The sequence below is a fragment of the Ranitomeya variabilis genome, chromosome 2, assembly GCF_051348905.1.
Source record: "Ranitomeya variabilis isolate aRanVar5 chromosome 2, aRanVar5.hap1, whole genome shotgun sequence".
NCBI classification, from domain to species: Eukaryota; Metazoa; Chordata; class Amphibia; order Anura; family Dendrobatidae; genus Ranitomeya; species Ranitomeya variabilis.
Window position 1 is genome coordinate 304,444,815 of NC_135233.1, and position 72,089 is coordinate 304,516,903.

General features: G+C 45.1%; 1 protein-coding gene across 2 annotated transcripts; it reads right to left on the reverse strand.

Annotated features, from left to right (window-relative positions):
- Positions 1 to 3,799: 3,799 nt before the first annotated feature.
- Positions 3,800 to 24,787, reverse strand: SOWAHD (sosondowah ankyrin repeat domain family member D). Of its 2 annotated transcripts, XM_077285179.1 has the most exons (3): positions 24,519 to 24,787; positions 17,405 to 18,503; positions 3,800 to 6,729 (listed from the first exon to the last, which is right to left on the reverse strand). In XM_077285179.1, the coding sequence occupies exon 2, from the start codon at positions 18,332 to 18,334 to the stop codon at positions 17,414 to 17,416; it is 921 nt and encodes a 306-aa protein (XP_077141294.1). In that variant the 5' UTR covers positions 18,335 to 18,503; positions 24,519 to 24,787; the 3' UTR covers positions 3,800 to 6,729; positions 17,405 to 17,413. The 2 variants fall into 2 exon arrangements, with proteins under 2 accessions (XP_077141294.1, XP_077141293.1); XM_077285178.1 differs by lacking the exon at positions 3,800 to 6,729 and having other exon boundaries at positions 15,816 to 18,503.
- Positions 24,788 to 72,089: the final 47,302 nt, after the last annotated feature.

The window sequence follows — 72,089 nt, forward strand, 5'->3', positions numbered from 1 at the left end:
GATATCCCTAATTAGGCCGTGAAGGTACAACCATAATGACATACCAAACAAAACACCCTCACATAAAGGCCAAATGATAGAAAATATAAACTTTTATTGATCTAAAAAACAGCATATATAGCATATAAAATAGTAAGGGGTAGTGACCACCAGTGCAGGAGCAATGGTGGGTCACACACAGGAATCAACCTCAATAAACACAAAAGTGAGGCAGCAGAGAGTACTTATTGATGGAACACATATGGCAACAAATATATAGCAGGTATAAAAAATCCATCCGCATAGAGCATAGTAGGTACATACATATGACATATAACACGATGTCCAAACATAGAGTCAGTCAGCTAAAGTAGCTTGGCAAAAGTACAAACATACTGCATGAAAATGACATAAATATAAATATAGTTACCAGGAGGAAGAACCCGGGGACCCACCACACCCGACGCGCGTTTCGCACCGAAATGCTTCGTCCGGGGTGCGAAACGCGCGTCGGGTGCATTTCGGTGCGAAACGCGCGTCGGGTGTGGTGGGTCCCCGGGTTCTTCCTCCTGGTAACTATATTTATATTTATGTCATTTTCATGCAGTATGTTTGTACTTTTGCCAAGCTACTTTAGCTGACTGACTCTATGTTTGGACATCGTGTTATATGTCATATGTATGTACCTACTATGCTCTATGCGGATGGATTTTTTATACCTGCTATATATTTGTTGCCATATGTGTTCCATCAATAAGTACTCTCTGCTGCCTCACTTTTGTGTTTATTGAGGTTGATTCCTGTGTGTGACCCACCATTGCTCCTGCACTGGTGGTCACTACCCCTTACTATTTTATATGCTATATATGCTGTTTTTTAGATCAATAAAAGTTTATATTTTCTATCATTTGGCCTTTATGTGAGGGCGTTTTGTTTGGTATGTCAGCATTCATACATGGTCAACATGGGAAAGACAAAGGAGCATTCCAAGGCCATCAGAGACAAGATCGTGGAGGGTCACAAGGCTGGCAAGGGGTACAAAACCCTTTCCAAGGAGTTGGGCCTACCTGTCTCCACTGTTGGGAGCATCATCCGGAAGTGGAAGGCTTATGGAACTACTGTTAGCCTTCCACGGCCTGGACAGCCTTTGAAAGTTTCCTCCCGTGCCGAGGCCAGGCTTGTCCGAAGAGTCAAGGCTAACCCAAGGACAACAAGGAAGGAGCTCCGGGAAGATCTCATGGCAGTGGGGACATTGGTTTCAGTCAATACCATAAGTAACGTACTCCACCGCAATGGTCTCCGTTCCAGACGAGCCCGTAAGGTACCTTTACTTTCAAAGCGTCATGTCAAGGCTCGTCTACAGTTTGCTCATGATCACTTGGAGGACTCTGAGACTGACTGGTTCAAGGTTCTCTGGTCTGATGAGACCAAGATCGAGATCTTTGGTGCCAACCACACACGTGACGTTTGGAGACTGGATGGCACTGCATACGACCCCAAGAATACCATCCCTACAGTCAAGCATGGTGGTGGCAGCATCATGCTGTGGGGCTGTTTCTCAGCCAAGGGGCCTGGCCATCTGGTCCGCATCCATGGGAAGATGGATAGCACGGCCTACCTGGAGATTTTGGCCAAGAACCTCCGCTCCTCCATCAAGGATCTTAAGATGGGTCGTCATTTCATCTTCCAACAAGACAATGACCCAAAGCACACAGCCAAGAAAACCAAGGCCTGGTTCAAGAGGCAAAAAATCAAGGTGTTGCAGTGGCCTAGTCAGTCTCCTGACCTTAACCCAATTGAAAACTTGTGGAAGGAGCTCAAGATTAAAGTCCACATGAGACACCCAAAGAACCTAGATAACTTGGAGAAGATCTGCATGGAGGAGTGGGCCAAGATAACTCCAGAGACCTGTGCCGGCCTGATCAGGTCTTATAAAAGACGATTATTAGCTGTAATTGCAAACAAAGGTTATTCCACAAAATATTAAACCTAGGGGTTGAATAATAATTGACCCACACTTTTATGTTTAAAATTTATAAAAATTTAACTGAGCAACAAAACTTTTTGGTTTGTAAGATTTATGCATCTGTTAATAAATCCTGCTCTTGTTTGAAGTTTGAAGGCTCTAACTTATTTGCATCTTATTAAACCTGCTAAATCTGCAGGGGGTTGAATACTACTTGTAGGCACTGTATATACTGTATATATGTTTTTCCGAACATTTGAGCACATAAATCCATTAGATGTCGGTTTTGCAAGCCTGCGCGAAAATCTCGCAGTACGGATGCCATACGGATTACATACGGAGGATGCCATGCGCAAAATACGCTGACACACCCTGACTACGGATCAATATTTTGGGAACATTTCTCCGTATTACGGCCGTAGTACGGACGTATAATACGTGGCGTATTGTCTTACGCCAAGTGTGACGCCGGCCTGAGAATAAGAAGATTGGTCATGTTGAAATTTGGCAGCTCCATGGATGTTAACCCGTTAGGAATAACTTGAGCAGGGTTACTCGCAGTATAGTGTTGGTTTCTCTTTAAATCAAATATCATAATCTAAGCATTTGCACATTTTTTGTGGTTTTTATGTTAAACAAGGAAGTTTTCAGCATTTCCTATTCAGGATGTGCCAACACCCTAGTATCATAGAGGATGTGCTACTTCACATGATAAACAGACTTTACAGCTGGAGATGTTACATTCTCATGGCATTACTAAATTGATGTTAGCAACCTATGACCGTCCTCCGTACGGAGACTATTTAGATCCTAGTACAAAGCCATACAGTCCCTGTGCACTGAAGTGTTGGCTTTGATGGGCTTAAAGTATACGGAGATATTCTCTAGAAGCAAAGTCCTTGGAAAAGTGTGTCTGGTTGTCAGTAATGCAGACTATATTATATCGTGCAGTAAGAACCCCTAGATGGGCACAACACCTAATAAATAGAACCATAAACCAAGAAAAATCACAGAAAAAAACAGCCTTACCAACGCAGGTCAGAATACCAATGCACTAGCAGGATGCAGCTGGTAATATATATAGTGCTGGATAGCCCGCCTGATCTAATAGTAGGGGCGTCATCAGTAGGCTGTAGGCCAGACCCTGTGCTTCACATGTACCTGTGTGACTGGCGTCCTATACAAGCCTCATCTATGTACATTTGTAATACTAGGTAACCACCCCATCCATGAATTGGAAGGTTTGGGAGTAATTGTTTCAGTATTTTGTCCCCCGCCTTTATCATGGAGGTCTGCTGCATCCTGCTAGTGCATTGTAATCGGACCTAAAGTTGGTAATGTTGTTTTTTTCTGTGATTTTTCTTGAATTTATGTCCTTTTCTGATCCACACCATAAACCATCCAAAGAGAGAAAGTTACATATACATTAAGAGTCGGACAACCTGTAGCAATGGATTCATCAAACAGAACACAACCAGTATAAAGAAAAATAATTACCGTAATACATTATTGACTTACAAAGACATATAAAAACAATTATAAAAATTCAAAAGACATATAGGTCATTGTCCCAGCCTTCAGTCTGGCAAAGGACTTCCCAACACGCCATACCAATTCCGTGTTAAAGGCAATCTGTCCGCAGGATTTTTCTATTTAATCAGAGTGTATGAAGTAAGGGCGTAGAGCCTGATTCCAGGGATGTGTCACTTATTAGGCTGACTGCTGTAGTTTCAATAGGGGCTGTGGAGTCATTAAGCCAAACCCCCGACTCCTCAATTTCACTAACTTCCTACTCTGACTCCGACCCCAAAGCACTGGTGGTCACTACTGAGCATGTAGATAAAGTACAACACAGATTCACCTCAACTCTGACTCCACAGCACTGCCTCACTACTGACCATGTACAGGTGCATCTCACAAAATTAGAATATCATCAAAAAGTTAATTTATTTCAGTTCTTCAATACAAAAAGTGAAACTCATATATTAGATAGAGTCACTACATATAGAGTGATGTATTTCAAGTGTTTATTTCTGTTAATGTTGATGATTATGGCTTACAGCCAATGAAAACTCAAAAGTCATTATCTCAGTAAATTAGAATACTTTATAACACCAGCTTGAAAAAATGAACATCCGAAATGTTCACCTACTGAAATGTATGTTCAGTAAATGCACTCAATACTTGGTCGGGGCTCCTTTTGCATCACTTACTGCATCAATGCAGTGTGGCATGGAGGCGATCAGCCTGTGGCACTGCTGAGGTGTTATGGAAGCCCAGGTTGCTTTGATAGCAGCCTTCAGCTCGTCTGCATTGTTGGGTCTGGTGTCTCATCTTCCTCTTTACAGTACCCCATAGATTCTCTATGGCGATAAGGTCAGACGAGTTTGCTGGCCAATCAAGCACAACGATCGATTCTGTTGTTTGTAAACCAGGTATTGGTATTTTGGCAGTGTGGACAGGTGCCAAGTCCTGCTGGAGAATGAAATTTCCATCTCCAAAAAGCTTGTCAGCAGAGAGAAGCATGATGTGCTCTAAAATTTCCTCATAGACGGCTGCGCTGACTTTGGTCTTGATAAAACACAGTAGACCTACACCAGCAGATGACATGCCTCCCCAAACCATCACTGATTGTGGAAACTTCACACTAGACCTCAAGCAGCTTGGATTGTGGCCTCTTCCTCTAGACTCGGGGACCTTGATTTCCAAGGTCTAGTGTGAAGTATTCACAATACATAAAGTGCAGCACAGATTCATCTCACCTATGACTCCACAGCACTGGTCACTACTGATTATGTAGATAAAGTGCAGCACAGATTTGGAGCAGCCCCCAAACGCAGGGCAGCAGGGAATTCAGTACCGGGTCCCTCAGTCTCAGTTCTAGGGGTGTCACAGTGGCCCGACCCGGTCCGTGGCCCTGCTAAGGGGCGCCCAAATAAAGGTGTAGGTGAGAGTTTGTCAAGTGTTCGTGACGCCACCTGTGGTATTCGGTCAGGGTGACCGACGCTGCTAGGGGTCCGCTGGGGTGATGGAATGGCAGCTAGATGGTGTAACTTCCCACAGGTGAAGTATGTCCCCAGGGCTTCCCTTGATGAGTAGATGGTGATGGTGTAGGTCGCAGTAAATAACGAGGACACAGGGCTGCAGTCTCTTTACCTTTTTACTGAAGGCTTCGGCATCCACAATCCAGAGCACTGTTAACAGGGCTGGCTGAAACCAGCCGGTCCGAAGGCACATCCAGAGTTCCCTTTGCAGGTGGAAATCAGTAGCCTTCCTACTAGCGCCTGTGTGTTGTAGTACTTCCCTGCTGAGCACCACGGGATAGTCCTCACAACTGTCGTGTATCTTTCTGTTCTCTCTCTCTGTCCCCCAGATGGTATGGATAGGAAGCACCCGTATGACGGGGTAGGCCTGGAGTTATTTTATAGGGACCCTAGAGACGCCCCTCTCCCACAATTGCCTCCGTTGTCTTCATTAGGTGTAAAGGTGAGACAGCCAACCTAGAGTTAACTGCCCTTCCGTAGTTCAAAGTAATGCATAGAGTCTATTACTTCCTCGGTGTTCCGGCCACCGGCTACGCGCCTCAGAAGGATGTTACCGATCTTATGGCAGGACTCCTTCTGGTGTTGTCTCCTTGCGCCGTGACTTCAATTCTCACTCTCCACAATCTACTTCGCTTCTTGTCCTTCCTTAGGAGACTGCCGCTATGCAGTGCAGGCGCAGCTCTGTAACGATCTGTCTCGTGCTAGGCCACTGTCAAGATCCCACCCCTGACAGGTCCTCCCTGGAACTCTCCCAGGCTGCTTTCTGACTAACTTCCTATCCAACCCCCAGTTTTACCAGAGTGTGAGGAGTGGCCTAATACATAGAACTTTTTGCTCCCCCTGGTGGCCGGAGTGTGAAGTGTAGTGTGTGACTGTGATACCTGGTCAGGTGAACTCCTTTAGTGCCATCAGACGTACCATCACTCCCCCTGGTGGAGGAGCGACGTTACTGCAACGACCAGACTCTGGGGCGCTGCAGATTCATCTCACCTATGACTCCGCAGCACTGGTCACCACTGAGCATGTACAGAAAGTACATCAAAGAATCATCTCAACTAAAAGCCAAGATCCTTAGATCAGGAAGAGAACAGACATTTATAGGACATTTCATAACTTTCCCAAATTATTATGAAACATTTATAGCACATCCTGCATTGTATTACTGTACCCAATGTATTATATATTTTAGGAGTCGGTCCATTTTATACCGACTAAACAGCATTGGTTTCAATACAATCAGTGTTTTATCAGCAGGAGACTATCTTTGCAGGACTAGGTGTCTTGTGTCAGGCAGTCCAGCTAATCCGTGTATCCCTGCCCCCACCACTGATTCGCAGCTTACTGACAATGCACAGTGTATGTACACAGCAAGCTGCCAATTAGAGGTGTGGGCGGGGTTATACAGAGCTCAGCAGTTATAGATCTGCTTCATCTATAGCAGAGAAAACTATCCTATTAAAATGGCACCAAACAGCCCAGTAAATTACACCGCTGGAATCGAGTTATTTGCTCTTACATCATGCTGCGGTCGGCGGGCACGTAAAAACGACGCATCGGCATACATCCGCATATATCCGCATGTCCTTCATACCCAATGTTAAAGATAGGTATGCAGGACGCATGCAGAAGTAGGTTGACCTAAACGGAAGAAGTGCGGAAGTGGGCGGAGCTTCACGGAGGAAGTACGCAGCCGTCCGCAGTCCCCGGTACGCAAGTGTGAACCGGGCCTTATTCATTCACCTACAAAAAGAGAATAATGCAATATATGAATCAAAGAATGAAGAAAGAGTGACCCTAACAAAAGTTATTACCACATCCTGAATGGGATATTCCTGAATATAGATAATTAGGGAAAGTAGAAGACATGCATCCATGTAATGCCATTTGGGGAATGCTACTCTTAGCGTTTCACCATGCCAAGATGGCTTCCTCTGGAGTGCTTCCAAACTCTAACCCTGTGCTTTTATTCTCATATACATGACAGAGATGGAGGACAAGAAAGCTGCATAGATGCACATGAGTGTCTGTGGTTCTATACTGTGACGCTGTAGGTGCCCCTGTATACTGTGACGCTGTATGGTGCCTCTGTGCTGTGACGCTGTAGGTGCCTCTGTACTGTGACGCTGTATGGTGCCTCTGTACTGTGATGCTGTAGGTTCCTCTGTACTGGGATGCTGTATGGTGTCTCTGTACTGCGACGCTGTATGGTGTCTCTGTGCTGTGACGCTGTATGGTGCCTCTGCTGTGATGCTGCATGGTGTCTCTGTACTGGGACTCTGTATGGTGCCTCTGTGCTGTGACGCTGCATGGTGTCTCTGTACTGGGGCGCTGTTGGTGCCCCTGTACTGTGATGCTGTAGGTTCCTCTGTACTGTGATGCTGTATGGTGTCTATGCAGCGCCCCAGAGTCCTGGTCGTTGCAGTACTGTGGCTCCGCCACTATGGGGATCTATGGTGCGTCTGATGGCACTGAAGGAGTTCATCCGATCAGGTATCACAGACACCAATACATTTCACAGCCGGGCCTCCGGGGGGAGCTAAGGGTTCTATTCACTAGGCCACTCCCCACCATAGTGGGTAAACTGGGGGTCAGGCAGGAAGTTAGATCAGAAAGCTGACTGGGTTGGAACCAGGCAACAACTTGTGGCAGAGGGTGTTGTGGGGGAAGATACAGTAGGGTCTCTGTCAGGGGTGGGATCCTGACAGAGGCTGGGCAACTTGAACGAACGTAACGGGACCGTGCCTGCTCAGGATAGCGGCGGTGCCCAAGGAAGGACCAGAAGCGAGATAGATTGTGCTGAGTGAGAAACGAGATCAAGGCAATAAGGAGAATACCAGTAGGGGTCGTGCTGTAAGACCGAAGCAACACCCTACTGAGGCGCACTACCGGTGGCCGGAACGCCGAGGGAGTATTACAACATCCAGCTTCAAGCGATACTCCAAACAGCGGCAGGACAGTCAGTCTAAGGCGGGCTGTCTCACTTATATCACCTATGCAGTCTTGGGGGGCAACTTGTGGAGAGGGGCGACTCTAGGGTCCCGGAAGAGCTCCGAGCCTACCCGTCAAACGGGTGCCGTCCCAACCGTAACATCAGGGAGGGACGGAGGATTAGCAGAACATCATCTAATCGAGTTGTGAGGGAACTTAAGAAACAGACACAACAGTTGTGGGGACTTTCTGTAAGCACAGCAGGGAAGGACCGCAACACATAGCGCTAGAAGGAAGGCACAGATTTCCACCTGCTAAGAGAACTCTGGAGGTGCCATTGGACCGGCCGGACTTGCGCAGCCTGGTTATCCAGATTCTGGACTGAGGACCCAGAGATCTTCAGTAAAGAGGTAAAGAGACTGCAACCTGGTGTCCTCGTTATTTACAGCACTGCACCACTAACCTCATCTACCCATCACATCTCTACACTGTGCGCCCCTCGGCAGGGTCACGGACCGGGCCTAGCCACCGTGACAACCCCAGAGCAGAGACTCAGAGACCCGGTACCGGGTACCCCCCGGCCCTGCGGCAGTGGGGGCGCTGCATCTATGTACTGGGACGCTGCCTGGTGCCTCTGTGCTGTGACGCTGCATGGTGTCTCTGTACTGGGGCGCTGTTGGTGCCTCTGTACTGTGATGCTGTAGGTTCCTCTGTACTGTGATGCTGTATGGTGTCTCTGTACTGGGACGCTGTATGGTGCCTCTGTGCTGGGACGCTGTATGGTGCCTCTGTGCTGTTACGCTGCATGGTGTCTCTGTACTGGGGCGCTGTTGGTGCCTCTGTACTGTGATGCTGTAGGTTCCTCTGTACTGTGATGCTGTATGGTGTCTCTGTACTGGGACGCTGTATGGTGCCTCTGCTGTGATGCTGCATGGTGTCTCTGTACTGGGACACTGTATGGTGCCTCTGTGCTGTGACGCTGCATGGTGTCTCTGTACTGGGACGCTGCATGGTGCCTCTGTGCTGTGACGCTGCATGGTGTCTCTGTACTGGGACGCTGTATGGTGCCTCTGCTGTGACGCTGCATGGTGTCTCTGTACTGTGATGCTGTATGGTGCCTCTGTGCCGTGATGCTGCATGGTGCCTCTGTGCTGTGATGCTGTATGGTGTCTGTACTGGGATGCTGTATGGTGCCTCTGTGTTGTGACGCTGTCGGTGCCTCTGTGCTGTGACGCTGTATGCTGTCTCTGTACTGGGATGTTGTAGGTGCTTCTGTGTTGTGATGCATGGTGCCTATGTGCTGTGACACTGTATGGTGCCTCTGTACTGTGACGCTGTATGGTGCCTCTGTGCTATGACGCTGTATGGTGCCTCTGTACTGTGACGCTGTAGGGTGCCTCTGTACTGTGACGCTGTAGGGTGCCTCTGTACTGTGACGCTGTAGGATGCCTCTGTACTGTGACGCTGTAGGTTCCGCTGTGCTGTGACACTGTAGGTGCCTCTATACTGTGACGCTGTAGGTGCCTCTGTACTTTGACGCTGTAGGTTCCTCTGTGCTGTGACGCTGTAGGTGCCTCTATATTGTGACACTGTAGGTGCCTCTATACTGTGACGCTGTAGGTTCTTCTGTGCTGTGACACTGTAGGTGCCTCTATACTGTGACACTGTAGGTTCCTCTGTGCTGTGACACTGTAGGTGCCTCTATACTGTGATGCTGTATGGTGTCTCTGTACTGTGACGCTGTATGGTTCCTCTGTACTGTGACGCTGCATGGTGCCTCTGTAGTATGACGCTGTATGGTGCCTCTGTACTGTGACGCTGTATGGTGCCTCTGTACTGTGATGCTGTAGGGTGCCTCTGTACTGACGCTGTAGGGTGCCTCTGTACTGTGATGCTGTAGGGTGCCTCTGTACTGTGACGCTGTAGGGTGCCTCTGTACTGTGACACTGTAGGTGCCTCTATACTGTGACGCTGTAGGTTCCTCTGTGCTGTGACGCTGTAGGTTCCTCTGTGCTGTGACACTGTAGGTGCCTCTATACTGTGACGCTGTAGGTTCCTCTGTGCTGTGACACTGTAGGTGCCTCTATACTGTGACGCTGTATAGTGTCTCTGTACTGTGATGCTGTACGGTGCCTCTGTACCGTGACGCTGTATGGTGCCTCTGTACTGTGACACTGTAGGTGTCTTTATACAGTGACGCTGTAGGTGCCTCTGTACAGTGCCTCTGTACAGTGACACTGTAGGTGTCTTTGTACTGTGACGCTGTAGGTGTCTCTGTACTGTGATGCTGTAGGTGTCTCTGTATTGTGACGCTGTAGGTGTCTCTGTGCTGTGACATTGTAGGTCTCTGTATTGTGACGCTGTAGGTGTCCGTATTGTGACCATGTAGGTGTCTCTGTGCTGTGACACTGTAGGTGTCTCTGTATTGTGACGCTGTAGGTGTCTCTGTATTGTGATGCTGTAGGTGTCTTTGTACTGTGACGCTGTAGGTGCCTCTGTACAGTGACACTGTAGGTGTCTTTGCACTGTGACGCTGTAGGTGTCTCTGTATTGTGACGCTGTAGGTGTCTCTGTATTGTGACGCTGAAGATGTCTCTGTACTGTGACGCTGTAGGTGCCTTTGTGCAGCACATTGTTAATAGATATTCACCATTGGAAGAATTACTTGGCTGAAATGTTTATTTAGATTTCTAAGATCTAAAAAAAGAAATGTCCAGTCTAAATATTGCACTTTCTCAAGATAATATACAAGGGTTACACTGATGAGGACTCCACCTGGCAGAGTGGCATTCAGGCGGCTGCACTATTCTTAGACACTCGTCTCTTGTAACTTGAACAGTTTTCAGTGAATCGCCGCTGCTACAACACGTAAGCCTACGTCACAGGATATCCTGAAACCAATATTTGCTCTCACTTTGATCATGCGTTTTGCAATGTTTCTTCACTATTTAAAGCGCATTGTTGTCTCCCAAAGCCTAAGGGTATGTGCACACGTTGCGGATTTCCTGCGGATATGCAGCGTTTTTTGCGGTGTTGAAACGCTGCAGATCCGCAAGTGATTTACAGTACAATGTAAATCAATGGTAAAAAAAAAATGCTGTGCTAATGGTGCGGAAAATTCCGTGCGGAAACACTGCGGATTAAGAGAAGTAGCATGTCACTTCTTTTTTGCGGATCTGCAGCATTTTTGTACCCATTCCATTATAGAAATCCGCAGGGGTAAAAAACGCAATAAATCTGCAAAATATCCGCACAAAATCCGTAGCAAAACCGCACAAAATCCGCACAAAAAACGCGTCAAATCCGCACCTGCGTTTTCTGCCAAGAGATGCAGAATCCGCACCAGAAATTCCTATGCCTAATCCGCAACGTGTGCACATAGCCTAATAATGGTCTGATATTGGAAAAGTTACAACTTCTTCTCCCATAGGGAAAAATCAAGGTTGCAGAAAAGCCGCAACTCGACCGCAACAGATATATAGCATAGTGTACCGTGAATATATACATCCATGTACACGAGAGTCAACATCATCCCAATTAATAAGATCTAAAGCAGATGAATCCTGGAGGGACAACTATACAGTAGTTATTGATGAGGTATGTCCTGCTATAATATAGGCTCTCATACTATAGCCAGGAACACCGGATCCTGCTCCTGGATTCAGTCCTGTGCAAATCACCAATGTCTCACATCAAACATCCTGTTGTCATTAATCTTCTATCAACAATGTTTTAGGAAACTTATATTACATGTATAAGGCCATAGGAACTGCAAAGAGTGGAAAAAAAGCCCAAAAGCACTGGTTTATGTACCTGACCTAGCAATCACACTTCATGTTATCTAGACAATAGGGCATGGAACAATTCTCTACCTATATACGATTTGTGTGCTAATATCTATTTATATAATTGCCTTGTATTGTAATGTTTTCATTTCCTGTTCTGTCCTGATGTCACCGTATCCCAGAATTCCAAGCGGAGGAAGTTCACCGACCACCAACTGATGGATGTCTCAATATGGAACCAGCGGAACACCGTCGCACCACACACACACACACACACACACACTATACGCTGTACGCACCACACATTCTCACGCACGCACACATCACACGCACACATCACACATCACACACACACACTCACGCAGCCTCTTGTGCAGTACCACCAGCGGAACACCGTCGTGAACATGTCGCCGCCGGGATCAGCTGAATTATCCACTGACTTCCACCATCTTTGAACAGGAGGAGCGCATGCTGTTTTAATGTGACCGCCGCTATCTGTCTGTACAAAGATGGCGGCGGTCTGATTTACTGCGAATTACGCGTAGGTGCAGTGAATTATTCGGCTGATCCCGGTGGCAGATGCGCAACGTGTCTACAGGCAGAGGAAGCCGGTCACATTAAAGGGGTTTTCACACGAACGAAAGTTCATTTTAAAAATTGTCGGTGTCTGACCGTGTATGGAGCATAACACATATCCTGGGCAGGGGAGGAAGCAAAAGACAATACTGACATTACAGCAGGTGATCACAGTGGATTCATTTATTGAGGTAAAATATTTCACTGACTGTTTTTAAAAAATATTTAACCTCACAAAATGTATCCTCTGCAATCTCCTGCTGTTATGTCAGTATATTGCTTCCTCCCCTGCCCAGGAGCTGTGGTATGTTCGGTACACGGCCAGACACAGACAATTTTTAAAATGAACTTTTGTCCATGGGAAAACCCCTTTAAAAAGCAAATATCAACGCCAACATGGCTCCTACTAAAAAGTATGCCAATGACAATGAAAGGCTAGCAGCAAAGGCACAATGTCGAAGACAACAAAGGGCAAATGAGACTCTTGAAGAGCAACAGCATAGCTGGGACAAAAACAGTGCATATAAGCATAGGCATCAAGCACATGAGTCCCCTGATGTAAAAGTCTTTAGATTATCACAGGATGCCATTAGGCAACAACAGTGCCGCATGCCTGCCCCCATCGTGACATTACCGCCCTCCATCTAGTCAGAGCATAAAAGGCATGTTACTTTTTTTTTAATTTTCCCTGTTTAAAGCAGATCTATAATGAGGCTACAATTCTGTGTAAGGGCACCATATTAGGGCTGTCTCACACGTCCAGATAATTCCGGTACCGGAAAAAATCGGTACCGGAGTTATCCGTGTCCGTGTGCCCGTGAGCTCACGTAGGCCATACGTGTGGCACACAGGTGCCGCCCGTGTGCCGAGTGGGTACCACACGGAGTATGTGGTACCCACGCGTGTGGTACACTGCATCGTGCTGAAGCCGCGATTCATATCTTCTGTGCAGCAGCGTTTGCTGCATAAAAGATATGAATAATAGTGTTTAAAAGAAAGATCTATGTGTCCGCCGCCCCCCCCACCCCCTGTGCGCCCCCCCCGCTGTTCTGAAAATACTCACCCGCTTCCCTCGTTGGCTGTCGATGCTTCCTGGTCTGACCGCGCCTTCTACTGTATGCGGTCACGTGGGGCCGCTCATTTACAGTCATGAATAGGCGGCTCCACCCCTATGGGAGGTGGAGCCACCTATTCATGACTCTAATCGGCGGCCCCACGTGACCGCATACAGTAGAAAGGGCGGCCAGCACAGAACACTGCGAGGGAAGCGGGTGAGTATTTTCAGAACAGCGGGGGGGCGCACAGGGGGTGGGAGGGCGGCGGACACATAGATCTTTCTTTTAAACACTATTATTCATATCTTCTATGCAGCAAACGCTGCTGCACAGAAGATATGAATGGCGGCTTCAGCACCATGTGGGGGGGACAGCGCTTACTGTAGCGCTGTCTCCTGCACGCCACACGGACTGCACACGGAGAAGGTCCGTGTGTGGTCCGTGTTTTACACGGACCCATTGACTTTAATGGGTCCGTGTAATACGTGCGCTCCCACGAACACTGACATGTCTCCGTGTTTGGCACACGGAGACACGGTCCGCAAAAAATCAATGACATCTGCACAGATGCATTGATTTTAATGGGTCTACGTGTGTCAGTGTCAGTGCCACTGACGTGTGAAACCGGCCTTAAGTGGACAGGTCCAGTCTTCCAGTCTCCTACTAGCACAAGCAGCCAAGATATAGCCAATTATTCACTGCTGACAGTGGCAATAGGAGAGCACTCCCCTTACAAATACAGCAGATTTAGAACTATTAGGGTATGTGTCCACGTTCAGGATTGCATCAGGATTTGGTCAGGATTTTCCATCAGTATTTGTAAGCCAAAACCAGGAGTGGAACAATTAGGGTATGTGTCCACGTTCAGGATTGCATCAGGATTTGGTCAGGATTTTACGTCAGTATTTGTAAGCCAAAACCAGGAGTGGGTGATAAATGCAGAATTGGTGATGTGTTTCTATTAGGCTATGTGCACACGTTCAGGATTTCTTGCAGAAAATTCTGGAGAATTCCGTACATTTTCTGCAAGAAATCTGCAAGAAAACCGCGTGCGTTTTTGCCGCGATTTTGCCGCGGTTTTAACGCGTTTTTGCCGCGGGTTTGACGCGTTTTTGCCGCGTTTTTTTCCGGACACTTCCCAATGCATTTTAAGTGGGAAATCCGCAAAAAAACCGCAAAATTAATGAACATGCTGCGTTTTTACCGCGATGCATTTTTACCGCGGAAAAAAACGCATCATGTGTACAAAAAGTGCAGAATTCATTAAAAATGATAGGATGCATAATATAAGCAGATTATTTGCGGTTTTATAGCGTTTTTATAGGGAAAAAACCGCGAATAATCTGCAACGTGTGAACACAGCCTTATACTTTTCCTCTAATTGTTCCACTCCTGGTTTTGGCTTACAAATACTGATGGAAAATCCTGACCAAATCCTGATGCAATCCTGAACATGGACACATACCCTCAGAGGAAAAGTATAATAGAAACATATGCACCAGTTCTGCATTTATCACCCACACCTGGTTTTGGCTTACAAATACTGATGTAAAATACTGACCAAATCCTGATGGAATCCTGAACGTGGACACTTAGGGTATGTTTCCACGTTCAGGATTGCATCAGTCTTTGGTCAGGATTTTATGCAAGTAAAATCCTGACCAAAACTGCACCTGAGGTCACTGGCAGGTCACCTGCGGTGTTCCTGCGTGTTTTGCTCATAGTAGCAACATGCAGCGTTTTGAAAAAACGCACAACGCATGCGTTTTCGCGGCAAAAACGCATGCGTTTTTAAACGCATAGTGGAGTCTGGATTTCATAAAATCCCATCCACTATGCTGTAACATCTGGACGCTGCGTTTTTGACGCAGCAGAAAAACGCAGCGTCAAAAACGCAGCGTTTCCTGAACGTGGAAACATACCCTTTGTGTCCACGTTCAGGATTGCTTCAGGCTTTGGTCAGGATTTTATGCAAGTAAAATCCTGACCAAAACTGCACCTGAGGTCACTGGCAGGTCACCTGCGGTGTTCCTGCGTGTTTTGCTCATTGTAGCAACATGCTGCGTTTTTCATGAAATCCCCTCCACTATGCTGTAACATCTGGACGCTGTGTTTTTGACGCTGCGGAAAAACGCAGCATCAAAAATGCAGCGTTTCCTGAACGTGGACACATACCCTAAGGCTATGTTCACACGTGGCGTTTATGCTGCATTTTATTTCAGCAGCAAAACCTGCTCTCTTCGCAGTAATGAAGCTGTAGGAAAAAAGCAGGATTTTGTTTTTGCCACTGTTTTGTATTCTACATTTGTCTCTTGTGCATACCGATAAAGTTTAGTGACAAAAAAAAATCATATTTTACTTCATAGGGTTTTGGCACAGAAAAACACAGCAAAACCTGATACCTGTTCTTTTTCAGTGTTTTTTCACCACCCATTATTTTCAGTGGGTGAAAAACGCTGAAAGAAGTGACATGCTCCATTCTGCTAAAACCAAGCAAAGCACAAAATACTGAGGACAAAAAAAAAACTATGTGTGTGCAAGAGATTTCTGAAATCTCATAGACTTTGCTGGTACTGTAAAATGGAGCTGAGAATTTGCATAAAAACAAAAACGCCTAGGGTGAACATAGCCTAAGGGTATACGCACGCACTAAATATTTGCAGACATTTCTGCTAAAAAATTTGTCTCTTGGCAGGAAAAAGGAAGCATAAAGCATGCTAGTTTTCCCAATGCATAGGAACAGGTAAAAAACGCTGCAAACGTGCTGACTGAATCAACGTTCTGCAGCTTTGAAACTACTTCAAATCTGCAAGAAAAAAACAAGGAACATGTGTATGAGACTTCAGGAATCCCCACTTGGCTATTAATGGGAAATGCTTCCGTTTTATGAAAAAACGGAGAGGAAAAAAAAATACTGCAAATACTGAAGGTGTGCACATACCCTAAGGGTATGTCTCCACGTTCAGGATTGCTTCAGGATTTGGTCAGGATTTTATGCAGGTAAAATCCTGACCAAAACTGCACCTGAGGTCACTGGCAGGTCACCTGCGGTGTTCCTGCGTGTTTTGCTCATAGTAGCAACATGCTGCGTTTTGAAAAAACGCACCGCATGTGCGTTTTCGCGGCAAAAACGCATGCGTTTTTTAACGCATAGTGGAGTCGGGATTTCATTAAATCCCCTCCACTATGCTGTAACATCTGGACGCTGCGTTTTTGGCGCTGCGGAACAACGCTGCATCAAAAACGCAGCGTTTCCTGAACGTGGACACATACCCTAAAAAGACGCGCCGCATGTGAGTTTTCTCGGGTGTGCCGCATGCGTCTTTTACTGCATAGTGGAGACAGGATTTCATGAAATCCCCTCCACTATGCTGTAACATCTGGACGCTGCGTTTTTTATGCATGCTGCTCAACGCTGCGTCAAAAACGCAGCGTTTCCTGAACGTGGACACATACCCTTATAGTACATTTCCCTGCAGCATAAAATGATCCTGATGGGTGAAATAATTGCCCAATAGCAACTTGGGGGTGAAAATTTTCATCAATCTTAGGGTATGTGCACACGTTGCGGATTTTGCTGCGGATCCGCAGTGGATTGGCCGCTGCGGATTCACAGCAGCTTTCCATGCGTTTACAGTACAATGTAAACCTATGGAAAACAAAAACCGCTGTGCCCATGGTGCGGAAAAAAACGCGCGGAACTGCTGCGTTATTTATTCCGCAGCATGTCAATTCTTTGTGCGGATTCCGCAGTGGTTTACACCTGCTCCTCTATAGGAATCCCCAGGTGTAAAACCGCAGGTGGAATCCGCACAAAATCCGCAAAGAAAACGCGGTAAATCTGCAGTAATTCCGCAGTGCTGTTTACCTGCGGATTTACAAAAACAGGTGCGGAAAAATCCGCAGAGATTCAATCTACGTGTGCACATACCCTTAATCTGTAAAATACATGTTTGTTGTCGCCCACTCTACAAATTATTATTCAGATATTTTTTTCCTACTTTTTTCCCCATTTTTTTCACTTGCTCATTGCAATTCCCTGATATTAATTTTAATAGTTGACAACCGTACCGGATAAATTTACCAGTTCTTAAGGAAGCTATAAGCATGCCTTATGAAGTTCCTTAGGGGTGCTACTGACAATGCTACTTTAGGCAGTGAGTCTAATTCATCATAGTCCCGCTGTGCCATTTTCTGCATTGTAGCAGAATGACTGTTGTTATTGCTGTTCATGGCGGCCATTGCACCGCCTTCCTCTTCCTCAGGAGCGCCTAGGAGTATAAGAAGATTCCTATCAATCTTGAGCCTTAGATATTGCCAAGCTTTTCGGCCATTATGGTCTCGGATATGGATGTCTGCATTGTATGCTCCTACCAGGACTTTGATGAGCATGTCATGCCCCTGAAGTGCTGCAATGTGGAGCGGAGTTAAACCACCACTGGCGCGTGTATTCACATCCAAAAAGTAACCACTAGAACTTGCAAAATCCATAAGTTTAATGAAATCCTCATGGTGGCCGTGTTTGGCAATCCAGTGGATCACTGAGTAACCTGTTACAAAATCTCTTTTGTAAAGTAAGCTAGGATCTTGTTGTAGTGATTCCTGGAGCTCCTCAAAGTTGCCTTCTGCAACCATTATCATCCACGCATGCTCCACCGGGTCAAGTACAAAACCACTCAGCCCTGAATCTTGTGGCTGTTCTTGGGCATCAACATCAAAATTAGCCGCTGAGATCCACGCTCCACCAAATGGCAGTGATCCGGTTGTGCTCCACAAGCTTCCTCTCATTCCTCTTTTCCTTTTACTTATTGTGGCGGGTGATGGAGTCCGGCTCATGCTGTCCATCTTTTTGAAGCTTCTTGTGTCCCGTATAAAGGAAGATCTGTTGTCCACATCTTCTTCTGTACTGCAGTTTGAGATCTTCATGCTGCGGTATAGTGGCGGCTTCTTCTCCCTAACGTCTTTGCTTGTTCCCTGCCAATCTAATATGTTGGAGTCCATTTTCCTGCGCGGTTTCCTCGAAGACACTTAGAGTCGCATCAGTATCTGGCATTTATTTGCCGGAATATTAAAGTTGTCCCCTGCCTCCGAACCGCAAGACATCAGCCAACGTACCAAAAGCATGAAGAGCTGTGACTTCTTCTTTAATGTTGCAAGCTGCTTCCCTTATCTGTTGGCATGGGACAAAGAAATACAAATAAGATGAAACAGCTCATTTAACTCTTCACTGACAGTGCCAAACTTTCACAAAACTAGTTTCTAGTTTGTTGCCTGAAAGATTTTCTTGTAGTGCTTGTTGTCTCTTTGCAGACAAAAATCTCACTTATTTTCCTGCATGGCAAAATTTGCCAGGTTAAGGCTATGTTCACACGATGCGGTTTTTGCTGCGGATCCGCAGCGGATTGGAAGCTGCGGATCCGCATCCTTTTTCCATGCAGGGTACAGTACAATGTTACCCTATGGAAAAAGAAAAACGCTGTTCCGACGTTCCTTTTTTCCGCCTGAAAATCCGCGCTGATTTTCTGCGGAAAAAAAGAAGTACCATGTCAATTCTTTCTGCGGATTCCGCAGCGGGTTTCCACCTGCACCAATAGGAAAAAGCAGCTGGAAACCCGCAGTGGAATCCGCAGTAGAAAAAGGACTGAAAACCGCAGTGAATACCACCGCAGGTTTTGCACTGCGGGTTTCACAAATCAGGACCTGAAAAATCCGCAGCGAAAAAAGGATCGTGTGAACAAGGCCTAAGACTTCAACAAAAGTTTTGGCAAGTAGTTCACTTTTCCCATGACAGTATCTCAGTCAGTACTTTACATCAGGTTTTATAAGCCGAACCCAAGAGTGGATATAATATACAGAAGATTTACAAGTGTTTCCATCATGCTTTTTCTCTATAGGGTTTTGGCTTACAAAACGTAATGCAAAATAGTGACAAAAATACCACCTTGGGAAAATGTCTGGGAATAAGATATCGATGACTTATAGAATAGAACATCAATATTTGATCTGTTGGGGTCGGACACGCGGGAAGAGAATTGGAGTGAATCTGCGTTTCATATTGAGGGAAATTACACATTGAACAGAGCTGCGCTGTTCAATATTAATCAGGGTTTATAGCTGCCCGACTGATGGAGGTGAAAAAAACTGGATTGGCGTGTGTGTCAGGTGTCAGACTCTCACTGATCTGATAATGATGACCTACCCCAAGTATAGGTCATTAATTTAATATGTCTGGACAACCTCTTTAATGGGAATCTGTCAGCAGGTTTTGCTATATCATGTGAGGACAGCAGGAAATAGGGGCTGAGACACTGATTTTAGCGATGTCTCACTTATTAGGATGTGTGCTGTTGTTTCATACAATTAATGTTTTATCACCAGGAGATTGTCACTGGTGCCCATATGAGCCCTGGTGTGACCACTCCCCTTACTCTGAGAAGCAGCTCACTCTCTATATACCATGTACACAGAGAGCTGTAATGTAGACGAGGGCAGCTTTTGAGCTCTGCTATACCTAAAAATCTGATTATATCACAACTGCTGTAAACTATGTAATACATCGCTGGAATCAGGGTCTCTTTTGTTACAATATGCAGCTGTCAAATGAAGTAGCAAAAGCCTAGTTACAGATTCCCTTTAAGACAACTACTAAATAGTGCACCTTATGTATTCCTGCTCCCACATTCAACCCCCTCAAACTTCCCTGTTTAGTGGCAGGTGGTATCTACTAGAGTAGGTGAGTGAGGGGCACATCATGAAGACAGAGTGGTGTTGGTAAAAAAAAAAGTAATTTTAAACAGTAACTACACTTATTTATTTTTTATTTTTATAACTCAACAGCACAAGTAAAGATAAGAAACTTTGGAATATATCTCATATGGGAAAAAATGTATCTTTCTCCACATATAGCTCATTTTTTGGCTCCTGGACTGATTATTCACTTTCAAAAACTGCTCAAATCTGTCTACAGTTCTGTCTGTAGTAAAGGATCATATTACACCTGATGATATTCAAAAGAGAGAAACAAAAGCAGAAAGGCACAAGAAGAAACTGCTGAGGCTTCTAGTGCAGAGGGAATAACTGCTAAAAAATGAAGGATGCAAGTCATAAAATGGACACAGGTCGGGGAAAACTGATCTACGCACATACAGGTGATCATCGTGTAATCCTGGCACATATACGGTAATATTCCCTTTGTAACATCTACTGTCCTTGTACACAAACACAACCTGTTCTGGTTTTTCCATACCACCACTATCCTAATTGTTGGGTCACATATCCAATTTTCACGTATTTGTTCTACTTTTTTTGGCAGACAGAACATGTACCCATTATAGTCTATGGGCTATTTTTTTTTTTTTTTTGAGAGACATGTCTGATATTGATCGGATTTGCAGAACAAACTCACCCTTTCATGTAAATAGGCCTGTGAAAAACAAAAACCAAAGCTGTTGATGCCATCCATGTGCTGTTTGGTTTTGATTGACAAGGAGAAGCTTGAAAAACCACCATCATTAGAAAAACAGAATACACACAGATGGTGAAAACTGAGGCACCAACTAAAACGAGCAGAAGGTTGGATTCAGCACACTGGTGAAAAATGGTTGATGTTTTTTCTTACAAGAAAAAAAAATGAAGTGAGAATCCAGGCATAGACCCAGTTCACCATCTGTTTTGCACACACGTGGGTTGTCAGGGGTTTCCAGATGTCAGGTTTCTTTTTGCTGTCCATGAAGCACATAAAAGAAATGGAGACATGTTCTGTTTTGGTCTGAATTGATGACCAAATTCGGCCATTCAAGTGATTACGTCAGTGAAAAAAACGGGCAGGACATGGACGCCATCAACAGGCAGCACATGGATGCCATCATAGTTGCATCTAAATGCAGTCTACTTGCCACTTGGAGAAGCTTTAGAAGCCTCCTGTAGTTTATTTTTCTCAATAATAATTGAAAATTGGATCCAGCATACTGATGAAAATAGGTTCTTATTTTTTCGGGTCTATAAAGAAGAAAACCTGATGTATGAATTTTAATGTGTTTAATAGTACAGCAGTAAATATAGTAAAGCCCCACATACACATGATATAGCTATCAGCCAAATGATGATTTGGCCGATGTCTCATGATTCGGCCGATCTCTCGGCTGGCAGCTATATCGGCCGCCTGCCCCATACATTATACTGAGTGCTCCTGTGTTCTCTATGAGAGAGCCGCTGCCAGACACCTCCGGAGACATATCTCTTAGAGAACCAAAGAATGGACAGTCCAAAATCAGACATGAATGGTCTCCCCCGATAATTGTGCCACGTGCCCACATACACATTGGACTGTCAGCCAAACCCGTTATTCAGACGACATTAGTCTATGTGTATGGGAGCCTAACACCTGACTGTGCACCATGATATCTCCCGATATCTTCCCTCACGTAATCTCCGGTCCTCCCAAGACCTCCTTCTCTCCTCCACACTTATCCGCTCCTCATCCAACCGCCTCCAAGACTTCTCCAGAATATCCCCATCCTCTGGAATTCTTTGCCCCAACACATCCGACTATCAACCACATTCGAATCCTTCAGACGGAACCTGAAAACCCACCTCTTCAGGAAAGCCTACAGCCTGCACTGACTCCGCTGCCTCCTCACCACTACTGAAGCTACCGCCTCACCCAACACCGGAGCTCCTACAACCCTCAACCTATTGTCTCCATCCCCACCATCCTGTAGAATGTAAGCCCACAAGGGCAGGGTCGTCACTCCTCTGTATCAGTCTATAATTGTTAGTTTGCTTACTTACTTTGTAAGTGATATCTGTAATTTGTATGTAACCCCTTCTCATGTAAAGCACCATGGAATCAATGGTGCTATATAAATAAATAATAATAATAATAGTATACAGTGCCTTGCGAAAGTATTCGGCCCCCTGGAACTTTTCAACCTTTTCCCACATATCATGCTTCAAACATAAAGATACCAAATGTAAATTTTTGGTGAAGAATCAACAAGTGGAACACAATTGTGAAGTTGAACGAAATTTATTGGTTATTTTACATTTTTTTGGAAATTCAAAAACTGAAAAGTGGGGCGTGCAATATTATTCGGCCCCTTTACTTTCAGTGCAGCAAACTCACTCCAGAAGTTCATTGTGGATCTCTGAATGATCCAATGTTGTCCTAAATGCCTAATGATGATAAATATAATCCACTTGTGTGTAATCAAGTCTCCGTATAAATGCACCTGCTCTGTGATAGTGTCAGGGTTCTGTTTAAAGCACAGAGAGCATCAAGAAGACCAAGGAACACAACAGGCAGGTCTATGATACTGTTGTGGAGACGTTTAAAGCTGGATTCAAAATGATTTCCAAAACTTTAAACATCCCGAGGAGCACTGTGCAAGCGATCATATTGAAATGGAAGGAGAATCATACCACTGCAAATCTACCAAGACCCGGCCATCCCTCTAAACTTTTATCACAAACAAGGAGAAGACTGATCAGAGATGCAGCCAAGAGGCCCATGATCAATCTGGATGAACTGCAGAGATCTACAGCTGAGGTGGGACAGTCTGTCCATAGGACAACAATCAGTTGTACACTGCACAAATCTGGCCTTTATGGAAGAGTGGCAAGAAGAAAGCCATTTCTCAAAGATATCCATAAAAAGTGTTGTTTAAAGTTTGCAACAAGCCACCTGGGAGACACACCAAACGTGGAAGAAGATGCTCTGGTCAGATGAAACCAAAATCGAACTTTTTGGCAACAATGCCAAACAATATGTTTGGCATAAAGGCAACACAGCCCATCACCCTGAACACACCATCCCCACTGTCAAACATGGTGGTGGCAGCATCATGGTTTGGGCCTGCTTTTCTTCAGCAGGGACGGGGAAGATGGTTAAAATTGATGGGATGATGGATGGAGCCAAATACAGGACCGTTCTTGAAGAAAACCTTTTGGAGTCTGCAAAAGACCTGAGACTGGGATGGAGATTTGTCTTCCAACAAGATAATGATCCCAAACATAAACAAAATCTACAACGGAATGGTTCACAAATAAATGTATCCAGGTGTTAGAATGGCCAAGTCAAAGTCCAGACCTCAATCCAATCGAGAATCTGTGGAAAGAGCTGAAAACTGCTGTTCACAAACGATCTCCATCAAACCTCACTGAGCTCGAGCTGTTTGCCAAAGAAGAATGGGCAAGAATTTCAGTCTCTCGATGTACAAAATTGATAGAGACATACCCCAAGCGACTTGCAGCTGTAATCGCAGCAAAAGGTGGGGCAACAAAGTATTAAGTTAAAGGGGCTGAATAATATTGCACGCCCCACTTTTCAGTTTTTGAATTTACACAAAAATTTAAAATAAACAGTAAATTTCATTCAACTTCACAATTGTGTTCCACTTGTTGTTGATTCTTCACCAAAAATTTTCATTTGGTATCTTTATGTTTGAAGCATGATATGTGGGAAAAGGTTGAAAAGTTCCAGGGAGCTGAATACTTTCGCAAGGCACTGTATATATGTAACCAACACCTAATCCATTGACCTTTACAGGGATAAACAATGTCAGACATATCTAGAAGAATCTTCTCTTCTCGTCATGGGGGAGTCTGGAATCACTGCTGTCAGCTTTCAACAATTGGCTGTGTATGTGCACCTTAATACTGGACAATCCTGACATAGTTGGCCAAAATGGAGGACCACGATTCATCATACCATATGGGTCTTATGGAGCCAAACAAAATGCTAACATTTGTGACCATCTTATGTTATTAGAGCATATTCCCCTTAGCGTTACATGGTGGTTGCAATCTAACTGGAAACATCTGCTTGGGTTTCATATTTTTTCCAGTGTCCTTCTATGCGTCTTTTTACATCTTCCAGTTTACTCTCGCAGGCCATAACATGCTCTAGTTAATTTACTTTGCTTTAAATTGGGCGTAGAGAATCTATAAGTGCTTAAGATAAGACAGCCAGATTGAGAGCCCCACGGGGACAAGGACTAACATGAATATATTTGATGAGCCATGATGTGGAGTATGACAAAGCTGTATACATATGTAGCTAAATAAACACTATATATATATACACACACACACATATAATAAATAGTTACTGATAGCACTGATACAATGTCTTGGGTATTTCTACAATACATAATTCGGCCATTACGGCATAGATTCCCATACTTACAGCTTTCCCATACATGAAGGTGAGTCTGGTCTGGAGCAGCCAGCTTCCAACCTGTGGTCTGGGCAATGTCCACGTCCCTCCTCTCTCAATCTATTCATCAAATCCCTTCCGTCTTCCTGCGTTGTTTGCTAAAAGTCACTAACAGAAAGTATAAAGATTTCTTAGCTGTGACCTCTGTACCTGGAACAGGTCTGACTTGTTGACTACTGTAAGCTCAGTCTCACAGATCCAGGGAACATGAGAAAAGAACACAGAGACATAGAGGGAGGAAGAGAAAGGACTAACATATCCACAACACAGAGGTCACGCAGACAGGACCTTAGTGTAATGACTTACTTCCTTTATGAGTCCTTAGAGGAAAGAGGCACCCTTGGAGATAGCTGCATGAACAGTTGCAAAACTGCAGTTTTGGTGACTCAGTTTTCACTTTAAAGGGAATTGGTCATGTAAAAAATGCTATTAGTCTGCATATATGGGGTTAATCTGCATCTTAATAGCGTTCTGAAGCCATGCAGCCACCGCACTGAGAGCCCCGCTGCCAGGAAGAAATTACCGTAACTTTATTCCTCCCGACAGCTTTTAGTCATGCACTTTACAACCGGCTGTCAGTCAGTGTCGCGCTTTTAAAACTGCTGCTCATTATATACGGAGTTGTGAATGAAGCCGCCATGGTTGAAGCCGGAAGCTACAGGAAGGAATAAAGTCAATTTCCTCCTGGCAGTGGGGCTCTCAGTGCTGACGCTGGACAGCTTCAGAACACAACCTGCAGATTAACCCCATATCTGAGCGTTAATAGCGTTTTTTCACATGACAGGTTCCCGCTAACATTTTTGCAAATGTTTGTGGTATTTTGTTTGCAAATATTAATGGTGCAGAATGGAGGTAACATGCACTGTGACAGACAGGAGACTTCCTTGCCTCCAAACACACAGAAAAAAAAACAACTCAGTGGTCAGTCAGTTAAAGGAGATATGGTGATTGGCCATCCTGCCCATTTCTTACAGCCACTCACAAAAAAATGCAACCCTGTCATGGCTGATTAACCCCTCTCAGCATATAACGTGCTGGAGAGAAACCTCTGGGTTTCACATCACAAAAGATAGAAACCTTTGTGACACACATCTTCCCTCACATGCATTGCCAGTGACCCCATCTGTCACAATATATATATACAGCTCTGGCAAAAATTAAGAGACCAGCACATCAAAACCCTGTCATAGGCAGCCCAATCTCCAGACCTGAACCCCATTGAAAACCTCTGAATGTAATCAAGAGAATGATGGATAGTCACAAGCCATCAAACAAAGAAGAACTGCTTACATTTTTGTGAAAGACTGGTGGAAAGCATGCCAAGACGCATGAAAGCGGTGATTAAAAATCATGGTTATTCCACAAAATATTGATTTCTGAACTCTTCCTGAGTTAAAACCTTAGTATTCTTGTTTCTAAATCATTATGAACTTGTTTTCTTTGCATTATTTGAGGTCTGAAAGCACTGTTTTTTGGGGGTTTTTTTTACATTTTTCTTTGTCAGAAAAAAAGTACAAAAATTATTACTTGGAAATTCGGAGACATGTCAGAAGTTATTAGACTAAAAGAACAATTTACAGTTTACTCAAAAATATACCTATAAAGAGAAAAATCAGACAAACTGAACATTTTGCAGTGGTCTCTCAATTTTTTCCAGAGCTGTATATATAATATATATATATATATATATATATATATATATATATATATATATAGCAGTGACATATTCAGTTTTTTCAGCATTCACATCAGTCCCTGTTTCTAATGAGACTCACAATATAATTTTCCTATCAAATACACGTGCCAGATTTCAAATAAAGCCAACTAACTTTTTGCAGCGTGGGAAGGAATTAAAGACTATTCCGACAATAACTAGGGTGCGTACAAGATCCAACGAAATACCCACTTTTCACTATATCCTCTTCAGAGAGGAACAGGACTTGATCTTGGAGAGTTTTGCGCGTCGCGAGTTTTGAGCGGCGACTTTTGTGTTTCGACTTTTATGTGGCGAGGTTGGTGTATGTGTGGTGAAATGTGCGCTGAGGGTGGTATATGTGTTCGAGCACGTGGTAGTGTGTGGCGCATTTTGTGTGTGTGTTCATATCCCCGTGGTGGTGTGGTGATTATCCCATGTCGGGGCCCCACCTTAGCAACTGTACAGTATATACTCTTTGGCGCCATCGCTCTCATTCTTTGTCCCCCTTGTTCACATCTGGCAGCTGTTTATTTGCCTCCAACACTTTTCCTTTCATTTTTTCCCCATTATGTAGATAGGGGCAAAATTGTTTGGTGAATTGGAAAGCGCGGGGTTAAAATTTCACCTCACAACATAGCTTTGACGCTCTCGGGGTCCAGACGTGTGACTGTGCAAAATTTTGTGGCTGTAGCTGCGACGGTTCAGATGCCAATCCCGGACATACACACACACACACATACACACATTCAGCTTTATATATTAGATGAGCCCTCACATATTCACCGATATTCAGTATGAGCTCCCACAAAGCCTCCTATATATGGTATGGGCCCCCACATAGCCTTCTATATACAGTATGAGCCCTCCTATAGTCACCTATATTCAGTATGAGCCCTCACATAGTTGCCTATATTCAGTATGAGCCCTCACATAGTCACCTATATTCAGTATGAGCCCTCACATAGTTGCCTATATTTAGTATGAGCTCCCACATAGCCTTTTATGTACATGCAAACATCCCATACACATATGAAAAAAAACAGCAGCATACTCCCCTCTCTCCTGTTCACCCAGAGCTCTGCTATTGTCTCCAGTGCACTGACTCTCTGCATAGCAGACGTGATGTCATCGCATCTGCTGGCTCAATCTCACACACTGATTGATGGAAGAAGGAACCGGCGACTCGATTCTTCACCAATGTATTCGCTGCTGTCTGCATCCTTAGGATGTGGGTAGCAATGATATCGGGTGGCACTGGCCGGACTGGGACAGCCAGAGGGCCGGATACTGCAGATTATATTATGTGGTAAATGCAGTAAAAAAATAACTATATATTTTTGATATTGTTGTACTGACCCACAATTGTGATTTTTGTTGCATTGTAGCTGCCAACAAAAGAAACTAATGGCGGAATACCTTTTTTTTTAATTTAACCCCATAAAGATTTTTTTCAGGTTTTGAAATACATTACATGGTTATTTAAATGGTGACATTAAGCAAATAGAAATTGGTCCATTATAAAGAAAAAACCCTGATAAATTTATGTTGACAGAAAAACAATGAAGATTCTTGAAAGGTAGAGATGGAAAATCAAAATCGAGAAACAGTGCTAGAAAAATAGCTCTCAGTGGCAGCAATACCTTAAAGCAACGCTTCCATCAAAGTTTTAGGCCTCTTTCACACTTCCGTCTTTCAGCTCCCGTCCCAATCCGGAAATAAAATACTCACCCGGCTGCTCCCTCGATGCTTCCTCTCAGCGCCGCAGCTTCTTCCTGTATGAGCGGTCACGTGGTGCCGCTCATTACACTGATGAATATGCGGCTCCACCCCTATGGGAGGTGGAGCCGCATATTAATCACTGTAATGAGCAGCACCACGTGACCGCTCATACAGGACAAGCTGCAACGCTGAGAGGAAGCATCAAGTGAGCCGGGTGAGTATTTTATTTCCAGCGGGCGGGCGCACAGGGGGTGGGAGGGGGGCGGTGACAAGGATCTTTATTTTAAACACACAAAAAAAACCCCAATGATTTTTCATTCCTTCTCTCCAGCGAACGCTGCTGGAGAGAAGAAAAGAATGGCGGCTTCAGCACCACAAGCTGGGGGGACAGCGCTTACTGTAGCGCTGTCTCCTGCACGGCACACGGACGGCACACAGACAGCATCCGTGTGCGGTATGTGTTTTACACGGACCCATTGACTTTAATGGGTCCGTGTGATACGTGCGCTCCCACGAACACTGACATGTCTCCGTGTTTTTCAAACGGACACACGGTCCGTGAAAACACGCTGACATGTGCAGAGACACATTGATTTTAATGTGTCTACGTGAGTCAGTGTCTCCAGTACATGAGAAAACTGTCACCACACGGACCGGAGCCACTGATGTGTGAAACCGGCCTCAAACTGAGCATGCGTGGAAGAATTCCCCATCAGGGAAATTTTCTCTCGCTCGCTCTCTTTCTCTTTTTACTATTGATGCTGCCTTTGCAGCATCAATAGTAACAAGATATAATGTTAAAAATAATAAAAAATCACAACATTCTCACCTTCCGACGTCCCGTGCAGCGTCACTGATGCTCCCGGCAGCTAGCGTTCCTAGTAATACATTGCGAAATCTCGCGAGAAGTCGTGGTCTCGCAAGTCCGCGACTTCTCGCGAGATTTCACAATGTATTACTAGGAACGCTAGCTGCCAGGAGCATCGGTGCGCAGGACGCCGGTAAGTGAGAATACTGCGATTTTTTTAAATTTTTTAACCTGGTTTGTGTTGTGTATGCGTTTTTGCAGCGGAAAACCGCTGCGAAGACGCATACACAACAGGTGCACATAGCCTCGACGGGTCCATCAGAAAGACGGGCCCAGTGCACACGTTTTCCACAATCTGCACAGGATCCGTCATTTCAACGTTTTGACGGATCCTGTGCAGATTTGGAAGACGGAAGTGTGAAAGAAGCCTAATATACTGCAATCATCATATTATATGGCACTGTATGCTTAAAATTGCTAATTTTGCCTTTCTACCCAGATCATTCTTCTCTTTCAATTAGGTCTATGACATTATGTGATTAAAAACAAGCTAGATGAATCCTTCTAAGCTCTATGTAGAAACAGGAGGTCAAGTCACTGCAAAAGTCCCTGGCAGAGGGAGGATGGAGCAACTGGGTCAGGAGGTGAAGAGGGGAATGATGAATTCAGGGACAAGAGACTTCCTGTTTCTAAACAGAGCAGAGAAAACAAAAGATTTAACTGGGTAGAAAGGTAAAATGAGCAATTGTAAGTGCACAGTGCTGTATAATATGATGACTGCATAATGTATGTCATGTAATTGGATCAGTGGTTAGCACTGTAGCCTTGCAGTGTCGGGGTTCTGGGGTAAAAATTCCACCCGGTACATCTGCATGAAATTTATATGATCTCCTTCTATTTACGTGGGTTTAGGCCCACACTCCACAGACAAATGAGGACGGTGAGTACGATGTCTGTAAAGCGCTTTGGAAATTGATTGCGCTATATAAGTGAGTAAAATAAATAAATATCCTGATTTGTGCCATACCACCCTTGACTCCAGATACGAGATGGAATAATACAAGTAGCCAGAAAAGGGACAAACTGTTATAAAGACAAGAGGAATACAATGATAACATATATTTTATCGCTAATCCAGAAATTCCAAAAGGTGGGCAGCTGATATATTGTAAAACATATGGATAACCTTGGGATATCAGCTGCAAAATCCAGAATGATCAGCAATTATCAAAACACGTTACAGGTGGAGGAAAGACAATTATGGCAGCTAAATAGGAAAAGGTTCTTTACAGTAAGAGCAATCAGATTGTAATGCCGACCACAAGAGCTAGTAATGGCCAGGGCTGTATTTGCTACTAGGCACTTGAGTGCACGAGCCTAGGGCGGGACGATGCAGGGGTCGGCACCTGAGCAAGATTTTTTTTTTCTATTTATTTATTTAAGTCCTGGGTCAACTCCCGACCGACCGCCCCCCAGCCCCCCAAAGCCCCCCCGCCTGCCAGCCTGCCTGCCCACCTCCCACCCACCCTTCTTGAAGACGTCATACTCACCCTGCTCCAGCGATGCCTCGTCTCAGCGTCTGCAGCTCGTCCTGAGTGAGCGGTCATGTGGTACCGCTCATTAATATCATGAATATGCGCATATTCATGACCTTAATGAGCGGTACCACATGACCGCTCACTCAGGAAGAAGGTGCTGCGCCGGGAGTCGGGACAGAGCCAGAGGGATGTTCGGCGCGGCCGCGTGGTGTGGGAAAGGTGAGTATGAGGGACGAGACAGGGGGATGAAGGAGGACGGTAAGCCGAGCCATGCAAGATGGGAGCAAGAGCAATGAGAGATGAGCCATGCATACGGGGGGGGGGAATATGAGCCATGCATACAGGAGGGGGGATGAATACAAGCCATGCATACAGGAGGGGGGTGAATATGAGCCATGCATACAGGAGGGGGGGTGAATATGAGCCATGCATACAGGAGGGGGTGGAATGTGAGCCATGCATACAGGAGGGGGGGGAATATGAGCCATTCATACAGGAGGGGGGGAATATGAGCCATGCATACAGGAGGGGGGGTGAATATGAGCCATGCATACAGGGGGGGAATAAGAGCCATGCATACAGGAGGGGGGGAAATATGAGCCATGCATATGGGATGGAAGGGAGATGAGCCATGCATACAGGAGGGGGGATATGAGCCATGCTGTCAACTGTCACGCTCACGCCCTGACTGGTGGGCGTGAACTCGGGGGGTTTGTGGCCCCACTGTGCCACAACCCAGACTACCTTGGAAGGGGCGTGACTATGACAGCTGCCTGGGTTTTCACTGGAGCCTCTGATGGTGAGGTCAGGCTTGTGCAGCAGACAGCTGCCAGGTGCTACTCCAGGGTGGTGTCTGGCTGTGGCTGCTGATCCCACTTGGGAGACAGGAACACCAGGATTGGTGCGGGCATCAGGCAGGACTGGCAGAAGAGCACGGCTGAAACTCAGACGAGTAGGCTGGCACGGCTGAGACACAGGGCTGGCAGAGACATGGCAGAGAACACAGGGCTGGCAGAGACAGGGCAGAGAACACAGGACTGGCAGGAATGGCAGGAAACACAGGACTGGCTAGGACGACAGGAACACAGGACTGGAAGGCACGGCAGGAACACTGGATTGGAAGGCACGGCAGAGAACACAGGACTGGTTGATATGGTGTATGAAGGAACAGGTAGGGACCTGTTCACACTGGAGGTGCAGGAACGGATATGAAATATGAAGGAACAGGTAGGGACCTGTTCACACAGGAGATGCAGGAAAGGAAACAAGCAGAAAGGAATGAGGTATGAAGGAACAGGTTGGGACCTGTTCACACAGGAAGAGAACCGCAAGGCTGCGGATAGGAATGGTAGAGCAGCAAGAGATAGTGTAGCAACAGAAGCTAAGCAGAGCAGAACCGCAAGGAATGCGGAGAGGAGATGCAGCAAGAGATTTCTGCAGAAGCTAAGCAGAGCGGAGCCACAAGGAATGTGGAGAGAAGCTGCAGCAAGGGATAACTGCAGCAGCAGAGCAGAGCAGAACCGCAAGGAATGCGGAGAGGAGCTGCAGCAAGAGATTACGGCAGCTGCAGAAGCTAAGCAGAGTAGAAAGGAGCAGAACCGCAGGAGTGCGGAGCAGAGGTAAAGCCACAAAGGTACAGAGCAGGCAGAGCCGCAAGAGTGCGGAGTGTAAGCAGACTGAGAACACGAGGAAAGACACAGCAGGGAAGGAAGCCACAGACAAGGAGACCGAGATAAGACTAAGTTCAGACAAGGAAAAGGAACAAGACAAGAAACAAGGACAAAGACACAGGGACCAGGATATTCTGCCTCCTGGAGGGCGGACAACAAGACCTTGGCAATAGCACAGAGAAAAGCCTCCAGAGAGGGAGTAACACAGAGCAAGGCCTGGCAAACTCAGAAGCTAAACACTAACTGAACTAACACATTGCACAGGCCCAGACCACTGGGTGGAGCTGCACTATATACTGGAGGCCTCTTGGTAATTGATCAGGAACAGATTAGACAGATGCACCTGATTCCTATAAGAACCAGAGAGTTCAGGCGCCGGGCCCCTATGCACGCAGCCAGGAAGCATGCAGAGAGCAGAGAGACAGAATATGCAGCTGGCATGAAACAGAAACCACATCATGGCCTGGAGCAGTGGGTAAGATAGTGTGAGAGATGAGAGGCCATGCCGTGATGCCAGCAGAGTTGTTACACATGCATACAGGAGGGGGGGAGATGAGCCATGCATACAAGATGGGAGGGGGGCATTATACAGTATTGAGCATCATGTGTGGCCATTATACAGTATGGAGCATCATGTGTGGCCATTATACAGTATGAAGCATCATGTGTGGCCATTATACAGTATGGAGCATCATGTGTGGCCATTATACAGTATGGAGCATCATGTGTGGCCACTATACAGTATTGAGCATCATGTGGGGTCATTATACAGTATGGAGCATCATGTGTGGCCATTATACAGTATTGAGCATCATGTGGGGCCATTATACAGTATTGAACATCATGTGGGGTCATTATACAGTATTGAGCATCATGTATGGCCATTATGCAGTATGGAGAACTGTGTGTGGCCATTATACAGTATGGAGCATCATGTGTGGCCATTATACAGTATTGAGCATCATGTGTGGCCATTATACAGTATTGAGCATCATGTATGGCCATTATACAGTATGGAGCATCATGTGTGGCCATTATACAGTATGGATCACTGTGTGGCCGTTACACAGTATTGAGCATCATGTGTGGCCATTATACAGTATGGAGCACCATGTGGAGCCATTATACAGTATGGAGCATCATGTGGGGCCATTATACAGTATGAAGCACTGTGTGGCCATTATACAGTATTGAGCATCATGTGTGGCCATTATACAGTATTGAGCATCATGTGTGGCCATTATACAGTATGGAGCACTGTGTGGCCATTTTTTTTTGGTTATAATTATTGTATATGAAACAGTGTGATCAGCAGTGCTAAATGGGTGTGGTTGGGACGTGGATATGGGTATGACTAGTTGTGAAATGGGTGTGGTCAGAGGCATGGCCTAAAATTTGCCGTGGCGCACTACGCGCGCCGCAAACTTTATACCTCTTTCCCTTCTTCAAAAGTTGGGAGGTATGATACCGCATTTGCCAGATCACAGCAAGTGCCGCAAATCCCATAGGGAATGAATGAGGCCAAACGCAGTGTTCCCGTAAGTGATCCGTTACGCGGCAGATGCGGAAAAACTGCCGGATCTGCTGCAAAAGGCTACTTTCACATCAGCGATTCTTGCCGATAGTGTCATACTCACCAATGGGGGAGGCAGCACTAAAAGTGCCTAGGGCAGTAGAAACTCTAAATACGGCCCTGGTAATGGCAGTTATTATAACAACATTTATAAAAGGTCTGGATGCTTTTTTAACAAAACATGACATTGTGAGTTATAAATAATCTAGCAATATAAAATATATAACTTTGAAGATAGGTTGAACGTGATGGTCCTAGGTCTTTTTTCAACCTATGTAATTATGTGAACTGTACATTAGGAAAATGCTTGAAATGTAATTCCCTAGGATATTATTTTACAAGTAATTTCCCCTTATTTTTTTTCTGTGTAAAGTGCTAGCTATAAATCCAGTCTCTGGATTTGAAAAGTGCAAAACACTCCTGAAACACGTGCACGTTTAATCTGTTTTTCTTATGGTGCCTAAGGGAAGCCATAATGATAGGCGCCTGCTTGGTGACAAGTGCAGTTATTTTTCTCTATAATGAAGTGAATTACCAATGATGAAAGGGTTAAAACTTGGGTCCTGCATCAGTAATAGCCCCTGCAGGAACCATGACAACTGTTATGAGGTCATAAACAAGTGTGATAAAGAAAATTCCATAATAGAAGGCCGCGCTGCCATGATCAGCGCCATTACTGATGCGCCTGAGGACGTTGAGCTTGACCACCCCACGTAATGTGCCGACCTTGGTGAAATTTAGAGGTTCTAGCAGGGAAAGGGTTTGTCTGCTTTAGACACCCCCAGGGCATGGGAAGGTAACCGAGGGGGATCCCCAGCATAGGATCCCCTTCTGTTACCCTCTACAAAGAGCTGCTCTCCTTTGGGAGTTCATGAAAGCACCTATGACTTTAATGAGTGATAAATTGGGATGGGAGAAGGGGGGAGGGGATATTTCTCCTATTAGGGGTTATCCATTATGAACAGTCCCTGTACCAAAAGTCTAAATTTATGAGAGGTGGACCTGGATCTGTAAGGAAGAAATAGTTCATCCATCTGGGTAATCAGATCAACTAAATTGGGTCTAACAACCAATGTGGTGACTGATATCGCAGCCAGATCTCTCCCACATCCGGTTTATCACATTAATAGTCTATATTTGTTATGTCGTTCTCTGTAAATCTGGTAAAATGTACAAATGTTAAAACTTGTAAGCATAACGCCCAAACCCATAACCACATCAGGGGAGTGGGCAACACTCCATATATCTATTATATCACATCAAGACCACATATGTATGTTACCGTGATCCAAGAAGTGCCATACAGATAATTTTAAAATACTTTTATTATTATAAATAATTTAAAAATACAAACCAAACTACTACATATATATATAAAGATGCCTCATACAACAACCTATAGCGGTCAGCAAGAGCAGGATATTATTTTACGTCCCACATCAGGAAGCACACTGGGAATAAAGCAAATTGCCGAAAATTCAAATCATATGCAGTCTCCTAAATGTTAACACTGCATAATTATTGCACACAAGCCCAATTGAATTGTGCTAATACCGGACTATTACCGAACCATAATATTTATCGGCACATTAGGGGTTAGGCTACAATATACACCGCATCTCAAAAGTCTCCTCTCCGTACCATCTAACTAGACATGGTGAGCGGTGCGCCCCATCCCCTGCACATATTACCTGTTCCGTGCTTCCCGTTGCACGTGCCCAGCCAAATGGCGTGCTGTGTCCGCGAATGGGGTTCGCGGACACAGCACGCCATTTGGCTGGGCACGTGCAACGGGAAGCACGGAACAGGTAATATGTGCAGGGGATGGGGCGCACCGCTCACCATGTCTAGTTAGATGGTACGGAGAGGAGACTTTTGAGATGCGGTGTATATTGTAGCCTAACCCCTAATGTGCCGATAAATATTATGGTTCGGTAATAGTCCGGTATTAGCACAATTCAATTGGGCTTGTGTGCAATAATTATGCAGTGTTAACATTTAGGAGACTGCATATGATTTGAATTTTCGTCAATTTGCTTTATTCCCAGTGTGCTTCCTGATGTGGGACGTAAAATAATATCCTGCTCTTGCTGACCGCTATAGGTTGTTGTATGAGGCATCTTTGTATATATATGTAGTAGTTTGGTTTGTATTTTTAAATTATTTATAATAATAAAAGTATTTTAAAATTATCTGTATAGCACTTCTTGGATCACGGTAACATACATATGTGGTCTTGATGTGATATAAATGTTAAAACTTGTTACATCTGTTATATATCGGCACTAACTCTCTAAGTCCAAGGGAAGGGCGATCCTCCAGCCATGGTTTCCTAGAGGTTTCCACCACGAGGGGGTTTTTCCTCTCCTGAGTGCAGTAGGATGACTCTTTGTGAGTTGGGGGTTGTGCCATTTTTGGTGTCATGTGAATGTAAATAAAATTGAGAACGTTTGACACCTAATTTCAATGCTTCATGTATTTATTTTGTGTGCGTCTGTGTGATTCATTTTGTTTGGGAGTCGGGGTCCATCACATGTCACTGTGTCATAGGGCCGGACATATGCCGGCCACAGTTTTGCCCCAGGTATTGCTCCTGCTCTGCTGAGTATCATGGAGCAGAGAAGACAAGCAAGTGCGCACTCATAATTGGAATAAGGACTTATATTACAGCAGGATTACAAGCAGCTTCCTCGCCTCATGCACACAGTGAGTATTTTGGCCAGTATTTTACATCAGTATTTGTCATCTAAAAAAACAGACAGGAGCAAACACTGAGAAAAATAATAACTGAATGACTTTTACCTCTTCTGTGTTTTGGATCCACTCCTGGAGTCTGTTAACAAATACTGATGCAAAATATCGCCATGTAAAAGTGCTGTAAATCCTTACTGACTTCATCATTACATCAATGACAGCGCTGCAGTCAGTAACTTATCTCAGTGACTCTGCTTGAGTTGACATCATAAGCTGCTGAGCTCACTAATTGTCTGCAATGCTGTCGATGTGAAGTCAGCGCTGCAGACAATAACAGATACCATGGGTGGGCCAGAGATTCAGCCCTGGAGCAGGGGAGAGTGTGTAAAGTACAGGAGAACAAAGATTTCACTTACTGAATACCCTTAATAAAAACCGATGCATTTTAAACCAGGACTAAGAATGTTGGTTCTTATAGAAAGTGTTCACTTCAACCTTTTGCAAAGTTTGTATATTTTTTCACTTTTTTAATGGATTAAATGAAAAAAAAATATATTCTGGAAGCTGTATCCTTTACCGTTCTTGGACTTGTTTACCTTTTTTAATACTACAAAAATTGAGGTGTGTTGAATTTTTGAAATCTTGCAAATTATATGTGTTTTATTTGCGGGATTTCCCCACACACTTTAATGAGATGCCAAATATTTGCATATAAAAAATTCATATGGGTTTTTATTAAATTTCAGCAGCAAAAAAATGGATGTAATCCACATACACACATAACATTATCAATAAAGCATTATCAAAGCTCACAGCAAAAAGGAAGTTTACAAAACAAAGTAATTTTAATAAAAAAATTATATTCAAAAAGAAGCAAGAACGATACTGAAAAAATGCAATGAAAACATGTAAAAAACACTCAAAAGGCAACGAAGAAACACAAATAACCTACTCTGGCAAGTTGAAGAATGAAATTCTGCAGGAAATCTACAGCGTCAAAATCTCACGAAATACCCATCATAGAAGCATAGCCTTAGAGGGTAATTTCACTGATTGTGAGACGGGAGAGAGACAAGTCTGCTGCCAATGGGAGAGAATTTGTGTTCTAAATTATGAGATTGTCCAGCTAAGAAAAAATTGCACAAAAAACCCCGTAAAAAAACATTTTGATATGGTATCTTGAAGAATACTAAGGAATATAGGGGTGTCCTTTGTCCGTGATCCTCGTGGTCAGTGTGGTTACAGAGAACATGTCTTGCTCTTGCCTCCGGAGGGCTGTTATACCCTGCAGTAACTGATATTCCACGGATATGAATAAGAGCTGTATTGTGAACGGCAGCCAGGTCTGTAGTCATGGCCCACATAGGTGTCTGCTTTAGCGTGCCCTGACCACCCGCATCACATATATACAGTCCCACTGTCTCACTTGCCTGGTTATCAGAGGCCTCCTTAGACGCAGGGACACTTCTTCACATAAAGAGACAGAGTCCAATTCCAACTTAAAACGCAGAACTTTGCTTGTTTCCAATCGCAGCACGTCCACATCAGTTACAGCATCAACACAGAGTTCTACACAGTTCACATCCTTCGCTTTCCCTGGCAGCACGGTGGCGCAGTGGTTAGCACAGCAGCCTTGCAGCGCTGGAGTCCTGGGTTCTAATCCCACCTTGGACAACATCTGCAAAGAGTTTGTATGTTCTCTCCGTGTTTGCGTGGGTTTCCTCCGGGCACTCCGGTTTCCTCCCACATTCCAAAAGACATACTTATAGGGAATTTAGATTGTGAGCCCCATCGGGGACAGCGATGATGATGTGTGCAACCTGTAAAGCGCTGCGTAATATGTTAGCGCTATATAAAAATAAAGATTATTATTATTTATTTCCCTGTGCTCTTTCCTATGTCCTTTAGGTTGTACCCAGTTTGCCCTGTCTCGACCGGTACTGCAGCATACTCCCTGTTCAGCTTCGCTACGTTCATTAGTTCCCTTGTCCGTTTTGCACCAGACATAAGGGCATCTGCCCAAGTATAAAGCTGCCACATTTTGGAGCGACCTGCGTTTCTGTTCTGCGGTTACTTCTGCTATCACCTCTGCTCTCACTTCTGCTGCTCTCACTTCTGCTGTCCCGGATGACTGGGTTTCACACTTAACGTTACTTGGCCCACTGCTTAGCTGGGGGCCCCAGGCCAGCTGATCTGCCTGGGCTCCCTAGCCTGACTGACCCAAAACCAGGAAATCCTCCTGTCTTACCCACAGTTGGCCCCTCCTAAGTTAACAGTTACTGTTCCTGAGTTCCTATCTCTAATCTCAGTGTGCTATAATGCCCCTTTTCTACCCAGCTAATTCTTCTCTTTTCCATTATATCTATATCATGTGATGTAGAATTGTAGTTCTAATGAAGACTCATGCAGGAAAGAGAGGCTTCCTGTTTCTACATAGAGCTTAGCAGGATTCAGCTAGTCTGTTTTTACTCACGTGATGTCATAGACCTAATAGAAAAGAAAATAATTAACTGGGAAGAAGGGAAAAAAAGGGCAGAAGGGAAAAATTAGTAATTGTAAGTACACAATGCTTTATAATATGATGATTGCAATATATTAAGAGGAGTTTTAAAATTTAGTTTCCTTCAGTTGACACATTTTGTGATGCCTTCAGATATTATAGCTTTTCTTCTAGAGTTTATTTAGGTGTCTGGTTCATGTAGGAAACTGGGCTCATAAGATGTGTTTCTCTTCAAGAACTGCAATGAGAAATCATATCTATCCCCTTATATGGATATATTTTGGTCAGTGATTTTTGTCATTTTTTTGGTCACGATGTATTGTACATTTTTACCGTAAGTGTGGTTTTTGTTTGAAAGGATTGAAAAAGATCAACATTCTCCAACTTTTACCTATTTGACAGTGAAAAGTGGACAGCATTATGATGCCACATGGATAGTGTCAATTTATCTATAAAAAGCTGGACATGTGAGCATGCCCATAGACTATAATGAGTACTTGTTTATAATGGACAGAACACTATGAGAATACTCTTTACTCTATCTTATACTCATCATCGATTACAGGCTGTTAATAGCCAACAGCTGCATTCACAATTTTACAGAATAAATAGCAGTAATCTGCCAGCAGTAATTTCTGACTCCGTGCCTTCAGGTTTAGGTTACTGATACTTAGAATAGGCCAGTATTATCAGATCAGTGGGACTCTTCACACCCCATAAAGATCAGCACAAGTAATGTTAGAATGAGTCACAGCACTTGTGCAAGCACTACAACCAGTGTCTGACTGGGGTGACAAGGGCTCACCGGTAACATTGACTTTGGGGGGGGGGGCACTTTTCACCTGCATGCAAAAATTATGCTACCTTTGTTCACAAATTTACCTATATCTCTATATAATAATATACTGAGTAGCGTGGTTAATGAATGATGAGATGCTGCTTTTTTCTGTACAGAGTGAACCAAGTGAATTATGCCAAGTACTGCCCATACAGTGGGATTGGAGGCCCAGATCTACCCAGGGGCCCACCTAGGGATTCCCCTGTTACCCTGTGGACTAGTCCGAGCCTGCATGTATATGTGACGCCCCAGGGTCCTGGTCATCACAGTGGCAATGCTTTCCCCACAAGGAGAGTGATGTCACGCTTGGAAACGATGAAGGATATCTATCACCAGGTAATCAAGTACACACAACACGTTCATACTCCAGGCCAGAAGGGGGAGCTCTAAACCTGGTTTAGGGTGAACTCCCCTATAATTACATTCTGGTCTGGAGGGAAAGAGTCAGTTAGTGAGGAGACTGTCAGAGGACAGAGAAGAGAGCAGACAGACAGAGTGTCAGAAGGTCTGAAGGGGCCATGTAGTCTGAGGTACTACATCTCCTGGAGAAAAGAGAACTTAGAAAGAACAAACAACTTGTGGAAAGTGTGCAGGAGAAAAAAGGCACAGGAAAGTGATACCAGCGGAGCAGAGCAGTGAATTAGCTACCTCCCTGGCTGGCGCAGATTCCGGTAGCCGGAAGACCGTGGCCGTGCTGAACTCTAAGTGGCATAGCTATTTTTACCAATGAACACAAAAGTAAATGAAGAAAAGAGTAATGCAAATCAAATCAATATTTGGTGTGACCCTCCTTTACCTTCAAAATAGCATCAAGTATGTTCGGTACACTTGCACAAAGTCTTTGAAGGAAGCAACAGTGAGGTTGGTCCAAACATATTGGAGAGTTGACCACAGATCTTCTTTGGATGTCACTTGTACAAATTTGTCTCTTCATGTGATCCCAGACATACTGGATGATGGTGAGATCAGGGCTCTGTTGGGCACTATGTCATCACTTCCAGGACTCTTTGTACTTCTTTAGGCTGAAGATTGTTCTTAATGACATTGACGGTATATTTGGGCTCCTTGTCCTGTTGCAGAATAAATGTGGAGTCAATCAGATGCCTCCCTGATGGTATTGCTTGCTATATGACTATCATAACAAAAAGGTTGCAGTATAACCATGATCGTAAGAAAAAAAAAAAAACACAACACGTCTACAATATGTGGATGCAGCCTAAAAGGTTTGTCTGTGATGGGACCACTCTAAAATCGCTATGGATCTTTTTCTTGGAATGTGATACCCATGAAGAAAGTCTGCAGTGGTCTAGCAATAGGAACTACAAAGGTTGCATTTGTGGTGGGACCCGAAAAGGAAACATACACTACTTTTTATCAATGACCGATGGTGGTGGTTACATTAAAAAACACATACTTACCTATTGGAGCGGCGCAGCTCCTCTGTCTTCTGTAGTGTGTGTCCTGCGAGTCTCCTGGCTTCCTATTCTGGTGAGGGGTGTCAGATGACCCTAGCTGCCAATAAAATTTGTGGGAGATAATTTGCAGATCATTGGGGGTCCAGCTTACAGCCCTGGTCCCAGCTATTTCTGGTAGTCCCATGGAGAATAAAACAGTAGTGCACGTGTTTCAATCAGATATTCCCTGCTGCTCGTGAGTTAATTGTTCAAAAAAGGTTGTATGCATCTCAGAGTGATACCAATAAAAATCACACCTCAGCCAGTAAAAAAATTTGGATTTTTGTGTTACTCACCGTAAAATCCTTTTCTCCGAGAAGCTCATTGGGGGACACAGGACTGTGGGTGTATGCTACTGCCGCCAGGAGGCTGACACTAAGTAAACATAAAAAAAGGTTTAGCTCCTCCTCCATCGTATACACCCTGACACTGGCCGAAGGCAAACCCTTTTTGGTGCAACAAGCAGTAGGAGAATAAATAAAAAAGTCAGCATTAATACAGAAACAACATGTCTAGAAACGACCTTACTGACTGATAAAGTCAAATAACAAAAAAGGAGCCATCTGGCTAACAGGGAGGGAGCTGTGTCCCCCAATGAGCGTCTCGGAGAAAAGGATTTTACGGTGAGTAACACAAAAATCCCTATTTCTCCTTCGCCTCATTGTCGGACACAGGACTGTGGGATGTCCTAAAGCAGTCCCTGGGTGGGGAATTAACTCACCGGTATTACATCCAGGCATCTGCCGGCTATAAGTGCGCTACCGCTGCCTGAAGAATCCTTCTACCCAGACTTGCATCTGCAGAAGTCGGCGTATGGACATTAAAGTGTTTGGAAAAGGTATGCAAACTGGACCAGGTTGCTGCCTTGCAAACTTGCTCTGCCGAAGCCTGGTGCCGAAGCGCCCAGGAAGCCCCCACTGCTCGAGTGGAGTGTGCTTTGATTCCAGCCGGAACGACCATGCCCTTGACGCGATAGCCTTCCTGAATAGCCGAGCGTATCCACCTGGCCATGGTGGATCTTGAAGCAGCGAGTCCCTTCCTGCGACCCTCAGGAAGGACAAACAGCGCATCCGTCTGCCGAAAAGGAGCCGTCCGAGAAATGTACCTCCTAAGTGCTCTCACTAGGTCTAGCGTATGGAGAGCTTTTTCCACACGGTGCGTTGGCGCCGGGCAAAAAGAAGGTAAGACAATGTCCTCGTTAATGTGAAATGAGGAATCCACCTTTGGCAAAAAAGAGGGCGCCGGCCTGAGCACAACCTTATCCTGATGGAACAGTAGAAACGGAGCCCGGCAGGATAGCGCCGCCAGCTCTGATACTCGCCTAATGGAAGTTATGGCTACCAAGAATACGACTTTCCAGGAGAGATAGATCAAAGAGACGTCCTGAAGAGGCTCAAAAGGAGCTTTCTGCAAGGCACTTAAGACCAAATTAAGGTCCCAAGAATCTAGGGGGGCCCTGTAAGGTGGAACCATGTGAGCGACTCCCTGTAGAAAAGTTTTCACCTGTAAATTGACGGCGATCCTGCACTGAAAAAGAACCTACAAGGATGAAATCTGTCATCTGAGGGTACTTGGTGCAAGCCCCGAATCTTGGCCGGCTTGGAGGAAGGCAAGAATGTTAGGGATGGAATAACGTAGTTGAGGAAGCCCACGCTTTCTGCACCATGAAAGGAAAACCTTCCAGGTGTGATGATAAATACGTGCTGAGACGGATTTGCGGGCGCTAATCATGGTAGCGGCAACTTTTTGTGAGAACCCGGCCTGCATCAGAATCCAAGATTCAATGGCCAGGCCGTTAAACACAGGGCCCCTGAGTTCTGGTGGTAGATCGGGCTCTGAGACAGAAGATCTGGGCGTTCTGGAAGCTGCCAAGGAACCTCGGTGAGCAGCTGCACTAGGTTTGCGTACCATGACCGACGAGGCCAATCTGGAGCAACCAGGATCGCTGGGACTCCCTCTGTCTTGATCTTCCTGACTACCTTCGGGAGCAGTGCCAGGGGGGGAAACAGATATGGGAGACGAAACTGGTTCCAAGGTAGAACTAACGCGTCCACGGCGATTGCCTGTGGATCTCGATACCGGGCGACAAACTTGGATACTTTGGCATTCATTCCGGAAGCCATCAGGTCCACGTCCAGGGTTCCCCAGCGTTGACATATCTGTTGAAACACCTCGGGATGGAGAGACCACTCCCCAGACACAAGGCTTTGACGACTGAGAAAATCCACAGCCCAGTTTTCCTCGCCTGGGATGTGGACTGCCGAAATCACAGAGTGGTTCTTTTCGGCCCAGTCGAGGACCTGTTTTACCTCGTGCATGGCCGCCCTGCTGCGGGTACCCCCTTGATGATTTATGTATGCCACCACTGTGGCATTGTCTGATTGAATCCGGACAGGGCGGCCTGCTAGAAGATGCTGAAAATGTTGCATCGTAAGCCAAATTGCCCGAATCTCCAATAGATTGATTGGGAGGGTTGACTCCCGCGAGGACCAGTGTCCCTGGGCTGTGTGGTAACAGAACACTGCTCCCCAACCGAGAAGACTGGCGTCTGTCGTGACTACCAGCCAATGGGCTGGGGGAAAAGGTTTCCCTTGTCGTAGAGAAGGGCTCGTTGACCACCATGCAAGAGCCTGTCTGACCTGGAGAGACAGACAGCACCTGAGGTTGAGAGAATACGGGTTCTTATCCCAAGCTGCCAACAGTGCATGTTGGAGAGGACGGAGATGGAATTGTGCAAAAGGTACAGCCTCTATTGCCGCCACCATCCTTCCTAAGACCCTCATGCAGCACAGATTGTATGATAGACCGGCCGGTGAAGAACCCTCACCTCTTGACAGAGAGTCAGGACCTTGTCCCTGGGTGGGATTGTCAACCCTTGTGAGATGTTGAAGATCATCCCTAGAAAAGAGATTTTCCGAGATGGAACAAGGGACGATTTCTTTAGATTCACCAGCCACCCTAAGCGAGAAAGAGTATCCAGAGTGATGCTGACATTTTGCTCGCAGGCTCGAAAAGACGGACCCTTGATAAGCAGATCGTCTAAATATGGCAAGACGAGTATGCCCTGGGAATGCAGGATGGATACCACTGCTGCCATGACCTTTGTAAATACCCTGGGTGCGGTGGCAAGCCCGAAAGGTAGGGCTGTGACCTGAAAATGAAGTCCGCCTACGGCAAAACGTAGAAATGTTTGATGCGATGGGAATATGGGAATATGAAGATAAGCATCTTGAATATCTATTGAGGCTAAAAATTCTCCCTTTTCCATTGCCGCAATGACCGACAGGAGAGATTCCATTCGAAAGTGACGAATGTTGACAAATCTGTTTAAACTTTTCAGATCCAGAATGGGCCTTACAGATCTGTCTTTTTTGGGAACTATAAACAGGTTGGAATAAAACCCCTGAAATCTCTCTTCCTTCGGGACCAGAGTGATGACCCTGTGGAGCCGGAAGGATTCTACAGTTCTGAGCAGGGCTTGTCTCTGGGATTCCAAACTGGTAAGATGGGAGGGGAAGAACCGGCATGGCGGAAAACTGAGAAACTCTATTTTGTACCCTGAGGACACTAGTTCTCTTACCCACCGGTCGTGAACCACCGTGAGCCAGGACTGATGAAACAAGAGTAGACGGCCACCTACTCTGAGGCGATCGGAGACCGCCTCCAGTCATTTGGCCTAGAACGTATGGGACCTAGATCCCCTAGATCTTGGTAGCTGCGACCGCATTCTGCCCATTGGGTTAGCCCTGTAGGAGACCTGATGATCTCTGTCCTGATTAGGCCGACCTGGGCCAGCGGGGTTTGACGCTGGGGTCCACCTGGAGTTACGAAAGGATTTGAAACGAACCTGAAACTGGCGACGAAAGGGTTGTTTGATCTTTTGCTATGGGGGAAAATTGCTTTTCCCCCCTGTGGTATCCGAAATGAGCTGATCCAGTTTTTCCCCAAATAAACGACCAGCTAGATATGGGAGAGTTGCAAGGGATTTTTTCGAGGTAGAATCCGCCCGCCATGTTCTCAACCAAAGAGCTCGTCTAATGGCAATTGCATTTGCGGCAGCTAATGCCACACCATTCGCTGCATCCAAAGAAGCATTGATCAGGTAGCTCCCAGCTAGAGCTATCTGATTCGACATCTCCGTCAATTCCGTTGGTAGGTCTCTCTCCTGTAGAGCCTTAGTTAAAGATTCTGACCAAGATATCATGGCCTTAGCTACCCAAGTCACTGCAAAAGAGGGCGAAAGGGCAGAACCTGAAGCCTCGAAAAAATAGAAGAGCCGTTGGGAAGGGATAGCAACGTGTTAGGGGCAAAAAGAGAAACCGGTGGATCTACCGATGGGGATTCTGCCCACTTCTTACGCAGCTCAGGGGCGAAAGGGTACCTAGTATTTAGAGCCTTTTGCCCCAAGAAACGCCTGTCCGGATGCTCTCTATGACGTTGGACTAAATCCTCAAACTCAGGGTGAGTGGAAAACACCCTATGAGGCAGCTTGATCTTTTTGAACGATACCTCATGACCCGAGGGCAAGGTAGATTCGTCCTCAGTACCCAGGGTTAGGTTGACAGCCTCAATTAGGCTGTCCACTGACTCCTGATTAGGGTTGAGCGACTTTGACCTTTTTAGGGTCGAGTCATGTTTCGCGAAACCCGACTTTTTGAAAAGTCGAGTCGGGCGAAATTGGCCGATTACTGCGAAAAGTCGAGGATCGGCCGGAACACGAAACCCTATGCACGTCAATGGGGTTTTTTTTTTTTTTTGCTCTCTCTCTCTCCCCTCCGTCCCATATTCCCCTCCGTCCCAGCACAGAAAATCTCGTGTTACACATTGCAAATCCCTACTGCGCACAAGCGATAAAATGATGATAGCCGTGCACGCCCCTAACCCCTATGTCATCACTCTGCCCACACTCCTTCATTGGCTGAAAAAATGGCGCTAAACGCGTCATACGAAACGCGACTTTGGCGCCAAGATCGCGTACCGCATGGCCGACCCCACACAGGGATTGGGTCGGGTTTCATGAGACGCCGACTTTGCCAAAAGTCGGCGACTTATGAAAATGAACGATCCGTTTCGCTCAACCCTACTCCTGATAATCAGGTGCCTCAAAATCAAGGGACCCTTCAGAATCGTAGTCTGAACCACATTCACTAATCTCCGCTGGAGAGGGTGAACGAGAGGAAGAGCTCAAGGATGCAGATGCACCTGATGGCCCGGGAGACGCTGTATGGGTTCGCTTCCCCCGCGTCTGCCTAGTGAGAGTGCGGCCCCTGCAGGCCGGAGGTTCCAGTGAGCCAGAAGACCTCTCCAAGGTAGAAGAACCGCTGTCCCTGGCCCCAGCCGGGGTTTGAAGGGACTCGATTGCCTTGGTTAGGGATGCCATAGATTGCGACAAGTACGTGACCCATTCCAGGGGAGAAACTAAAGTTTCTGCCTGAGTCGCAGGGGAGGGTTCCTGAGCGCGTTCGGAATCGCAGGCCTCACAGAGACGCTTAATCTGTTCATGCAGAAAAGCGGACCGACAGGCTACACATGCGGTATAGAAAACCGTGTGAGACTTGGTCCTTCTAGACATGGTGCCTGCTGATGCTATAAACAGCATTTAGATAGGTTGGCTGCAGCAAGAAAAAAAAAATGTATATGGCAGCTGTCAGGCTGGGGGGAGTAGCACTTACCCCAGTCCTGTGTCCTCGTCCGTCCTGTGGAAACTGTCACAGGGCGATGCCGCTGTTCCCTTAAAAAAGTGCTTCCTTGGTGGGTGGTCCCACCGGAAATGGCAGTGTTTCCAGCCACGGCCTATAGGGTTCCGGCCTAAATTTTTCCCCCATGTTCACTGCGGGGTTTGCGGGAGGCTGGGCCTACCGCCGATGATGCGACCAGAATGGGCGGGGCTTCCGCCCACGGCCTAACCCGGCAGAAGCCGAGGCCTAGATTTTTCTTTTCCCCCAGCGTTCGCCCAGGGAAAAGAGGGAAGAACTCTCCGATCGAAAACGTGACCGGAAGGGGCGGGGCTTCCACCTGGGGCCTAACTCGGCAGACGCCAGGATTACCCGGACCTGCACGAGGATGGAGGGGGCGACCAAGCGCCGGAATCCCTATGGAGTGGTGCTGCTAACAGCCGATGAAAAACGCCGCAGCGCCCGCTTTCCAGGACTGTGCGCCACTACATAAACCCTCCCAGCCCCCCACCATGCGATGGAACTCAACGTCAGAGAGGGGCTATTAGCAAGGACGGTGCAGGCACCCTAACTCCATCTTCCCTTCAGGGGATGAGGAGAGGGACCGTCCCGCCTCCTTCTATCACCGCTGCTATGCATTGGTGATGCAGTGGAGGCCGCACGGACTGTCCCTATGCACCTGTACAGCCTAGGGTTTCGTTACCTTAGGGTGGTCAGGGCTGAGTCCGGCAAGGGGTCCCATGTCGCGGGAGAGGATACATGGAGGCGACACTCCACGTGCTCGCCCGTTGTTGGTTTGGGGAGATCGGACCCTTTCAATAGGGTCCGTCGCCCCTGTCTCAATTCCATGTGAAGCGAAATATAGAGTCTGGAAACCAGACGAGTGCCTCCTTCAGACACTAAGCATAAACTGGGTTTGCCTTCGGCCAGTGTCAGGGTGTATACGACGGAGGAGGAGCTAAACCTTTTTTTATGTTTACTTAGTGTCAGCCTCCTTGCAGCAGTAGCATACACCCACAGTCCTGTGTCCCCCAATGAGGCGAAGGAGAAATATGCTTTTTTTTTATTTATTTTTTTAAAGCCTCCCAAAAACCTACACAAATGTGATATTGCTGTAACTTGAATGATCTGAGTCCCTGCATACTCTGCTTATAGCTGTTTTTACCATAATTACCCCATGAGTCTTAGAATGGCAGGATCCCGGGGGCAGCACTTACATTTTTTTTTTTATAAAGTAATTACAGCTAGAAGGCACTTATGCTGCATTCACGAATGCATCTGCTGCACACTGGACAAAAACCACAGCAGCCCTGTGCTACATAGCCTTAGGTCATACACTGTCAGGCAAGGGATTGGGGTTTAGGTTTCTCTATTAAAAAGTAGAGATCACTAGGCAACAGTTGCATTGGTAGTATCTCGGCACATTGTACACGGGTTGACTATGGAAAAGTCCAGCAGCCAAACATATGCCACCTTGAAACTCTACCATTTATGCGCTTTAAAAGTCTGCTGGCATATCCACATAAGTAATCTATGCTCTACTTAGTTCAGTTACTGTATTTATGTAGTTATATTTACTCCTTATCTTTGTAGTAACTTGGTTATGTTCTAATATCCATGTAGTACACTTGGTGCTGTCCTCATATATTTCTAGTAAGCTTAGTTCTGCTCCTGTTTCTATTCAGTAACCTTGGTTCTGTTCCCTTATCTATGTAGTAAGCTCGGATCTGAAACCTATTTGTATAGAAAGCTCAGTTCTGTTCCCGTTTTTATGTAGTAAACTTAGTTCTGCTTCCATATCTATTCAGTAAGCTCAGTTCTGTTCCCATATTTATATAGTAAGCTTGGTCCTGTTCCCAAATCCATGTAGTAAGATTTGTTCTTTTCTTGTATCTATGTAAGCTGTGTTCTGTTCTCGTATCTGTGAAACAAGCTTCATTCTTTTACTGTATATAGAAAACTTGGTTCTTTTTCCATAAGCTAGTTCTGTTGTCATATCTTTGAAGTAAGCTTGGTTAGGGTACCATATAAATGCAATGCAGTAACTTCAGCTCTGTTCTTGTATCCATGTAGTAAGTTTCGCTCTGTTCCCATGTCTATGTGGTAGGCTTGTTTCTGTTACTGTACCTATGAACTAAGCTCAGTTCTATTGCTGAATCTTTGTAGAAAGTTTATTTTTTTATCTTATTTCTATATAGCAAGCTTGGTTCTGTTCCTGCATTTATGTAGTATACTTGGTACAGTTTCTGTATCTATGTATTAAGCTCATATTTTTGTTATCTATATATAGTGAGCATGTTCTGTGTTTTTATCCTTGTAGTAAGCTTAGCACACTATATGCACTTCGGTATATACAAACATGAAATATGTGAAATATACACATTAATGCTATATGGATTATACTTATAAAATGAAGGTACTTAATGCATAAATTAGCCAATTCATGTGTTCTCACCAGCCACATCATGGCGTATCTTTCTATGAAGGGACACTAACCTTTCAGATATTTCTATACAGAGCCAAAAGCCTACAAGTTTAAGGGACAGAAAGCATCAAGCACTAATTTAAAACAGTATTAGAGTAATAGGAGTGTATCCAGGGCTGCCACCAGGAATTTTGGGGCCCCATACTGACAAAATTTTTATTTATATACATCAAGGGTCCATCTATAATTTTTATCCAGCCTCATACATATCATAATAAACAAAATCCCACTTCAATTCATTGGATTAAGAGAGCAGCTGCCAAAATACCATTACAAAGCAGCAAACAGTTATTTGAAGCTGCTGGTGCCTCTGGAGTCCCTCGAACCTCAAGGTGTAGGATCCTTCAAAGGCTTGCTGTGGTGCATAAACCTACTATTCGCCCTCCCCCAAACAGTGTTCACAAGCAGAAATGGTTACAGTGGGCCCAGACATACAAGAAGACTGATTTCCAAACAGTCTTGTTCACTGATGAGTGTTGAGCAACCCTGGATGGTCCAGATGGATGGAGTAGTGGATGGTTGTTGGATGGCAACCATGTCCCAACAAGGCTGCAATGTCAACAAGGAGGTGGAGGAGTCATGTTTTGGGCCGGAATCATGGAGAAACAGCTGGTAGGGCCCTTTAAGGTTCCTGAAGGTGTGAAAATTACCTCTGCACAGTATATAGAGTTTCTGACTGACAACTTTCTTCCATGGTATGAAAAGCAGAAACGTGCCTTCAGGAGCAAAATCATCTCCATGCATGACAATGCACCATCTCATGCAACAAAGAAAACCTCTGAGTCATTGGCTGCTATGGGCATAAAAAGAGATAAACTCATGGTGTGGCCGCCATCTTCCCCTGACCTCAACTCTATAAAGAACCTTTGGAGTATCATCAAGCAAAAGATCTATGAGGGTGGGAGGCAGTTCACATCAAAACAGCAGCTCTCGGAGGCTATTCTGACTTCATGCAAAGAAATACAAGCAGAAACTCTCCAAAAACTCACAAGTTCAATGGATGCAAGAATTGTGAAGGTGATATCAAAGAAGGGTCCTATGGTAACATGTAACTTGGCCTGTTAGGATGTTTTGGAGTTAAGTAGCTTTTTTGTTCAGTGAATGTGACCTCCTAATGCTGCAAATTCCACAAATGAGCATTTTCAGTTCTTTAAAACATATCAAATGTTTAGAAATTCTACTGTGCCTAATAATTTGGAACAGTGCATTTTGAGTTTTTATTCATTTTGGAGATGATACTGTTATCATTGGGAGGTTTCTTCAATAAAATTCGATGAATAATCTAACGGGTGATGACTTATCAGACTGTCATTTGCACCGACCATTTAGGAAAATCCGAGAAAGATATCATTTGCATAATAATTTGGAACATGGTGTATACATTGAAGGAGATAGCAGTCCCTATAATCAGTAAAGTGCAAAAGTGCTAAAATATCAAGGGATACAATTACCCACAAAATGGTAATTATAATTAAGGCAAAGTATATGTATACATGGGTTACAAATTAAAGTGTGAATATGCATATACTGTATATTAAGCTGCCAAATGAAACAGGATCTCAAGTTTACTTACCTCAGTGTAAGTCCCAGCCACAAACACACCATAGCTACACCCCGACAGCACAATTTTGCCTATCTGGCTTCTTCCAATGCCCACATCAGCAAGGCATCAAATACTTATTTCCCCCACTGTATGTATTAAGCTTGGTTCTGCTCCCATATCTTTGCAGCAAAATTGGTTCTGTTTCCATACCTTTGAAGGAAGCTTGCTTCTGTTCTCATATCTTGCTTCTGTTCTTCTATCCATTTAAGGCTGAGTCACACATAACGATATCGTTGCAACGTCACGCTTTTGGTGACGTAGCAACGATCCCCGCTAACGATCTCGTGTGACAGCGACCAACGATCAGGCCCCTGCTGGGAGATAGTTGGTCGATGGGAATGATCAGGACCTTTTTTTGGTCGCTGATCACCCGCTGTCATCGCTGGATTGGCGTGTGTGACAACGATCCAGCGATGTGTTCACTTGGAACCAGGGTAAATATCGGGTTACTAAGCGCAGGGCCATGCTTAGTAACCCGATATTTACCCTGGTTACCATTGTAAAAGTAAAAAAAAAACAGTACATACTCACATTCTGATGTCTGTCACGTCCCCCGGCGTCCACAGGGTTAAAACTGCTTTCGGCAGGAGCGCTGTTAATGCACGCGCTGCTGCCGAGCTTCCCTGCACTGAATGTGTCAGCGCCGGCCATAAAGCAGAGCACAGTGGTGACGTCACCGCTGTTACGGCCGGCGCTGACACATTCAGTGCAGGGAAGCTCTCGGCAGCAGCCGAAAGCAGTTTTAACCCTGTGGACGCCGGGGGACGTGACAGACATCAGAATGTGAGTATGTACTGTTTTTTTTTTCACTTTTACAATGGTAACCAGGGTAAATATCGGGTTACTAAGAGCGGCCCTGCACTTAGTAACCCAATGTTTACCCTGGTTACCCGGGTGCTGCAGGGGGACTTCGGCATCGTTGAAGACAGTTTCAACGATGCCGAAGTCGTTCCCCTGATCGTTGGTCGCTGGATAGAGCTGTCTGTGTGACAGCTCCCCAGCGACCACACAACGACTTACCAACGATCAAGGCCAGGTCGTATCGCTGGTCGTGATCGTTGGTAAGTCGTTTAGTGTAACGGTACCTTTAGTAAGCTGTGTTCTGTTCCTTTATCTAATTAATAAGATTGGTTTTGTTCCCAAAAATAATGCAGTAAGCTTCTTTTTGTTTCTGAATCTATATAGTAAGCCCATTTTTATTACAACAACTTTGTAGTAAGCATGGTTCTGATCCCATATATACGTAGTGATCTTGGTTCTAGTACCGTGTCTATGTAGTAAGCTTTTTCTGTTTTTGAATCAATGGAGTAACCTTGGTTAAGTTACCATATATATGTAGTAAACTCTCTTCTGTTCTTGTATCCATGTTGTAAGCTTGTTTATCTTTTTGTATTGCTCGTAGTAAGCTCTGTTCTGTTCTCATATCTCTGTAGTAAGCTTGGTTCTTGTACTGTATCTATGTATTAAGCTCGGTTCTATTACCATTAATCTTTGTAGTACGCTTGTTTCCCATATCTATGTACGGTACTTATTTTGTTTATCTATATAGTAAGCTTGGTTCTGTTCCTGGATTTATGTAGTAAGCTTGGTTTTGATCCAATATCTATGTAGTAAGCTTGGTTCTGTTACCGAATCTAAGTAGTAAGCTAATTTTTTTTCTTGTCTCTATATAATAAGCTTGGTCAAAATGACATTTTTGAAATATAAACTGCATTACTGCTGTATAGATTATACTTAGAAAATGAAGGTACTTTGTGCACAAATTAGCCAATTAATCACCACCAGCACCACCAGCCAAGGGAAACTAACCTTTAAGATACTGTATATACTCGAGTATAAGCCGACCGGAGTAAGCCGAGACCCCTAATTTTGCCACAAAAAAATGGGAAAACTTAATGACTCGAGTATAAGCCTAGGGTGGAAAATGCAGCAGATACTGGTAAATTTAAAGAATAAAAATAGATACCAATAAAAGTAAAATTAATTGAGACTTCAGTAGTTTAAGTGTTTTTGAATATCCATATTGAATTAGGAGCCCCATATAATGCTCTATACAGTTCATGATGGGCCCCATAAGATGCTCCATATTAAAATATGCCCCATATAATGCTACACACATGTTGATTATGACTCCATAAGATGCTCCATACAGACATTTGCCCCATATAATGCTCCACAAATGCTGATTATGGCCCCATAAGATGCTCCATAGAGATATTTGCCCCATATAATGCTGCACATGGCCCCATACAGATATTTGCCCCATATAATGCTGCACATGGCCCCATAAGATACTCCATACAGACATTTGCCCCATATGCTGTTGCTGTGATTAAAAAAAAAATTAAAAAAAATGACATACTCACCTCTCACCGGCACTTGCTATATTCACCGGTCCGCATTCCACTGACGGCCGCTGCTGTGTCTTCCCCGTCCTGTGCACTGACGCTCAGGCAGAGGGCGGCGCACACACTAATCGCTTCACTGCGCCCTTTGACCTGAGCGTCACTGCAGAGGATGGGGAAGACGCAGCGGCGGCCGTCGGTGGAACGGGAAACAGCTGAATATCGCGCACTGCCCCCATCATACTCACCTGATCCTGGTGCGGTCCCTGGTTCTCCGGCGCCGGCAGCTTCTTCCTGTATTGAGCGGTCACATGGTACCGCTCATTACAGTAATGAATAGGGGTGGAGCCGGGTCCATATTCATTACTGTAATGAGCGGTACCATGTGACTGCTCAATACAGGAAGAAGCTGCCGGCACCCGGAGAACCAGGGACGTGCAGGGACCGCGCCAGGAGCAGTTGAGAATTATGAGACAGCTGCTGCTCACCCTGCCGACCCCTGGGTATGACTCAAGTATAAGCCAAGAGGGGCAATTTCAGCCTAAAAAAATTGGCTGACATTCTCGGCTTATACTCGAGTATATACGGTAAGTCTTTACTGAGCCAAAAGCCTACATATTTAAAGAGCAGGAGGGATCCAGCACTAATTTAAAACAGCATTAGGGCTCATTCAGACATCAGTGATTTTTATCAGTCTTTGTATGCCAAACCCAGGAGTGTCTCCAAAACACAAAAACAGGTATCAATCTTTCAATTATAGTTTTTCTCTGTATGTTTCACTCATGTTTTTGGCTTTCAAATGTGGATAAAAAAAATCACTGAAGTATGAATGAGCCGTTAGAGTGATGTTAGGAGCACTGTATCTATATATTAAGAGTTCCTGTATCTATGTAGTAAGCTTACTTTGCTTCCTGTATCTATGTAGTAAGCTTTCTTTCCTTTCAGGTTATGATATGATTTTACTGTACGTGGCAGATGAATTGCCAGCTTTTTATCTATCTATCTATCTATCTATCTATTGTATATACTCGAGTATAAGCCGAGATTTTCAGCCCAAATTTTTGGGCTGAAAGTGCCCCTCTCGGCTTATACTCAAGTCATGGTTGGCAGTGGGGTCGGCGGGTGAGGGGGAGAGAGCAGTGTCGCATACTCACCTGGTCCCGGCGCTCCTAATGCTATCCCATGGTCTCCCTCGCTGCAGCTCTTCCTCTATTCAGCGGTCATGTGGTACCGCTCATTAAAGTAATGAATATGGACTCCACTCCCATAGGGGCGGAGCCGCATATACATTACTGTAATGAGCGGTACCGGTGACGGCTCATTACAGGAAGAAGCTGTGGTACCATGGGACAGTCAGGGACAGCGTCAGGAGCGCTGGGACCAGGTGAGTATTTCATATTCACCTGTCCTCATTCCATTCGCCGGGCACCGCTCCATCTTCCCGTCCTCTTGCAGTGACTGTGCAGGTCAGAGGGCGCGATGATGTATTAGTGTGCGTGCCGCCCTCTGCCTGATCAGTCAGTGCAGAGAGACGGGACACTGAGGAGCAGCGAGCAGCGACGAGAGGTGAGTATGTAATTTTTATTGCAGCAGCAGCATTACATGTGGCACAATGCTATATGGAGCGTCTCTGGGGCCATAAAAACTGCATGGAGCATTATATGGGGCCATAACTGTATGGAGCATTATATGGGGCCATAACTGCATGGAGCATTATATGGGGCATCTATGGGGCCATAACTGCATGGAGCATTATATGGGGCATCTATGGGGCCATAACTGTATGGAGCATTATATGGGGCATCTATGGGGCCATAACTGCATGGAGCATTATATGGGGCCATAACTGTATGGAGCATTATATGGGGCCATAACTGCATGGAGCATTATATGGAGCATTATATGGGGCCATAACTGCATGGAGCATTATAAGGGGGCATCTATGGGGCCATAAAGAACTGCATGGAGCATTATATGGGGCTCCTGATTTAATATGGATATTCAAAAACAACCAGTTGATGTCTCAATTAATTTTACTTTTATTGGTATCTATTTTTATTTTTGACATATACCGGTAGCTGCTGCATTTTCCACCCTAGGCTTTTACTTGAGTCAAAAAGTTTTCCCAGTTTTTTGTTGCAAAATTAGGGAGTCGGCTTATACTCGGGTCGGCTTATACTCGAGTATATACGATATCTAATTTTTTAAATACTTTAGTGGCAATGCAATTAATTTCCCGCACTTTCATCGAATTTTACTGACTATTTCCGATTTTAACCCCTTAATCCCATATGACGTACTATCCCGTCAAGGTGACCTGGGACTTAATTCCCAGGGATGGGATAGTACGTCATAGCGATCGGCCGTGCTCACAGGGGGAGCGCGGCCTATCGCGACCGGGTGTCAGCTGACTATCGCAGCTGACATCCGGCAATATATGACAGGAGCAGTCACGGACCACCCCCGGCACATTAACCCTCGGCACACTGCGATCAAACATTATTGAAGCGTTCCGGGGCCATAGGAAAGCCCCCTCCCTGCGGCCTTCCCTGAGACCCTCGGTACAAGGCTTTGTGCTCACCTTGTACCAAGCGTCTCCTCCCTGCAGGCCCCGGATCCAAAATGGCCGCAGGGCTGCATCCGGGTCCTGCATGGAGGTGGCTTACCAGCGCCTGCTCAGAGCAAGCGCTGGTAAGCCTGCAGCCCTGCATGTGCTGTGCAAAGTGTCAGATCAGCAATCTGACCCTATAACATGATGGGGCAATGTTATAAAGTAAAAAGAAAAAGATATTTAGATGTGTAAAAAAAAATAATTCCTAAATAAAGAAAAAAAATATTGTTCCCATAAATACATTCCTTTATCTAAATTTAAAAAAAACATCAATAAAAGTACACATATTTAGTATCGCCACGTCCATAACAACCCGACCTATAAAACTGTCCCACTAGTTAACCCCTTCAGTGAACACTGTAAAAAAAAAAAAATAAATAAGGAGGCAAAAAACAATGCTTTATTATCATACCGCCAAACAAAAAGTGGAATAGCACGCGATCAAAAAGACAGATATAAATAACCATGGTACCGCTGAAAACGTCATCTTGTCCCGCAAAAAACGAGCCACCATACAGCATCATCAGCAAAAAAATAAAAAAGTTATAGTCCTCAAAATAAAGCGATGCAAAAATAATTCTTTTTTCTATAAAATAGTTTTTATCATATAAAAGCGCCAAAACATAAAAAAATGATATAAATGAGGTATCGCTGTAATCGTACTGGCCAGAGGAATAAAACTGCTTTATCCATTTTACCAAACGCGGAACGGTATAAGTGCCCCCCCGAAAGAAATTTATGAATAGCTGTTTTTTGGTCATACTGCCTCACAAAAATCGGAATAAAAAGCGATCAAAAAATGTCACGTGCCGGAAAATGTTACCAATAAAAACGTCAACTCGTCCCACAAAAAACAAGAACTCACGACTCTGTGGACCAAAATATGGAAAAATTATAGCTCTCAAAATGTGGAGATGCAAAAAAATATTTTTTGCAATAAAAAGCGTCTTTTAGTGTGTGACAGCTGCCAATCATAAAAATCCGCTAAAAAACCCACTATAAAAGAAAATCACCCCCCCCCCCCCTTCATCACCCCCTTAGTTAGGGAAAAATTAAAAAAATGTATTTATTTCCATTTTCCCATTAGGGTTAGAGCTAGGGTTAGGGCTACGGTTAGGGTTAGTGCTAGGGTTAGGGTTGGGGCTAGGGTTGAGGATAGGGTTAGGGTTGGGGCTAGGGTTTGGAGTACATTGACGGTTGGGATTAGGGTTAGGGGTGTGTCAGGGTTAGGGGTGTGGTTAGGGTTATGGTTGGTATTAGGGGTGTGTTGGAGTTAGGGGTGTGGTTAGGGTTGGGGTTAGGGGTGTGGTTGGGATTAGGAGTGTATTTGGGTTAGGGTTTCAGATAGAATTGGGGGTTTCCATTGTTTAGGCACATCAGGGCTCTCCAAACGCGACATGGCGTCCGATCTCAATTCCAGCAATTCTGCGTTGAAAAAGTTAAACAGTGTTCCTTCCCTTCCGAGCTCTCCCATGCGCTCAAACAGGGGTTTACCCCCACATATGGGGTATCAGCGTACTCAGGACACATTGGACAACAACTTCTGGGGTCCAATTTCTCTTGTTACCCTTGGGAAAATAAAAATTTGGGGGCTAAAAAAACATTTTTGTGGGGAAAAAAATGAATTTTTATTTTCACGGCTCTGCGTTATAAACTGTAGTGAAATACTTGGGGGTTCAAAGTTCTCACAACACATCTAGATAAGTTCCTTGGGGGGATCTAGGTTCCAATATGGGGTCACTTGTGGGGGGTTTCTACTGTTTAGGTACATTAGGGGCTCTGCAAACGCAATATGACACCTGCAGACCATTCCTTCTAAGTCTGCATTCCAAATGGCGCTCCTTCCCTTCCGAGCTCTGCCATGCGCCCAAACGGTGGTTCCCCCCTCACATGTGGGGTATCAGCGTACTCAGGACAAACTGCACAACAACTTTTGGGGTCCAATTTCTCCTGTTACCCTTGGGAAAATACAAAACTGGGGGCTAAAAAATAATTTTTGTGGAAAAAAAAAAAGAATTTTTATTTTCACGGCTCTGAGTTATAAACTGTAGTGAAACCCTTGGTGGGTCAAAGTACTCACCACACATCTAGATAAGTTCATTAGGGGGTCTACTTTCCAAAATGGTGTCACTTGTTGGGCGTTTCACTGTTTAGGCACATCAGGGGCTCCCCAACGCAACATGGCGTCCCATCTCAATTCCAGCCAATTTTGCATTAAAAAGTCTAACGGCGCTCCTTCCCTTCCGAGCTCTGCCATGCACCCAAACAGTGGTTTACCCCCACATATGGGGTATCAGTGTACTCAGGACAAATTGTACAACAACTTTTGTGGTCCATTTTCTCCTGTTACCCTTGGTAAAATAAGACAAATTGGAGCTGAAATAAATTTTGTGTGAAAAAGAGTTAAATGTTCATTTTTATTTAAACATTCCAAAAATTCCTGTGAAACACCTGAAGGGTTAATAAACTTCTTAGATGTGGTTTTGAGCACCTTGAAGGGTGCAGTTTTTAGAATGGTGTCACACTTGGGTATTTTCTATCATATAGACCCCTCAAAATGACTTCAAATGTGATGTCGTCCCTAAAAAAAATGGTGTTGTAAAAATGAGAAATTGCTGGTCAACTTTTAACCCTTAAAACTCCCTAAGAAAAAAAAATGTTGTTTCCAAAATTGTGCTGATGTAAAGTAGACATGTGGTAAATGTTACTTATTAAGTATGTTGTGTGACATATCTCTGTGATTTAAGGGCATAAAAATTCAAAGTTGGAAAATTGCGAAATGTTCAAAATTTTCGTCAAATTTCCTTTTTTTTACAAATAAACGCAGGTAATATCAAAGAAATGTTACCACTATCGTGAAGTACAATGCAGCGCCCCAGAGTCCTGGTCGTTGCAGTAATGTCGCTCTCCCACCAGGGGGAGTGATGGTACGTCTGATGGCACTAAAGGAGTTCACCTGACCAGGTATCACAGTCACACACTACACTTCACACTCCGGCCAAAAGGGGGAGCAAAAGGTTCCATCTATTAGGCCACTCCTCACACTCAGGTAAAACTGGGGGTTGGATAGGAAGTGAGAGAGAAGCTGCCTGGGTGAGACCCAGAGAGGACCTGTCAGGTAGACAGGGAGAGAAGGAGGAACATCTGAGCTGCAGACAAAGGTCCCTGTCAGGGGTGGGATCCTGACAGAGACTTAGCAAGAGATAGAACGTTACGGAGCTGCGCCTGCACCTCATTGCGGCAGCATCCTAAGAAAGGACAAGAAGTGAAGTATATTGTGGAGAAGTGAGAAATGAGATCAGGGCACAAGGAGATAGAACCAGGAGGAGTCCTTCCTTAAGATCGGCAACATCCTTCTGAGGCGCGTAGCCGGTGGCCGGAACACCGAGGGAGTAATAGGCTCTATGCATAACTTCAAACAACGGCAGGACAGTTAATTCCAAGTTGGCTGCCCAACCTTTAACCTAATGAAGACAACGGAGGCAAATTGTGGGAGAGGGGCGTCTCTAGGGTCCCTGTAAAATAGCTCCAGGCCTACCCCGTCCTACGGGTCATCCTATCCATATCATCTGTGGGACATAGAGAGAGAATATTAGAAACATACAAGACAGTTGTGAGGACTATCCCGTGGTGCTCAGCAGGGAAGTACTACAACACACAGGCGCTAGTAGGAAGGCTACTGATTTCCACCTGCAATGGGAACTCTGGATGTGCCTTCGGACCGGCCGGATTCAGCCAGCCCTGTTAGCAGTGCTCTGGATTGTGGACGCTGAAGTCTTCAGTAAAAGGTAAAGAGACTGCAACCCTGTGTCCTCGCTATTCATCGCGTCATCCAACATCCACCATTACCACCTACTCTTCAAGGGAAGCCCTGGGGATATACTTCACCTGTGGGAAGGTATAACATCTAGCTGCCATTCCATCACCCCAGCGGACCCCTAGCAGCTTCGGTCACCCTGATCGAACACCACAGGTGGCGTCACGAACACTTGACAAACTTCACCTTTAAATTGGGCGCCCCTTAGCAGGGCCACAGACCGGGTCGGGCCACCGTGACATCCCCAGAACCGAGACAGAGGGACCCGGTACCGAGTACCCCACTGTCCTGCGCCTGGGGGCGATCCAACAACATGTCTCGAGAAAAGAATGTCAGAATTACCAGGATCGGTTGAAGCGTTCCAGAGTTATAACCTCATAAAGGGACAGTGGTCAGAATTGTAAAAATTGGCCCAGTCATTAACGTGCAAACCACCCTCGGGGGTTAAGAAAAAATGCTAGTGTTTCCGATCATGAATCCGAATGTGCCATATTTGTGCCAAATTTATGTTTGGCAATTGTTTTCCGAATATATTTGCTCATCTCTGGTGTGCGCTTGAAGGCTAATCATGAGAAAACCCCTTTAAAATTATTTTCTAACATATCAATAATTTTCCAATGAATTTCCAGTATAACATGTGCGCGGAGTTTTAAAGTGTCATCCATACAACCTGAAAAGCAGAATGGAATTCTGGACATTCTGTGCATTTATAAACTGTAAAGAGAATGATATTTATGGCAAGAATTAGCCTGGTTTTAGTCTGCCCTAGTCTTTTGCTTGTCTCTTCTTTACTTTCAGCTCAGTGTAACCTTGAGTTGAGTACTCGAGTAAACGGACTAACTGATAACCTCCTATAACCCCTTAAAGGGGATATCCATACGATAGATCATCAATATCAGATTAGTGAGGGTCTGACACCCCGCAACTTACTGCAGCCATTGCAATGCACGGCTCCATTCAATATGAAGAAGCGGTTGCAGGGAACAGTAGAGTCGCTCATATTGAAAATACCACGGAGACCCCATTCAATGTCTATGTAACTGTTGGAGATTGCAATGCACTTGGCCATATTGGGCAGTCCCATGGAAAATAAATGAAGCGTCAGAACACATGTGCAACCACTGCTCTATTCAATCGGGAACACAAGTTGCCTGATGTGTGTAATGTATAAGAATTCGATCTGTCTCTTTAAGAAAGTGAGGGCGGGAGTTGAGTTGAGTTTAGTTTCAGTTTCAAGTATAGCCTGAGGAGAAAATGTTATGCTGTGTGCTGAAGGAAAAGAGGAGAAGAATAAACTACAGTTAAAGCTTACTCTCTCTTAACCCCTTAATTCCATATGACGTACTATCCCGTCGAGGTGGGGTGGGCCTTAATTCCCACCGACGGGATAGTACGTCATATGCGATCGGCCGCGCTCACGGGGGGAGCGCGGCCGATCGCGGCCGGGTGTCAGCTGACTTTCGCAGCTGACATCCGACACTATGTGCCAGGAGCGGTCACGGACCGCCCCCGACACATTAACCCCGGCACACTGCGATCAAACATGATCGCAGTGTGCCGGCGGTATAGGGAAGCATTGCGCAGGGAGGGGGCTCCCTGCGTGCTTCCCTGAGACCCTCGGAGCAACGCGATGTGATCGCGTTGCTCCAAGCGTCTCTTACCTCCTCTCCCTGCAGTCCCCGTATCCAAAATGGCCGCGGGGCTGCATCCGGGTCCTGCAGGGAGGTGGCTTACCAAGCGCCTGCTCAGTGCAGGCGCTGGTAAGCCAGGAGTGCTGTAAGTCAGATCGCTGATCTGACAGAGTGCTGTGCAAACTGTCAGATCAGCGATCTGGGATGTCCCCCCCTGGGACAAAGTAAAAAAAAAAATTTCCACATGTGTAAAAAAAAAATAAAAAAATTCCTAAATAAAGAAAAAAAATATATATATATTATTCCCATAAATACATTTCTTTATCTAAATAAAAAAAGACAAAAGTACACATATTTAGTATCGCCGCGTCCGTAACGACCCAACCTATAAAACCGTCCCACTAGTTAACCCCTTCAGTGAACACCGTAAAAAAAAAACAAAAAAAAACAAGGCAGAAAACAATGCTTTATTATCATACCGCCGAACAAAAAGTGGAATAACACGCGATCAAAAAGACAGATATAAATAACCATGGTACCCCTGAAAACATCATCTTGTCCCACAAAGAACGAGCTGCCATACAGCATCATCAGCAAAAAAATAAAAAAGTTATAGTTTTCAGAATAAAGCGATGCCAAAATAATTATTTTTTCTATAAAATAGTTTTCATCGTATAAAAGCGCCAAAACATAAAAAAATGATATAAATGAGGTATCGCTGTAATCCTACTGACCCGAAGAATAAAACTGCTTTATCAATTTTACAAACGTGGAACAGTATAAACGCCCCCCCCCCCCCGAAAAGAAATTCATGAATAGCTGGTTTTTGGTCATTCTGCCTCACAAACATCGGAATAAAAAGCGATCAAAAAATGTCACGTGCCTGAAAATGTCACCAATAAAAACGTCAACTCGTCCCGCAAAAAACAAGACCTCACATGACTCTGTGGACCAAAATATGGAAAAATGATAGGTCTCAAAATGTGGAGACGCAAAAACTTTTTTGCTATAAAAAGCGTCTTAGTGTGTGACAGCTGCCAATCATAAAAATCCGCTATAAAAAATGCTATAAAAGTAAATCAAAACCCCCTTAGTTTTGGAAAAATAATAAAATTTAAAAAATGTATTTATTTCCATTTTCCCATTAGGATTAGGGCTAGGGTTAGGGCTAGGGCTAGGGTTAGGGCTAGGGTTAGAGCTAAAGTTAGGGTTAGGGTTGGGGCTAAAGTTAGGGTTAGGGTTGGGGCTAAAGTTAGGGTTGGGGCTAAAGTTAGGGTTAGGGTTTGGATTACATTTACGGTTGGGATTAGAGTTAGGGGTGTGTCAGGGTTAGGGTTACCATTGGGATTAGGGTTAGGAGTGTGTTTGGATTAGGGTTTCAGTTAGAATTGGGGAGTTTCCACTGTTTAGGCACATCAGGGGCTCTCCAAACGCGACATGGCGTCCGATCTCAATTCCAGCCAATTCTGCGTTTAAAAAGTAAAACAGTGTTTCTTCCCTTCCGAGCTCTCCCGTGCGCCCAAACAGCGGTTTACCCCAACATATGGGGTATCAGCGTACTTGGGACAAATTGGACAACAACTTTTGGGGTCCAAGTTCTCTTGTTACCCTTGGGAAAATAAAAATTTGGGAAGCTAAAAATCATTTTTGTGGGAAAAAAAAGTTTTTTTTTATTTTCACGGCTCTGCGTTGTAAACTGTAATGAAACACTTGGGGGTTCAAAGTTCTCACAACACATCTAGATAAGTTCCTTTGGAGGTCTAGTTTCCAATATGGGGTCACTTGTGGGGGGTTTCTACTGTTTGGGTACATCAGGGGCTCTGCAAATGCAATGTGACGCCTGCAGACCAATCCATCCAAGTCTGCATTCCAAATGGCGCTCCTTCCCTTCCAAACTCTGCCATGCACCCAAACGGTGGTTCCCCCCCCCCACATATGGGGTATCAGCGTACTCAGGACAAATTGGACAACAAATTTTGGGGTCCAATTTATCCTGTTACCCTTGTGAAAATACAAAGCTGGGGGCTAAAAAATCAATTTTGTGAAAAAATAATTTTTATTTTCACGGCTCTGCGTTATAAACTGTAGTGAAACACTTGGGGGTTCAAAGCTCTCAAACACATCTAGCTAAGTTCCTTAGGGGGTCTACTTTCCAAAATGGTGTCACTTGTTGGGCGTTTCACTGTTTAGGTACATCAGGGGCTCTCCAAACGCAACATGGCGTCCCATCTCAATTCCAGTCAATTTTGCATTGAAAAGTCAAATGGCGCTCCTTCCCTTCCGAGCTCTGCCATGCACCGAAACAGTGGTTTACCCCCACATATGGGGTATCAGCATACTCAGGACAAATTGTACAACAACTTTTGTGGTCCATTTTCTCTTGTTACCCTTGGTAAAATAAAACAAATTGGAGCTGAAATAAATTTTGTGTGAAAAAGAATTAAATGTTCATTTTTATTTAAACATTCCAAAAATTCCTGTGAAACACCTGAAGGGTTTATAAACTTCTTGAATATGGTTTTGAGCACCTTGAGGGGTGCAGTTTTTAGAACGGTGTCACACTTGGGTATTTTCTATCATATAGACCCCTCAAAATGACTTCAAATGAGATGTGGTCTCTAAAAAAAAATGGTGTTGTAAAAATGAGAAATTGCTTGTCAACTTTTAACCCTTATAACTCCCTAACAAAAAAAATTTTTGGTTCCAACATTGTGCTGATGTAAAGTAGACATGTGGGAAATGTTACCTATTAAGTATTTTGTGTGACATATCTCTGTGATTTAAGGGCATAAAAATTCAAAGTTGTAAAATTGCGAAATTTTCTAAATTTTCGCCAAATTTCCGTTTTTTCCACAAATAAACGCAAGTTATATCGAAGAAATGTTACCACTATCATGAAGTACAATATGTCACGAGAAAACTGTGTCAGAATCGCCAAGATCCGTTGAAGCGTTCCAGAGTTATAACCTCATAAAGGGACAGTGGTCAGAATTGGAAAAATCGGCCTGGTCATTAACGTGCAAACCACCCTCGGGGCTTAAGGGGGTAAATTCCTTACACCGTGTGGATACTACAACTGGCGAGGAGGATGGGATGCAATCACCTGCTGCTGTGAGTACTGACCCCTGCTTTACTGCTTCACACGCCAGCGCCACTGAGAGACTCCATCATGGCTGAATACTTGCACACGTTCCCACAGTTTGATATGACTGATGTTACTAATCTCTCTCATAACTGGAGAAAATGGTTAAATCGGTTTGAGAATTTCCTGGAAGCAATAGATATGAGGCTATGTTCACACGCTGCGGTTTTTGCTGCAGATCCGCAGCGGATTTGCAGCTGCGGATCCGCAGACGTTTTCCATGCAGGGTACAGTACAATGTTACCCTATGGAAAACTAAATCCGCTGTTCCCACGTTCCTTTTTTCCGCTGGAAAATCCGCGCTGATTTTCTGCGGAAAAAAAGAAGTAGCATGTCACTTCTCTCTGCGGATTCCGCAACTGTTTTCCACCTGCACCAATAGGAAAGTGCAGATGGAAAACCGCAGTGGAATCTGCAGGAGAAACCGCACAAAAAAATGCAGGGAAATCCACCGCGGTTTAGCACTGCGGGATTTCCAATTCAGGACCTGAAAAATCCGCAGAAAAAAAAGGATGGTGTGAACAAGGCCTAAAGGATGAGAAAAGAAAGAGGGCTGTGTTCCTGCATTGCGCGGGCACTGGAGTCTATGACATATACAGTACATTACCGGCAGCAGAGACAAACACGTACAGCAACTGCTCCAAAGCTCTCACTGACTACTTCAACCCTAAACAAAACATCAGATATGAAAGATACAAGTTCAGGATTGCTAAGCAGCTTCCAGAAGAATCCATAGACACCTATGTGACCCGGCTAAAAGAACTAGCACATGGGTGTGCATTTACTGATGTAGATGATGAAATCCTAACTCAAGTAATTGTCACCTGCTCGTCTAATAACATAAGGCGTAAAGCTCTGCAGCAGGATCTCTCTCTGCATGATTTACTCAAGATGGCCCGTGCTATAGAGATAGCAGATCATCATGCAACTGCAATGGAGAATGGGGATAATTTACATGTGCATAATCTCAAACATAAAAGTGCACAAGGCAAGCAAGCCCCGCAACAGAAGAATATCGTAGTTACTCACCGTTAACGGTATTTCTCTGATCCCATGACGGCACCACGGAGAGAGGGATCTGCCCTCAGGAAAAGGAAACCCACAGGTTAAATAGATGGGACCTCTCTTCCACCTCAGTTTGGTTTATAGAGCCTTGACAGGACTTTAGCTGTAACTTAAATGGTTATTAAACAACACAATAATTCACTTTTTTTTTTTTTTTGCGACACCTCGTGACTAAATATTATTAGTGTGCACACCCACACGTGAAAGGGAAGGAATATACGGGTGCCGTTATGGGATCAGAGAAATACCGTTAACGGTGAGTAACTACGATATTCTCCTACCCCCATGACGGCACCACGGAGAGAATTTCATAGAATACATATTAGGGTGCGATTACTGCCTCCAACACCCTTCTACCAAAAGTTAAGTCTGAAGAACAGGATAGGACCAGCTGGTAGTGTTTGAAAAATGTAGAGGGGGAAGACCAAGTGGCTGCTCTACATATCTGGTCAATCGATGCTCCTGCCCGCTCTGCCCAAGAGGTCGATACCGATCTGGTTGAATGAGCTTTAATCCCCTCCGGAGCGACTTCATTGGACGAGGCGTATGCTAGAGTGATGGCATCTCTTACCCATCTCGCCAATGTTGTTTTTGACTCTTTAAGCCCTTTATTCGGACCCTGAAAACAAACAAACAGAGACCTGCCTTTCCTACACTCCCTTGTGGCTGTTATATATTGGGTCAGGCATCTCTTAAGGTCTAGTGTGTGTAGGGATTTTTCTTTTTCGTTTTTGGGATTAGGGCAAAACGACGGTAAGGATATCTGCAGGGATCTGTGGAAACGCGATGCTACCTTGGGCAGGTAAGATGGGTCAGTCCTAAGGACCACTCTATCCTCTAGTATTTGAGTTAGAGGCGGGTAAGCTGAGAGAGCCTGCAAGTCACTAATTCTGCGGCCTGAGGTTAACCAGGAGAGCAGTTTTCAGGGAGACTATCTTTAAGGAAGCTTGAGATAAGGGTTCGAAAGGCGGTTTCGTGAGTGCAGAAAGTACCAGGTTTAGGTCCCAGGGAGGCGAGGTGTGTCGTATGACTGGTTTAGACCTAATTGAGGCTTTTACAAACCTTTTTATCCAGTGATTCCCTGCTAGGTCACAGTTGTATAAGGCACCTAATGCAGCAATTTGGACCTTAAGGGTACTTGTTGCTAACCCTTTTTCTAACCCTTTCTGAAGGAATTCCAGCACTTCCTTAATTGGGATTTTCCCTGACACACTGACATTTGGATTAGAGAGAAACTTTTTCCAGACCCTGCCATATGCTCTGATAGTTACTGGTTTTCGACTGGACAAGAGTGTTGTAATTAAATTTGAGGAAAAACCCTTCTTTGCTAAAAGTTCCCTCTCAAATTCCATGCTGTCATGTGTAGGTTTTCCACTCGTGGATGGTTTATCGGCCCTTGGTGTAGAAGATTTGGGATGTCTGGGAGAACCCACGGCTCTGTTACCGACATTGCGTGTAACCACGGAAACCACGCTCTCTTTGGCCAGAACGGGGCTATCATAATCACTCTCGCCCTGTCCTCCCGGATTTTCTTCAGAACTAATGGAATTAATGCTATCGGAGGAAAGGCATAGGCCAGTTGGAAGTTCCAGGGAATTAGGAAAGCATCTAGAGTCACTGGGTTCCCCCGTGGGTCGATTGAGCAAAATGACTGTGTTTTCCGGTTTAGATAGTTTGCGAACAAATCTTTTTCCGGTACTTCCCAGTAAGTTACAATGCGGTTGAATATGTCCTGGTTCAACTCCCATTCCCCTTGCTTTAACTGTGTTCTGCTCAAGAAATCTGCCGTCTGGTTCTCTGTCCCCTTGATGTGAAGGGCTGACAGAGAAGATAGATTGGTTTCTGCCAATGTCAGGATGGATTTTGTTACTTCCATCAGTGAGCGGGACCTTGTTCCCCCCTGGTGATTGAGGTATGCCACCACCGCCCTGTTGTCTGACAGTACTCTTACATGGTGGGAACGGAGGAGAACTAGGAAGTGTTCGAGTGCGTATTTTACCGCCAATAGCTCTTTCATATTTGATGAACAGAGTTTTTCTGTTTCTGACCAAGGGCCTTGGGCAATCTGATCTTTTAAATGAGCCCCCCCAACCCCATGGGCTCGCGTCCGTGGTTAGGGTTATCGAAACTGGCCATGCCCATGGAACCCTCCTGGTCAAGTTGGTCGGGTCTATCCACCAACCTAGGGAACATATTGTCCGTGAGGAGATTTTTAAGCGCTTTTCTAAATCCCCTTTTAACCGGAGCTGTGCTTCCAGTATCTCCCACTGGAAATCTCTGGAGTGGTACTGGGCCCATTGGACTGCCGGTATACAGGCTGTCATTGACCCTAACACAGACATTGCCTTCCGTAAAGTGATGACTGGAGAAAGTCTTATTTGAGTTATTAGTTCTATCATATTGGTAGCTTTCGTCCCCGGAAGACGACATTCTTGCTTTGTCGAATCTATCATTATTCCTAAGTACTGCTGTATTTGTACTGGAATAATTCTGGATTTTTCCAGATTCAACATCCAACCCAGATTTGACAAGGCCGTCATCACCTTGTCTAGCTGCTGACTACAATGGTGTGAGGATCTTCCCACTACTAGGAGATCGTCCAGATATGGGATTATTAGCACGTCTTGTTCCCTTATATGGGCCATCACCTCCGCCATCAGTTTTGTAAATACTCTCGGGGCTATAGCAAGGCCGAATGGGAGAGCTCTGAACTGATAATGTTTCAGTTCCCCTTGCATTATGACTGCCACTCTGAGGTATTTCTGGTAACTGGGATGGATGGGCACTTTTAGATCGACCACAGTCATGAAACAAGACGGATGAAGGCATCTGACACAGGTTTTTATTGTTTCCATTTTGAAACTCACTAAATATGGGGTCACTAAATATTTGTTACATTTTTTCAGGTTTATTATTGTCCTGAATGTCCCGTCTGGTTTTGTTCGGAGGAAAAGAGGAGAGTAAAATCCCGTATCTTCCTCTTGTGGTGGGACCTCCTGAAGGACATTCTTTGCGAGGAGACCGTATATTTCTTTTTGTAGGGCCAGTTGTTCGATCTCTGATTTCTTCCGTGGTGTTATCACGAAATGGTTGCGTGGTATCATGTGAAATTGTAATTTTAAACCAGTCCTTATTATGTTTAGTGTCCACTCGCTCAATGATATTTTTTCCCAGGCTTGAAGGAAGTAAGTCAGTCTTCCCCCCACCTGGGGCGCACCCTCATTGGGATTGCTTCTTGTTGTCAGGTTTATTAAACATAAAGCCTCTGCCTTTAAACCTTTTATCTTCCCATCCTTCTTTTTGTTTTTTTGAGGGGCGTTTACGCATGAACTTCCTACCCCAAAAGGGCCGTTTGTAGGACTGGTTAAGAAAACCTGGGAAGGCTTTCTTTTTGTCTACGGCCTTCTCAAGGATGTCATCTAGGGTAGGCCCAAACAAGAATTCTCCCTCGCATGGTATGGAGCATAGTTTTGCCTTAGTTTGTAGGTCTCCCGGCCAGCATTTGAGCCATAATGCCCTTCTGGCTGCATTTGAAAATGAAGCTGACCTCGCCGTCAGTCTCACAGAATCTATAGAAGTGTCTGCCAAATATGCCGCCGCACCCCTCATTACCGACACGGAATCCAATATTGTTTCCCGTGAGGTTTTGTTTCTCAATTGAGACTCAAGGTGGTCCAGCCACACCATCAATGCTCTTGCTGTACATGTAGCGGCTATTCCTGGTTTTAACCCCTCGCTAGCTGCTTCCCAGGAACCTTTCAAGAACACCTCAGCCTTTTTGTCCATTGGGTCCTTAAGGGTCCCCCATATCCTCAAAGGGTAACGCAAATTTCTTGGAGGCCTTCGTAATAGCGACATCTATTTTAGGTGCTTTTCCCCAAGAGGAACATGCAGGGTCGTCAAACGGGTATTTTCGTTTTGGAGCTAGGAGGACTTTTTTGTCCGGCCTCTTCCATTCTTTCTTTATCAGGGCCTGTATTTTTTCATTCAGCGGAAATACACGACGTTTCCTCTGCTCTAAGCCGCTGAACATAAGGTCTTCTGCTGTTTTTTTAGACCGAGTGTCTGCTAGCCCCATAGTCGTTCTAACTGCCTTTATTAGCGCGTCTGTTTCATCTATAGGGAAACAGTTAAGACCACCCTCTGATGATGTCGAGGATGATGAAGAGGATAGGGAACTGTCAGAGCTGTATTGGACACTATGTTCCTCACTGGAACTTGAATCCGGGGATTTACGTCTCGATTTGTGTTTCCTTTTAAGGTTTTTTTACGCTTTTTAGCGCAACTTCCACCTGATATTTAATTAGGTCTTGAAGGCTTGATGCAAACCTTGGGGTTTCTTCGCTTAAAGTTCTCTCTATGCAAATTGCACAGTTTTTTGACCCACGTGACAGGTAAATCTGCACTGCAGATTGCACACACCTTGTGCCTAGTTTTCTCCGTACATTTCTTTCCCTAGGGACATAATAAAACCCTATTTAGAATATGTACTTTCACGGAGTCCACTTACCCTCCTGATATGAGGAAGCTACCGGTTCAGGTCTTGGGGATGCGTCCTCCACTTGAACCGTTGTCTTCCTCCTGGATCCACTGGAGCCTCTGCTGCGTTGTGATCCAGAGCTGTGGCGCTGGGTAGGCTGTTGTTGCGGGTTTTGCTGCAGACGTTTTTTCTGTAGGGGTTGCAGAATTTCTTCTGCAGGCTGCTCTGATCCACTCAGTGATAGATCGCTGAGCAGTGATTCCCAGCTGCTCAGCTGTTTAAATTGCCCGCCCGCAGCGTCTAACTTCCGGTCCCAGGTGCCCCTGCGCCGACCCGGAAGTGACCTCGCCGCGCCTGTGCACTAACCTGCGGCCGCCATTATCTGCCGCACCATGCTGGCCGCCGGCTCCTGGGGGGACTGGAGGTGTCACCGCAGCCGCCGTTGCGCTCTTTTTCGTTGCTCCTGTCGGCGGCCGCCGCCGCCATCCCCCAGTGCCTCCAGACCGGCGGTACTGCACCAGGTAGCCGCCGCTACCTATTACCGGTCGCTGATTAGAAGGGAAGAGGCAGATCGGTATCCTCTTCACTGCCTCTTCCCTGCACCTACTCAGGGCCCGCCGACCCCGGATGGCGCCTTCGGGGGACGGAATCCACCCAGAGCGTGGCAGGGCCCCCCACTAACTCGGCCGGATGGTCCCCGTAATCCCGCATTGCAGGTATGTTCCGTGGGTTCCCCGTCAGGGACAGGAAACCGAACTGAGGTGGAAGAGAGGTCCCGCCTTTTTAACCTGTGGGTTTCCTGTCCCTGAGGGCGGATCCCTCTCTCCGTGGTGCCGTCATGGGGGTAGGAGAAATGTTATAGAAGTGGACAAGATTTCCCTCACCACATGAACAAATGTCCAGCTATAGGACAAACTTGCAGTAAATGTGGAAAAGGGAACCATTTTGCAGTTGTCTGCAAATCAGCGCCCAACAAGTCTCCTCTGCCAATGACAAAGCCTGCAAATTTAAAAATGGTAAATCAGGGTATAGAAGAAATGTCTGTGGCTGAGAACTACACTCACCGGCCACTTTATTAGGTACACCATGCTAGTAACGGGTTGGACCCCCTTTTGCCTTCAGAACTGCCTCAATTCTTCGTGGCATAGATTCAACAAGGTGCTGGAAGCATTCCTCAGAGATTTTCGTCCATATTGACATGATGGCATCACACAGTTGCCGCAGATTTGTCGGCTGCACATCCCAAAGATGCTCCATACAAGGCAGGATGGATCCATGCTTTCATGTTGTTTACGCCAAATTCTGACCCTACCATCCGAATGTCGCAGCAGAAATCGAGACTCATCAGACCAAGCAACGTTTTTCCAATCTTCTACTGTCCAATTTCGATGAGCTTGTACAAATTGTAGCCTCAGTTTCCTGTTCTTAGCTGAAAGGAGTGGTACCCGGTGTGGTCTTCTGCTGCTGTAGCCCATCTGCCTCAAAGTTCGACGCACTGTGCGTTCAGAGATGCTCTTAGGCCTACCTTGGTTGTAACGGGTGGCGATTTGAGTCACTTGCCTTTCTATCAGCTCGAACCAGTCTGCCCATTCTCCTCTGACCTCTGGCATCAACAAGGCATTTCCGCCCACAGAACTGCCGCTCACTGGATTTTTTTTCTTTTTCGGACCATTCTCTGTAAACCCTAGAGATGGTTGTGCGTGAAAATCCCAGTAGATCAGCAGTTTCTGAAATACTCAGACCAGCCCTTCTGGCACCAACAACCATGCCACGTTCAAAGGCACTCAAATCACCTTTCTTCCCCATACTGATGCTCGGTTTGAACTGCAGGAGATTGTCTTGACCATGTCTACATGCCTAAATGCACTGAGTTGCCGCCATGTGATTGGCTGCTTAGAAATTAAGTGTTAACAAGAAGTTGGACAGGTGTACCTAATAAAGTGGCCGGTGAGTGTATGTGTTCACAACTTCTGTCACTGGCTCAGTGCAGTCTCCATGTGTTACAATCACCATCTGCAACACGGATATCACCTTTACAATAGATACAGGAGCTTCGGTGGATATCATAGACAGCAATGCTTATGAACAGTTGAAAACAAAGCCAGTCTTACAGCAAGTGCATACTAAAATCTATCCATATGGATCTAAAACACCTCTAGTTACAATGGGACAATTTGATGCTGAACTTAGCTATAAA

Bases quoted from the DNA above. Each gene is read 5' to 3' on its own strand.
- SOWAHD (XM_077285179.1), bottom strand. From the start codon at position 18,334: ATGGACTCCAACATATTAGATTGGCAGGGAACAAGCAAAGACGTTAGG.